This window comes from Plecotus auritus, assembly GCF_963455305.1.
Source record: "Plecotus auritus genome assembly, chromosome: 3".
Classification (NCBI taxonomy): domain Eukaryota; kingdom Metazoa; phylum Chordata; class Mammalia; order Chiroptera; family Vespertilionidae; genus Plecotus; species Plecotus auritus.
Genome location: NC_137772.1, coordinates 94594262 through 94666350, shown reverse-complemented (window position 1 = coordinate 94666350; position 72089 = coordinate 94594262).

Sequence of the window (72089 nt, the reverse complement as noted above, 5' to 3'; positions counted from 1 at the left end):
ACACGCATCTGCGAAAGTGTCCTCCTCTCTCCTGCCCCGCGCTCACCGCTCACTCCGACCTCCACTCCGCCTCCTCACAGCAGTGACGTCAGGACTCCGCGTAATGTCACTGGTTGCTAGACGCCAGTTTACGGTAAATTAATTTTCATTCTGAGACAGAGCCTGGGGGCCTTATTTTCGGGGGGTGCCTTATATTTCACTCAGAAGGAAACCTGTGAGTAGGTCTTATTTTCAGAGGATGTTTTATTTTTGGGGAAACACGGTAGTTTTTGCCCATTGAGTATGATGTTGGCTGTATGTTTGTCATATACGGCCTTTATTACATTGAGGTATGACCCCTCTATTCCCACTTTCCTGACATTTTCTATCATAAACTAGAGGCCCAGTGCACAAAATTCATGCACGGGTAGGGATCCCTAGGCCTGGATGGTGATCAGGGCTGATTGGGGCTTTCTAGCTTCCAGCCAGGGCCTCCCTTCCCCAGCTGCCAGCTGCTGGCCAGGGCTTCCATTCCCTGGCTGCCAGCTGCCAGCCAGGGAGTCCCTTCCCTGGCTGCTGGCTGCCAGCCAGGGCCTTCCTTTATTCCATACTGCCCTCTAGTGGTCAGCACTCGTGTTAGCAAGCGATCAGTCTCCTGGTCAAACTCCCTTGGGGACAATTTGCATATTAGGCTTTTATATATATGTACTAGAGGCCTGGTGTACGAAACTCATGCATGGTGGAGTGTGTCCCTCAGCCCAGCTTGCACCATCTCCAATCCAGGACTGCTGGCTCCCAACTGCTCGCCTACCTGCCTTTCTGATGGCCCCTAACCACTTCTGCCTGCCAGCCTGATCACCCCCTACGCACTCCCCTGCCAGCCTGATTGATGCCTAACTGCTCCCCTGCCAGCCTGATTGCCCCTAACTGCCCTCCCCTGCAGGCCTGGTCACTCTTAATTGCCCTCCCTTGCAGGCCTGGGTCCCCCCCCCAACTGCCCTTCCCTGCAGGCCCAGTCGCCCCCAACTTCCCTCCTCTACTGGCCTGGTCACCCCTAACTGCCCTCCCCTGCAGGCTTGATTGCCCTCAACTGCCCTCCCTTGCAGGCCTGGTCCCTCCCAACTGACCTCCCCTGCTGGTCTGATTGCCCACAACTGCCCTCCCTTGCAGGCCTGCTCCCTCCCAACTGCCCTCCCCTGCTGGCCATCTTGTGGCAGCCATCTTGTGTCCACATAGGCACAGGATCTTTGACCACATAGGGGCAGCCATCTTGTGTGTTGGAGTGATGCTCAATTTTCATATTACTCTTTTATTAGATAGGATAAAGGCCTGGTGCATGGGTGGGGACCTGCTGGTTTGCCCTGAAGGGTGTCCTGATCAGGATGGGGGTTCCCTTGGGGTGTGGGGTGGCCTGGGCAAGGCGCCTGTGGTGGTTTGCAGGCCAGCCACGCCCCCCGGTGACCCAAGTGGAGGCCCTGGGATCTGGGATTTATTTATCTTCTATAAATGAAACGTTTTAGCCTTGAGCGGAGGACAAGGCAGGCCAGGGCTGCGGAAACTTGGCTTCCTCCATTGCCGGGGGCAACTCAAGCCTCCTGCTCTCTCCAGCTCCGTGGCTGCTGCCATTGTTGTTGGGATTCATTTATCTTCTATAATTGAAACTTTGTAGCCTTGAGTGGAGGCCTGGGCTGGCCAGGGCAAGCGGAAAGCTTGGCTTCCTCCATTGCCAGGGAAACCCAAGCCTCCTGCTCACTCCATGGCCACAGCCATCTTGGTTGGGTTAATTTCCATACTCGCTCCTGATTGGCTGGTGGGCGTGGCTTGTGGGTGTAGCGGAGTGGTGGTTAATTTGCATATTACTCTTTTATTATATAGGATATGGGTGTTGGATTTAATCAAATGCTTTTCTGCATCTATTGATATGATCATGTGGTTTTTATTCTTCGTTTTCTATATAGTGTATCACGTTAATTGATTTGAGAATATTGTGCCAACCTAGCATCCCTGGAATAAATCCCACTTGATCATAGTGTATGATCTTTTTAATGTGTTTCTGGATCTGGTTTGCTAATATTTTGTTGAGAATTTTAGTATCTATGTTCACTGGGGGTATTGACCCATAATTTTCTTTCTTTGTAGTGTCTTTAACAATGATGGTACATTTTCATAATGGAATTCTACTTGGCTGTAAAAAAGAATAAAATGTTACCCTTTGCAACAACATGAATGGACCTGGAGAGCATTATGCTAAGTGAAATAAGCCAGTCAGAGAAGGACAAGTACCATATGATTTTACTCACATGTGGAATCTAATGAACAAGCTGAACTAATAAACAAAATGGAGACAGATCCATAGATAGAGAGCAGGCTGACATCTCTCAAGGTGCGGGAGAGGCAAGCATAGTAGAAGGATTGAGAAAAAAAAAAAAAGAAAGAAAGAAAAAACTTATAGACACAAACAACAATGTGGTGACTGTGTAGGGGCAAGGGTGTGGTGGGGGGTGGAAGAGGATATAGGGCGGATAAATGGTGATGGAAAAAAATAAAGCAAAATCCCCAGCCGGTTGTGGCTCAGTGGTTGTGCATTGATCTAGGAACCAGCAGGTCACAGTTTGATTCCCAGTCAGAGCACATGCCCATGTTGTGCTCAGTCCCCAGTGGAGGCCATGCAGGAGGCAGCTGATCAATGATTCTCTCTCATCATTGATGTTTCTATTTCTCACCCTCTCTCTTCTTCTCTGAAATCATTAAATTATATATTTTTTAATAAAGCAAAATAAGTTTTTAAAAGAAAAAATGTAATAAAGCAAGTACAATATAAAATAAGAGAAAAATATTGGTCAGTTGAGCTTAAAATAGAAAGAATTTTAGCAATAAAAGTTTAAAAATGATAAATTTGAAAGGGACTAAAACATTGGTTGCAAACTAGATAAAATCAGAATTAAAATCAGTTTTAAATCTAAGAAAAGTTTTGAGTACATGTACATTTATGAAAGGAGGATAACACTAGCCTCCATATGTTATATACATAAGTAATTAGGATAGTACTTAGTACATAGTGATTGCTCTGTAATTATTTTTATCATCATCATCATCATTATCATCACCACATAAAGAGGATAATGAAAAGTAAAAGCTGAAACAGGAAACCTGAAAGATGAGAGAAAATAGGAAAAGATAATACTATACTGGCCAAGGATTCAAAAGAAAACAAATTAAAAGAAACTTAAATAATTGTAACAAAATAGTCTTAATAAAAAACATAAAAATGTTTAACTATATAAAATGTTAAATATCATAGAGTTGAGAAAAAGCAACAGAAAATAGAAGGTGCATCCTGGGAGAGAACCATCCTTCCTGATTCTGAACAAACATGTCCCTGAGGCAGGATCACAAAGTGGAGGCTCTAATGCAAACCTCTCTGAGTCAAGGTCTAGATTCAAGGCCAATTTCCCAGACTAACTAGCAATGTGCCCTAACCTGGAAAGCAGGAGATTAGTGTTGGGAAATCTTCATTCTCCTTTCTCATCCAAAAGATAGTAAGACAAAACCATTTCTAAGATATTTTTAAATTCCAGAAGACTCTAAATGTTCTGAGGTTTAGTTTTATTCTTTAATACTTGTTTATTCAGTTACTCATTTATCTAATAAAATTTCCTAATGTTCTTTTAGTCATATCTCAGTCAGTCAGATGTGGCTTAAGAGATGGAACTGCACACCTGACATTTTAGTAATTTTTGTACCCTGTTTAAGTTCCAAGGCCTGCTTTCCTCTGTTCTTCCTCACCCACTTATATTTATAAAACCAAACAACAAGAAACAACCTCCACAATCTCCATATCCAAATAGAGAGTAAACAAATAAAAATTCCAAGTCAGTAAAACATCTAGTTGAGCCCCATATTTGTCATCCAGGAGACGGGGTTGAGGCAAGTCTCCTGGAAAAGTGGTGACAAGTGAGGGTCTGGAACTTTCCGCCTGTGTGGGTATACCACTGTTGACAAGTGACACCAACTGTTATAGAGCAAAGGACACATAGTTCTTGTGAACATTTCAGAAATGACAGAGATTGGGTCACTCATGAAGTTCTCTGACACCCACACAAATCTTGCACCACCCACCCATAATTTCAGTCATGTCCGTGCTCAGGGCAAGTTCCAGCCCCAAAGAGAAGAAAGACAAGCATCCACATTTCTGCACCCCCGGAGGCTGCTTACAATACCCAAATAGCCTTTTTTTTTGTAAGAAATAGAATTTGTAGATTTGAAAGACATTCAACTTTTTCAAAACTTTTCCTAGTTCCATTCATGCATAGCAAAAGAAAATCGCTACATTAAGATTTTGAGATTGCTTTCAACTAATAAAAGTGTAGCAGCCACTCCCTTCTCTCCTAGATTTGGTCGTCGTTCCCCGACGACCCCCAACCCAAGCTGCCTTCTCCCACATACACACTTTAATCTCCCAGCACCCCCATGGCTCTTCCGCCTTGCAGTGTGGACTTTGTCTCTCTTCTCCATTGCTAAATTGTCAAAAAAAGCACAAATTTTGGGGACCAATGCATAAACTAGTAAGGCTGGCCACTTGTTTAAAAACAATCTTGGATGAATTTGTCCTGCACTGAATAGTTGTAGCTTACCATTCATACTAGCTCTCTTCAATTTAAAGTTTAAGCAATCACACTAGAAATCCATTGATTAGAAATATAGTCATCCCTAGATTTCACTGGGGGATTGGTTTCAGGACTCCCCCCACTTACTAAAATCCATAGATGTTCAAATCCCTTATCTAAAACTAGAGGCCTGGTGCACAAATTTGTGCGTGGGTGGGGTCCAACCAGCCCCGCCCTGATCAGGGCTGATTAGGGATGGGCCGGCTGGGGGAAGGGGCCATGGGAGGTTGGCCAGCCAGGGGAGGGGCCACATGAGTTTGCCCGGCTGGCCCTACCCCCTTCAGTGTGCATCATAGTGACCACTTGTTCCAGTTGTTACGGTCACTTAGGGTTTTGTATATATAGATGACATGGTATTTGCACTTAACTTATGCACATTTTCCTGTTTACTTTAAATCATCTCTAGATTGCTCATAATACCTAATATAATGTAAATGCTATGCAAATAGTTGTTATACTGTATTGTTTAGGGAATAATGACAAGAAAAATATCTGTACATGTTCAGTACATACACAACCATCTTAGGCCTAACTATACAGTAAGTACACATCAGCAACAAAACAACATAACTTTTCTTCTCCAAATATTTTCGATCCATGGTTGACTAAATTTGTGGAGGCAGAACCTTTGAATATGTAAGGCCAACTTTATTTAACAAAATGCCCAAATTCGATAGTGATTTGGTAAAGCATCACTGCTCAATTTAAATAATCTCTGATTTACAATATTTTAGCATTGCTAGTAAATCAATAAGTAACCTGTTACTCTTTTTACTCAGTTGAGAAATAAGAAGTACTTGATTTTATAACTAAAGTAAGAGGGTTGGATTATTTGAAAATGTTTCTAAGGGAAAATGGACTTGCATTGTGAGACAATAATGAGAAATGTTCACAAAAAGTGTTTAAATTGAGATATCCCTGCAATATAATCATAAAAATAGCACATGCATTAGGAAAATATTTCTGATTTTAAACAAAAACCAATTTCAGCTACGTTTTTGAAAAATTTTACTCACATGTTTATTTTTTCACCTGTTGTTTATGTTTGTTCAACTTTTTTCCTATATCTCAGATGCTCCTTCTAGGACCATTTACCTTCTTCCTAAAGTATATCCTTTAAAAATTTATTTAGTAAGGAACTTTTATCTTTCATTTGTTTGAAGCTGATTTTATTTTACCTTCATGTGTGAACATATTTTCACTGGGTATACAAGTCTATGGTTAATGTTTACATTTGTTTAGTATTTGCCTTCTAAAGGAGTAGCATGAATAAGAAATGCATGGTTCTTTTGTTGAGGAAAACACCATCATGTTTTTTGGTTTTTTTTAAAATGTTTTTAATTCTTTATTGTTGAAAGTATTACAAATGTCTCCTTTTCCTCCCATTGACCTCTCCCAGCCCATTCCCTCCTCCCAGCACATGCCCTCACCCCCCTACTGTCTATGTCCATTGGTTATGCTTATATGCATGCATACAAGTCCTTTGGTTGATCTCTTACCTCCCTTCCAACCTCCCCTGCCTTCCCTCAATGGTTTGTGGTCTGTTCAATGCTTCTCTGTCTCTGGATATATTTTTGTTCATCAGTTTATGTTGTTCATTATATTCCACAAATGAGTGAGATCATCTGATATTTATCTTTCTCTAACTGGCTTATTTCACTTAGCATAATGCTCTCCAGGTCCATCCATGCTGTTGCAAATGGTGAGAGTTCTTTCTTTTTTACAGCAGTGTAGTATTCCATTATGTAGATGTATCACTGTTTCTAAATCCATTTATTGCTGATGGGCACTTAGGCTGTTTCCAAATCTTAGTTATTGGAAATTGTTCTGCTATGAACATAGGGGTGCATATATCCTTTCTGATTGGTGTTTCTGATTTCTTGGGATATATTCCTAGAGGTGGGATTACTGAGTTCCATTTTTAATTTTTTGAGGAAACTGCATATTATTTTCCACAGTGGCTGCACCAGGCTGCATTCCCACCAGCAGTGAAAGAGGGTTCCTTTTTCTCCACATCCTCTCCAGCACTTGTCCTTTGTTGATTTGTTGATGATAGCCATTTTGACAGGTGTGAGATGGTACCTCATTGTCTTTTTAATTTGCATCTCCCTGATGATCAGTGACTTTGAACATTTTTTAATATGTCTCTTGGCCTTCTGAATGTTTACTTTGGAGAAGTGTCTATTTAGGTTCTTTGTCCATTTTTTAATTGGATTGTTTATCTTCCTTTTGTTAAGTTGTATGAGTTCCTTATATAGTTTGGATATTAACTAAGATGTATTATTGGCAAATATGTTCTTCCATATGGTGGGCTCCCTTTTCATTTTGTTTATGGTTTCTTTTGATGTGCAGAAGCTTTTTATTTTGATGTAGTCCCATTTGTTTATTTTCTCCTTAGTTTCCATTGCCCTAGGAGCTGTATCAGTAAAGATATTGCTACAACATTTGTCTGATATTTTGCTGCCTATGGATTCTTCTAAGATTTTTATCGTTTCCCGTCTTACATTTAAGCCCTTTACCCATTTTGAGTTTATTTTTGTGTATGGTGTAAAATGGTGATCTAGTTTCATTTTTTTGCATGTTATCTGTCCAATTTTCCCAAAACCATTTATTAAAGAAACTGTCTTGACTCCATTGTATGCTCTTGCCCCCTTTGTGAAATATTAACTGAGCATAATGGCTTGGGTGAATTTCTGGGTTCACCTTTAAGACAAGAAATAGGAGGGCCCCTGGACTCAATCTGGTTGTAGGGCAAGTCCAAGTGAGGTTGGATTGTTCTGCATAGTAAAGTGAGAATTTTGCATTTGTAAGGACAGCCTGAAAAAGATAGCATATGCATCCAGAGATGAGGTGGAAAAGGGAGAAATCAAGAGAGTCTAGAGAAAGACTCAAAACCTAATGGACATGGGGTAGAGGGGGGATACCATCAATGAGATTAAGAATGACCAATAAGTTTCTAGAAATTTCTCATTAATGTAATTGTGTAGTGAATAATTAATCTTACCCAAAGAGAGGTCTGGCTTTCACCCTTCAGCTACTAAAAGGTGATCTGTAGGCCCCTGGAATGTCTTGCCTGATAGAAGTGTCTTCGTTGTGTTTTGTTGTGTTGTGTTGTGTTTTTTTGCCTGGGGGCATTGGCCACTGAGTGATTATTTATAATGGAGGCCTTGGGCCATGTTTTATCAGTTCCCATGCCCAGAGGAACTGGAAGTATTAGCCCATACCCCTCAGAGGGTCAGAGGTTAAAGGTGAGTTATGTAGAGAGTATATGATAAAGTGCCAAAAAAACTCTGGACACTAAAGGCTTAGATAAGCTTCCCTGGTTGGCAATCCTATGCATACTGTCACAAACATCATGTTAGAGAGGAGGTAACTCTGTGCATGACTCCACAGAGAGAGGAGCTCCACATCTAGACCCCTTCCTGGACTCTGTTCTATGTCTCTTCCTTTAGCTAATGTTAACTTCTTATCCTCGTCCTGTAATAAACCATGATGATAACTCTTAGTGTGTTCTGTGATTCCTTCTAGCAAATTATCCAACCTGAGGGTCACTTGGGAAAGCCACTGAGCTTGTAGTTGGTATCAGAAGTAAGGGCAGCCTGGTAGGGACTGTTCCCTCAGATATTGCAATTTGTCAAACTTAACTGTTATTACCTTGCATTACCCCAAAACACTCAGAAAAATCTACTTCATGCAGTCTTAAAGAGTAATAAAGGAAAAGAAGGTGCTACCCAGCATGGGACAAGGCAGTGCCAAAACAAGAACACTGCCTCAAGAAGTAAGAGAGACCATGGCAGGCAAGTGACAGTAGAGAATAAATTTCCCTCAAGCTCCCTCACCCCCCCCCCAAATATCTTATTGGAAATGATGGGTTCTGATCTTTCTGTATTGTGTGAGGGCACGGTTCATATCTTTTTATTTAATAAAAAAAGAAATCCCTCAACCTTCACCCCACCCATAAGACTGAAAGACTTGAAGGATTCCAGAGGGTAGATTATTAGATTGTAATAAAACTAGGCATAATAATATGCTTTTGATGGATCTTAAATTTATAAATGAAATACATACAATTTTTGAAATATATATGCAAAACATGGAGCATAATAAATATTGAGTAGATGTCTTTTGAACAAGGGAAGACAGAGTGAATAAATGAATGTATGAAAAATACAGTTTATTCTCAATGGCATGGGCTAATGTGATTAGGGCAAACACAAATAACTAAAATAGGTGATCCATAAAAGCCCAACATACAGATTTTAATGGGAACTTCTCAGAGTTTTTAGAAGTTCTTACCAGGGAGATAGGCAGGCAGTAAAAATCAACTATCTCTTCAATCAGCCTTTGCTTGCTGCACTGGAACTGCCAATTAACAGCAAAATTTCCCAAGTGCCCTTTTGACCATCAAGGGCAGCCCATAAATAGGATTCTCAGGCCTTGTTTCCCTAAACACATAAGATGAAAAGTTACACAATAAAAAACAGCACTGGTTTTTATTCCCCTGTTACTATCTCACATAGCACGTCACAACTATCTCTGATTGTTGACTAGGACCACAGGTGGTTGGCCCTAGCTACTATATCAGGAATGTAATCAGAGTTGTCATCATCTTTAAACACATTTCAGCAATGAAAGATTACATGAGTAGTAAGCAAACTGTGAACATCCTTCGGGTTTATGCTCTTAATTTATTTGCCACTAATGGGCTCCTTGAACCTCGTGGATTGTTCATTTCTAAATGGAAGCAAATCTTGTGAAGCTCGAGTTTTTGTGTTTTTTTGTTTTTGTTTTTTGGTTTTTGGTTTTGTTTTTGCTGCTATTGCTGCTTCCCCAAGGCTGGGTGGGGCACATATAAAACTAGATTCACTTTTCTCCTTCTCTATTGTTCAGTAGGCCATTCAATAAAGGGAGAGCCAGTGGTAGGAAAGAAGGAGAAGACTGCTTAGTCTTCTGAGACAAAGTGGTCAGAGCCCACGCTGACAAGTTCAGGCGAGCAATTTTGTTGCAGACTCAGTGAAAAGCTTAGAAAGACAGCCACAGAAAAGAAAGCTTGGCTGTCAGAGACTGCTGGATTGATGTGTAAATCCGCACAAACTTTTGGATGGCAATTTGTCCATAAAACCAAAAAGCTTAAAACTGAATATACAGAGAACTCCACCTTCAGGACTTTATCCTGAGAGATAATCATATATGTGTGCCAACATTTAGCTACAAATTTATTTATTAAAGAAGTGTTTATAGTAGAAAAAAATAACCAAAATGTCCAACTTGGGGGATAATTAAATAAACTTTGTACATACAATGGAATAAGGCTTAACCGTTAAGTATGTTGTGATTTAAAAAAGAGAACTCTACAATAAAGTGAAAAATATATAAAAATGTAAAATAACATATACAGCGTGCTCCTATTTTTGTAATTAGAAAAAGGGAGCGCTACTCAGATATACATCAAAATTTTACTATGATTATCCAATTGGGGGAAATTGTAGGTAATTTTTATTGTCTGCTTTTCACTTAATTGTGCTTTAAATTTTCCTATGCATCAGTTTTGCAGGAAGAAAATATATTTTAGTAGAAAAAAAAAAACATCATCAGAACAAACCAGAAGTTTTCATTGGACTCTTTTAACTTACAAGATGCAGAGTTGTCAGGTTACTGAAAAATATGATGGAATTTGTTATAAGAATACATTGGATGATTAGGGAGTTTATAACAGAAATGAGAACAGGAATATCTAAGGAAACCAGGAAGTTGCACATCCTAGGCTAAAAGAAACTGGAAGTTCCCAGAGTTCACCTAAGGATTGGGGTTACCTGCTTGCCCCTCCAGTTTCCATAGCTCACATGACCTGCTCCTGTTTCCATAGCTCTTGACAAAACCATCAGACATCTCAGCCTCTACTCTGCTTATCTTTCTTGTCTGGTTCTCAAGACTTTTCCCTACGCATGATTATGATTTACTCACAGAATCTCAAGGACCCTGCTGCCTTTATGTTTCTGCTAGTTGACTGGGCCCCCTCCATGCTTCTCAGTTCTGACAGCCTATGAGCTTGTCCATTCTGGGATCAGATGCCTACTTGTGCTCCAAACCACCATGAGAAAGTAAAAGGTCATTATGGCTGCCAGTGAGCAATGGCATCACAATTGACCTGCCAGTAGGTCAGAGCCCATATTTCAAACACTGAAGTACTGTCTGCCATATTGGTGTCCCATTAGATATTAAGTTTGTTGGCAAAAGGAAAGTTTCCATGTTCAAGTAGTCTTAGGAGTTCCTATAAACTCAGCCCCCTTTTAGAGATTCATATGCAACTTCATATATTAAAGGCTCTGCGTGTTTCTACAGTAATGAAACCTGCTTGACTCTGTTCAAAGCAAAGCTTTCCAAAGTTATTTCAGCACATAATCCTTTTTCCTAAAATACCTACTAATGCCAATTAACAATGGGACCCAGTTTGAGAATTACTGCTACAGAACAATCTTCTAGAAGGGAAGAATGATATTTGTTTAATTTTTCTATAACTTTATTCTCATCACAAATTATTTGGTTAAATCAAGTCTTTTAACTCCATCAAAGAAATTACCATAAAAATATTTGACAAACCTGGATTCCTACTATAAAAATCAAAAGTTTTAAACATTTTAATAAAAGCAGCTTTTAATTACTAGGGACATAGAACTTGTTAATTAAGCAAATAAATGATCAGCTTTGGAAATGAATTTATAAACAAAATGTAGTTCATGAATTCGTCGGGTAGATCATAACGTTATTTAAGACCTAGAATGATCTGAAAGAATGGCCAAAAGGTCTGCAGTTGAAAGGAATATAGAGAAGTGGGGTGCAGGACATGGAGTTATGAGCAGCAGGTCATTTAGGTACAATTCTGAGGTGCTTGGCAGCTGGCAGCTTTGTGGTGTGTGTGTGTGTGTGTGTGTGTGTGTGTGTGTGTGTGTGTGTGTGTGAAGCCAGTTCCATGATTTTGGCCTGGAGTCTGTGCTGATCCAACTCAAATCCCTCTGACTAAGTCCAGGCTGCCAGCTCTGGAATTCCTGGTCATCACAATCATTGTGGTTAAACACTTAGGTCTTGCTGAGCACGAAGGGCCTGAAAATCTAAGACAAGTAAAATGCTTGCTGCCTGTTTTACTGTTTTTGTTTGGGTATGAGTTTTGATCTTGTCTAAGCAAAGGCCTTCTACCCAAATGTAAGCAGATGAAGCTTAAAGAGCCTGTTCAGTAACCAAACCAGGTCAAAGATGACATTCATATTTGTCTTTACATGCAAGAGTTTTAAAGTGAATGGCCTATGGGAGAGAAGGAAAGAGGGAGAGAGAAAAGGTGGGAGGAAGGAAAAGAAATAGAAAGGAAGGAAAGAAAAGAAATGGAATAGTAATGGAACCAAAATATATATCAACAAAATAATTCTAATAGTGATAATAATATTATAATTCAAATATCTGATTATTTTTTACCTGTAGAAACAAAAATTTCATGTGGCTGGACCTAATAACAATAACCACCGTAATTGCATGGTTACTATATGCCAGCACTAGACTCAGTGTATCCATTATAGCATTTTATTCCAATTACACCTTCTTGAGACAGATACAAATGTACAACCCCTCATTTACAATTCATAAACCCAAAAAGTTCTGAGAACTCAAGTTTTTTCATAAGTCTAGAGCAAACTCATTTGGCAGCAAAACCTGACTTGACTTAATGTGAGGCTACTTGTAGTTTTTATTTAACCCATTCGGTACACATTTCACTACAGAAAGACAGCCCCAAACCACTTTTAAGGTTCTATATAATTAATGACATGTGCACTTTATTGTTTTTCTAAAATACTAAATTGTGAAATGCATCTAGCTCCAAGAGCTTGGGATAAGGGATTGTTTCTCTCCTATTTTACAGATAAGGAAACTGAAGTCTGTTTGTCATCATTGATATATTATTCCTGATTGATACGTTATTTTAGTTTGGGTCTTTTAGAGTTACTTTTTTATTGATGGTTTAAAATGTCTCCCCACACGATTTTAGTTCACATATGCACTGATGAGATTTTAGCAAGCTCTTTTATGGAAAAGTTTTAAAAGACATCTTTTTTTTCCCCAAATGGAAAATGCTGACATCCTCAGAAATTTTCCTTGGACCCAACTGAACTCATTTTTTAATTCCTTACCCTTCATTTTCAGATTACTCAGTGTATTTAATGCTACCCATCCTCAATTCCACCCTAAGCTCACATGGCAATGTTAAGGGTATTGGTTAAAAACCCGTCGAGGAGTCTGCGTGGGTCTGAGACACTGCTGAGCACTTTGACATCTGTGGTTAGAGAGTCTACGTGAAGCTTGCCCATGCTGGGCTCCAGTGTTTCAGTCACAACCCCAGAATGAACGACTGGTCACTCTGTGGTCTAAACTCTGAGAGAGGAGAGCATTTCATACTACACTCCACTTCATAAACAATGATTTGATACATAAGTATTATTTATCTTACCATAAGGCTCAAAATGTCCAAACACCACAGCTAATTACAGTTCAATAATAGATTCTACAGACTGAAGCCTTTATTTCTGGTTTATCATAACAAGTAAAACAATGGTCATTTCTTTCTAATTTGAAGCATTTTGTTTGATGGCACTGAGTGGGATGTATACAGTGTGACTTGTCCTATAGGAGGCCTTGCCACCAACTAAAGTCAGCGCTAAGCTACATCTGTTGCCATTTATACTATTTTTTTCCATTTGTTGAAGCACATTATTTGTTATAACCAAAAGAGTATATTCAAATACAGAAGAAGCTTTTGCCAAAAGATAGAAAGCCATTATTTTCTAACCAGCAAAAAGAAGAATTTGGCTGAAAGAAGCTGATGAGAATTACTTGCTTGATTGTTCTCTTTTCAGCAGCTGGCTTCTATGAAGACCTTAGGTCACAGGCTACAGCGGAAAATAAAATTAATGCTATGAAGCACTGGTAACACATGCTAGTACATTTTACCATTTCAGAGTAGCCCAGTTGAAACCTTTTAATCAAGAGCCAATAAATCAAGATTTTTCAGCCTTAGCTCTATTGACTTTTGGGAGTACATAATTTTCTGTTGTGGGGATTAACCTTGTGCATTGTAGAATGTTAGCAATATCCCTGGTCTGTACTCACTAAATGCCAGTAACATCCTACTCACAATCATGACAACTAAAAATGCCTCAAGGCATTGCCAAATGTCTCCTGGGAGGCAAAATCACCCCAGGTGAGAATCCTGACACTCTCCCACTTCTTACATGTGACACACCTTAATATTTCCCAGGAGGTGATTTTCTCTAACAATTCTAACCTTGTTCTTAAAAGCAAGCATATACATACATATACACCCTTATTTTTTAAATAATAGGACATTTATTTAAAACCATATTATGCTACTCACACTATTCTTGTCTTATATTTTTTACCTATTCATATATCATGGAGGTCATTACCTACCAACGCATAAAGGGCCACCTAATTACTTGTAATGGCTACCTAGTACTTCCTTGAATGGATGTGCCATAATTATTTTAAAGTCCCCTATCAAATAAATTTAGTTTTTTCTCAATATTCTGCTACTAAAACAATGCTTCATAAATAACCTTGTATATAAATTGCTGGAACATCCAGGACACACTCCTGACTTGGGACCTTTACTCTTACTATTCCTTATGCCTAAAATCCTCTTCCCCCAAATATCCGCATGACTAACTTTCTCAGCTCCTGAATTTGTAAGGTTTGGCTAGGCTACATTTACAAACACACCTCAAAATCTCAGTGGCTTAAACACATAAAAGTTCTATGCAGGCTTTTTATAAAGACAGTGTCCTTTCAAGTGGTGGCCGAATACTAGTAGTTAGAGCTGCTTCTATCTTATGATTCCACCATCGTACATGTGGTTTCCACATTGCCACAGCAGAAAAGAGAGAGCTGAGGGAAGGTGGGTCATGTACCAAATCTCAAATATTTCTACTCAAATCATTTCCAACTATAGCTTATTGATCAAAACTAATCATAGACCCCTGCCTACTTGCCAGTAATCTGGGAAATGAAGGGAAGCACAATATTCTGAAAGCACTGACTATCTCTGCTGGATCTCCTTCTAGCTGTTGTTCAAAAGTCATCTCAATGGAGCCAACCCCAGCCATCCATTCTTTAAAAAAAATAATTTATATATATATATATATATATATATATATATATATATATATGTGTGTGTGTGTGTGTGTGTGTGTGTGTGTGTGTGTGTGTGTGTGTGTTGATTTCAGAGAGAGAGAGAGAGAGAGAGAGAGAGAGAGAAACATCAATGATGGAGAGAATCATTGATCCCTGGCCTCCTGCACACCGCCCCCCCCCCCCACCCCTGGGGACTGAGCCTGAAACCCAGGTATGTACTATGACCAGGAATCAAACCATGACTTCCTTTCTCAGAGCCACACTAGCCGGGCCCACCCATCCATTCTTAGTTGTATTTACTAGTATATCCACTCACGTCACCCAATCTCCTTTATCCTGTTTTATTTTTCCAGAGCACCAGTCATTTTCTAATATATTTTATCACAATTTATTATTCTTATTATTTTTGTCTGTCTCCCCTTACTGGAATATAAACTCCACAGGGGTAGATCTTTGTTTAATCACTGATGTATCCAAAGCAGCTGGTACAGTGACTGGCAAATAAATACTTCTTGAATTAATTAATATATTTCATACATATATGAGTATGTCTATTGGATTGATTCCTAGAGGTGGAATTTCTGAGTCAAAGGTTTTTGGCATTAAAGTTTTTCAAAAATATTGTTAAATTGTTATCCATGCAACATTGTTGGCTTATATTCCCATCAATAATGTATAAAATTATTGGACTCCCCACTCACCAAATGTGTTCTCAAACTTTTTGTCCTTTGTCAGTTTGGTAGGTGAAAAATTCTGATATCTACCAGAATTTAATTTTTATATTTCATATTATGAATGAGGTTAAATATATTTTCATGTTAAAGGACCATTTGTTCTCATTTTTCTGTGAACTACTTGTTCTTGTCCTTTGCTAACTCTTTTAAGTAATCATTTTTATTCTGGATATTATATATTATACATATAATATAATATATGTGTAAAATGACACAGCTACCCTGGAAGAGTTTGGCAGTTTCTCATAAAATTAAACATGCATTGCCATATGACCCAGCAATTGCACTTCTTTACATTTATCCCAGAGAGATGAACTCATGTTCACACACAAATCTGTACATAAATGTTCATAGCAGCTTTATTTGTAATCACACACAAAAAATATAAACAACCTAAATGTTCTTCATGAGTGAGTGGTCCTTCATGAGTAATCCATGTGTACCATGCATTGCCATATGACCCAGCAATTGCACTTAATAGCATAAAAGAAGCAAACTATTGATACATGCAATAATCAAAATGAATGAATGAATGAATCTCCAAAGAATTATGTAAAGTGAAAAAGCCAATCGCAAAAGGTAATATATGTGTGATTCCATGTATATAACATTCATTAAGTGACAACACTATAAAAATGAAGAACAGGTTAGAGATTGCATATCAGAGTTAGGGGAGCTGGGGCAGGAGGGATAAGGATAATACATGGTGATGGAACTGCTCTGTGTCTTGATTGCAGTGGTGCATACACAAATAAACACAAGGCACGTGTGATAATACTCTGTAGAACTCTATATATATACACACACATAACACAGACAAATGAGTACAATTAAAACTGCAAAAATCTTAATAAGAATGGTGGGTTGTATGACTATCAATGTCATGGTTATAAAATTGTACTAAAGTTTTACAAGATGTTATAATTCTGGGGAATTAGAATCTCTCTGTATTATGTGTTACAACTGCATGTGAAACTACAATTATCTCGGAACTAAAAGTTTAATTTTAACACCTCCTATGACTTTAAACACATAGATATCTCATACTATCATGTAAGAACAAATTAATAGAGCTTTGTCTTTTGATTTTGTTTGTGGTGTTTTTAATGACAAAAAAAAAAGAGTATATGTTATACATTTTATTAATCTTTCCTTTAACAGTTTCAGAGATTTGTGCCAGGGTTAGAAAGGCCTTCTTATGGTAAATTATTCTAAAATACTACCCATGTTTTGCTATAGTACTTTTATAATGTCAATAAACTTTTATTTATTTTTAAAAATTTTAACTTTATTTTTATTGTTGACACTGTTACAGATGTCTCCATTTCTCCCCCCTTTTGCCTGCCTCCACCCAGTCCCCACACTCCCTTCCCTCCGGCCATCACCACACTGTTGTCTGTGTCGGTGGGTTATGCATATATGCTCTTTGGCTAATCCCTTCACCTTCTTTCATCCAGTTCTCCCCTCCCACTTCCTCTCTGACAACTGTCTATGCCATGTTTCCATGCCTCTGTTTCTATATTGTTCATCAGTTTATTTTGTTCATTAGATTCCACCTGTAAGTGAGATCATATGATATTTGTCTTTCTCTTATTTCACCTAGCATAATAATCTCCACGTCTATCCATGCTGTCCCAAAAGGTAAGATTTCCTTCTTTTTTAGGACCATGTAGTATTCCATTGTATAAATGTACCACCGCTTTTTTATCCACTCATCTATTAATGGGCACTTGGCTGTTTCCAGATCTTGGCTATTATAAATAACTCTGCTATGAACATAGGATGCATATATTCTTTTGAATTGGTATTTTGGGTTTCTTTGGCTATATTCCTAGAAGTGGAATTGCTGGATCATAAGGCAGTTCCATTTTTAATTTTTGGAGTTCCCATGCTGCTTTCCACAGTGGATGCACCAGTCTGCATTCCCACCCACAGTGTACTAGGGTTCCCTTTTCTTCACATCCTCACCAGCATTTGTTGTTTATTGATTTATTAATGGTAACCATTCAGGCAGATGTGAGGTGATATCTCATCATTTTAATTTTCATCTCTTTAATGATTAGGGATGTTGACCATTTTTTCATGTCTATTGGTCATCTGTATGTTCTATTTGGAGAAGTGTCTATTCAGGTCCTTTCCCCATTTTTAATTGGATTATTTGTCTTTCTGGTGTTGAGTTGTATAAGTTCTTTATATTTTTTGGAAATTAATTCCTTATCAGATGGATAAAGCAGATATGTTCCCCCTACAGTAGGTTCCCTTTTTATTTTGTTGATGGTTTGGTTTCTTTTGCTGTGCAGAAGATTTTTAGTTTAATGTAGTCTCATTTGTTTATTTTTCCTTTGTTTCCCTTAACCTAAGAGACATATTGGCAAAAATATTGCTATGAGAGATGTCTAAGATTTTAATGCCTATGTTTTCTTCTAGTATATTTATGGTTTCATGACTTACATTTAAGTCTTTTATCCATTTTGAGTTTATTCTTGTTTATGGTGTAAACTGATGGTCTAGTTTCATTATTTTTGCATGTATTTGTCCAATTTCCCAGCACTATTTATTGAAGAGACTGTCTTTACTCCGTTGTATGCTCTTGCCTCCTTTATCAAATATTAATTGATCATATAAGCATGGGTTGATTTCTGGGCTCTCTGTTTTGTTCCATTGATCCATATGCCTGTTTTATGCCAGTATCAGGTTGTTTTGATTAAATGGACTTGTAGTATATAGTTTGATATAAGGCTTTGTGATATCTCCTACTTTGTTCTTCTTTCTCAAGATTGCCAAAGCTATCTGGGGTCTTTTTTGGCTCCATACAAAAATTGGAATATTTTAAATATGTCATTGGTATGTTAATAGGAATTGTATTGAATCTACAGATTGCTTTGGGTAGTATAAACATTTTAATGATGTTAATTTTTTTAATCCATGAACACGGTATATGCTTCCACTTATTTGCACCTTCCTCAATTTCTTTTTTCAATGTCTTATAGTTTTCCAAGTATAGGTCATTCACCTCCTTAGTTAGTACCTTATTTTTTTTCTTGCAATAGTAAATTGGATTTCTTAGTTTCTCTTTCTGATAGTTCATTATTGGTGTATAAAAATGCCATCTATAAAATCTTGCCACTTTGCCAAATTCATTTATTAGGTCTAGTAGCTTTTGGTGGAATCTTTAGGGTTTTCCATGTATAATATCATATCATCTGCAAATAATGACAGTTTTACTTCCTCCTTCCCAATTTGGATGCCTTTTATTTATCTTCTTATCTGATTGCTATGCGAGAACTCTCAGTACTATCTTGAATACGAGTGGTGAAAGCTGACTACCTGTCTTGTTCCTGATATTCAGGAGAAAATTTTAGTTTTTGCCTACTGAATATGATAATAGCTGTAGGTTTGTCATATATTGCCTTTATTGCATTGAGGTATGTTTCCTCTATTACCACTTTGCTGAGAGTTTTTATCATAAATGGGTGCTGGAATTTATCAAATAATTTTTCTGCATCTATTGATATTATCATGTGATTTTATCCTTTATGTTGCTTATGTGGTTGATTTGCAAATATTGTAGGAGCCTTGTATCCCCTAAATAAATCCCGCTTGATCATGGAGTATGATCTTTTTAATGTATTGCTTGATCTGATTTGCTAATATTTTATTGATAATTTTAGCATCTATATTCATTAGGGATATTAGCTTATAATTTTATAACTTTATCTAGTTTTGGAATTGGGATAACGGTGGCCTTGCAAAATGAGCTTGGAAGTATTCTCTCCTCTTGAAATTTTTGGAATAGTTTGAGAAGGACAGGTATTAGTTCTTCTCTAAATGTTTGATAAAATTCACCTGTGAAGATATCTGGTCCAGGACTTTGTTTGTTAGAAATTTTTTTTATTACTGCTTCAATTTTACTAGTTGTAATCTGTCTATTCTAATTTTCTAATTATTCTTGATTTTGGAGTATTGTATGTTTATAGGAATTTATTCATTTCACCTAGATTGTCTAGTTTGTTGGCATATAGTTGTGTGGAATATTTTCTTACAATCCTTTGTACTTTTTTTGGTGTTGGTTTTTACTTCTCCATTTTCATTTCTGATGTTATTTTTTTAGGTCCTCTCTTTTTTCTTGATGAGTCTAGATATAAGTTTGTCAAATAGTGTTTATATTTTGAAAATGCCAGCTCTTGGTTTCATTGATCTTTTGTAATGTGTGTTTTTTACTCTATTTCATTTATTTCTGCTCTGATCTTTATTATTTCCTTCCTTCTTCTCACTTTGGGCTTGGTTTCTTGTTTTTTTTTTCCAGTTCCTTTAAGGTAAAATTAGATTTTTTTTTTTCGTGTGTTTTTTTTTTTTTTTTCTTATTTCTTGAGGTAGGCCTGTAATGTTATGAATTTCTCTCTTAGAACTGATTTTGCTGTGCCTCATAGATTTTGGGTTGTTGTTTTCTCATTTTCATTTGTTTCAAGATAAATATATATATATATAATTTTTTTTATTTCAGAGAGGAAGGGAGAGGGAGAGATAGAAACATCAATGATGAGAGATAAGCATTGAGTGGCTGCCTTCTGCACCATGCTCCAGGAACCAAGCCTGCAACCTGGGCATGTGCCCTCACTGGGAATTGAACCATGACTTCCTGGTTCATAGGTCGATGCTCAACCACTGAGCCATGCCAGCCAGGCTCAAGGTAACTTTTGATTTCTTCCTGATCTCATTGTTAACCCACTCATTGTTTAGTAACATGTTATTTAACCTCAATGACTTTGTGTGCTTTTCAGATCATTTTCTTGTAGTTGACTTCTAGTTTCATATCATTATGGTCAGAGAAGATGTTTGATATGATTTCAGTCTTCTTAAATTTATTGAGAAATGTTTTGTGTCCAGGCCAATGTGAGACACTTTCTGTCCTGGGCCTCAGCAAACTGAAGTTACAATGATCCACCATTTGAGGCTGCCTCTTCTGGGCTTGGATATACACAGGAAGGACCAAGCTGTGCCCCAAGGCCAGCTTTTATCAGCACCAGACCCAGAGGCATGTCAAGAAACATTTCAAGGCATCCTGGGATCCACCTCTGCCTGCTTTTATCAGCCGGCTACCTGTTAGGCTCAGTCACTGAAAGAGCCTCTTTCAGAATCAGAGGATGGAGCTAATGGATCTCCTATGATGGGGAGGTACCCTTCAGAGTTCAGGGAAGGTGCTGGGTGTGGTCCCTGCCCCAGAGCCACATGACTGAGTCTGTCCCAGGTCAGATTTTTCCCTGGCTTTGTCAGGGCAGAGTCTCTAGTATTCAGGTGGATGGGGCTTCTGGATCCCAGAGATTGGGTCTGCTGGAAGTCAGGAGAGTTGTTCTATCAAATCTCCCATAAGGAGGAAGTCTGTTTCAGGGAAAGTAGGAGTAATGGCTCCATCCCAAAGCCAGTTGTTGACACTGACTTCTGCACTCTGACTTCTGCAGCTGACTCCTTAGCAGGGCTTAAGCTCCACATGGTGGAATAAGAGGGATTCCAGAGGGTAGGGTAATTGCCTTCCCCCAGGCTGATGACACTAGGAGGGGAGTGCTCTGCCCCAGAAAAATGGAAACTCTGGTATCAGAGAATGATTCAGTATAGGGATCTTTATGGCTGTCCCCACAGCTTCCTCCCCGGAGACTCAATCCTCAGACTCTCCTCAGGCAACTCCAGTCCACACTACCCTCCTTCCACTGGAGCCCAGGGTGAGTGGCTGCAAACAAAATTTTGATTGTTAGCCCTTTAAGAAGTTACCTGTATCTCCAGAGGATTTTGTCTCTCTTTGGCAGACAGAAATCTTGCTGCTTTTCACAGCCTGATATTATGTGGGCACCTCTTCCTGGCTCTGGTGCTCTGGGCTGGGGGGCCAAGCCTGAGGTTTAGGCCCCATGCTTCTCAGGGGGAACCTTTGCAGCTGAGATATCTCTCTGTAACCTAAGCCGGCACTCCTGGGAGGGGTCCAGCCCTTTTGTACGTCTCTGCCTTTCCTACCAGTCTTGATGTGGCTTCTTCTATAAATCCTTGGTTATAAGACTTCTCTTCAGCTAGTCTTTAGTTGGTTATTCAGGATGATTTTTCTTTAATTTAGCTCTATTTCCAGTACAGTCCTGTGAGGAAATGAGTGTAAGATCCACCTACTCCATCTTGAAAAGTCAATTATCTTATATTTAAATCTTTGATGCATTTGCCACACAGAATGAAGTAGGTTGTTACTGTGTGTGTGTGTGTGTGTGTGTGTGTGTGTGTGTGTGTGTTTCCAAATAGCGACCCAATTATCTCCCTGCTATTTATGGATATACAACCTTTTCTCATCAGATATAATGAGAACCTTATCATGTACTACATTATTATCATATACTATATTACTATCATATAGGTGTCATATATTGCATACTTATTCTTTATTCTGTATCATTAATTATTTGTTCATAGAACCCTAATATCTAAATTAATATAGCTTCATGTATGATTTAATGTCTAATAAGTCTAATCCCCTCTTATTGCTTTTCTTTTTCAGAATTTTCAGAACATTTTAGTATAAACTTTACAATCTAATTATCCTTCCAAAATTATTTTTTCGGGGAGGGGCACAGGAGGAGTATTACCAGCTTAATTTAACACCTTATTAATTAATACTTCTAGAATTTATTGGGATCGTGTTAAATTTGTTGGGATACCTGCTATACTGCCTACTACCAGCTTAAGGAAGTTACTTTCTCTGCTAAATACTCTCAGTTTCTTTATCTGTTAAATGAAGATAATAACAGTGACCATCATAGGGTTGTTGGGATAATACATACAAAGTTTTAGCACTGTACCTGGCACAATGGTGTTCAGTGAACATGGGTGGTTATCATTCCTTTTTGTTCCCATGAGTTTTTGTATCTTCCTTCAACGAAAAGCGTTTTGAATAAATCATTTGTTTGTTGTCTGTTTTTCTGGCTGTGAACCCCAGAAGACAGTATCTTGTATATGGTACCTACTTTGTCATTAGTAGTTTCTCATATCTATGTCATGACTTGTGTCAATTTCTGCTTCTTCCTAGTACCCATCCTGACATTCAATCTATTCACTCACTGTTCAGAAACACCCCTCCTGACCACTGCCTGCTTAAATTGTTCTTTATAGCTCACAGCTTCAAAAGTCCTCTCCTCTCTTCATTCTCTACTCTTGCCTTTTATGCCCAGTGAGGTCTCTTCCCTGAGAGTTGCTGATCCCAGTTGACTTATATGACTAATAAGTCATAAATAAAATGTGATGGATCTTAGGTTTAACACTTTAATCCAGAAGCACATTACCTCAAATGTATTTAAAGTTGATATAATATATCTAGTAGTGTTTCTGAAGTCATCTTAGCTAAACCTCCTGAGCTCCAATCTGCCTGTCACCCTACCCACCCACTACTTCCCTTTGCCCCACATCCTCTTTAAGTAGTTTTTTGAAAGTTGAAATGCATTCAGTCATATATCTTCCTCTTCCTCTTTTCAAAGCTATCTATACAAACATTAACACTTGCTAAGGAGTTTTTCATTAGCCTTCAGATTAAAACTGCAAAAGAAAGACCCTGCAAGTTTAAGCACCTCCTGAATTCTGCATCCAACTTGATTCAGTGGAGAGTTGGTGAACTGCATGTCCAAAGTCCAGTTTTAATAAGAAAATGAGATTGGGCTTTGCTGGGACAGCAGGTCAGGAAACTTCCCATAGTTCTGGGTAACCAGATACAGCTCCTAAGTGGGGCTTCTGGGAATAGAGTTTCCAGGGTTCATGGACTTCAAAGAATTCATGATTTTCTTCCAGAACCAAGCCAGAGACTGAGGTCAAGATGCCCACCTCTGTGCTCTCAACACTGCAGACCCTGGGTCAAATCCTGCTAAAAAAGCTACTCCTGTGGAGACCCAGCTCTATTTAGCCAGCCATCTTCACAAATATTATTTTTCAACACCTTGTTGGGTCATAACAGAGGAATTTTAGGAAGAGAGTGAGAACAGTGTCAGAGGCTTAAGTTCACAACTTATGATTCTTTTATTACATTTCCTAGTCACACCTGAACAATTCGGGTAAAAAAATGCTTTGGTCCATGGCAGTATGATATCGAGTTACTCTTCACCCCTCAGCTATCCCTCTCTCATGGGTTAGCCTTTCTCTTTTACTCTCTTCATCTCACACCTGAGGTACTAGAACAGTCTCCTTGCAGGTGTCCATCCTTCATTCTTCCCACTCTACTCCATCCCATACACAGCTGTCAGAATAATCTTCCAACAACACCACTTTCATCATGAAACTAAATTACTCCTGCTCTTCCCTCCCTTCCCACCACTCCAGTCTCAGTCCTCCCTTGAATGTTAAAGTCAAGGGTCAAATGTTAAACCTCCCTGAAATGTCTTGAGAAGGACCCAGGCCCCAGGTACTTTTGCTCCTCAAACCTCCTATAACCAGAATTGATATCCTGGCCATGGTTTACATACTGTTTACTCCAAGAGTACATTCTGATTGGGACACATCATTCCAATCTCATCTGATGCGGATGCATTACCAGTTGTTAAATATTTTGACTGGTCATACTTGTCTAAAGCATTTATTGTCTCTATCAGTCATCCTAAATTATAATTTATCCTAAATTATGGGCCAAATATTCACAATGCACATATGTTTTGACTTTCCTACTAGATTATGCACTATCTGAGGAATATGAATATTCCAACCCCCAGGAACTTTCCCAGAAGCACCTGCAGAAGGTGGCCCTCAGAACACTCGCTGAAGGAATCAGTGGACAGGGTAAATAAATATTAATAAAACCCTGTACTTACTTACCAGTTTCTGCCCCTTGCTTTGCCAGAAAACTACCCCAAAACTTGTTGGAAAGAACAAGTAATTTTGTATAATTAGCTGTAAAATTAAAGGGAGAGTATGGCAAGAGAGAAGCCCGGGGGAGGGGGGTGGGGAGAATCATGGAGGCTTGTTAAATCATGCTTAGACTTGATGCTACAAGCAGTCAGAGACACTAAAAGTTTGTACACAGGAAGTGACATGGTGAGATATTCATTTTACAGAGTCAATATGGTCCTGGTGTGGCAGGAAGCTAGCTGGAAACATCAGAGCTTCCTGGAGTGCCCAACCAGGGGCATGGAACCAAACATTCTGTTCTTATGCTATGGGAGTTGGAATGGGCTGCTAGCCTGGTCTAGATCTAAATTTGCACTAAATCAGCAAATTTAGAGAGTCTGAATCTCTCTTTCTAGCACTTTAAAGGAAAGTTTTGTCAGGCTTCTAGTCATTTGGGTTTTAGAACATCTACTTAGGTTAGGATAGTTATATTGGATGTAGAATAATTAGTCATTTGACCCTTGACTTTAACACTCAACATTTCAAATTCCTTTTTATCTCTGTAACTAACCTAGTTTATACTTTTTTAGCCTACTAGTAATAAAGAGAGTGTCTATTAAGCTGGGGCTAATTAATATTATTTGAATGAATAAACTCTGTGTGATGGGAGAAGAAAAATTGGCCATTTAGGCCAAATTAGAGATTACCCTTTCTTGGATTCAGACTTCACAGAAATAAAATAAGTGTCTTAACATTACACTTAAAATCTACCTCCTCTAGTAATTTGTCTCTACTGTACTCCCTTCATTCTACATTTCAATAACATGGTGGATGTGGCATATCCAACACTAGGTCCCATGCTGCTTAAAGACAATAGACATTCCTGACTGTATGGATTTCCTAGAGCTGTTGTAACAAAGTACCACAAACCAAGTGACTTAAAATAACATCAATTTATTGTCTCACAGTGCTAGAGACTAGAAGTCCAAAATCAAGGTGTCAGCAGGATCACATTTCATCAGAAACTTGTAGGAGAGAATCCTTCCTTGTTTCTCTCTTATCTTTAGGTGGTTTGCCAGCAATCTTTGGCAACCCTTGGCTTGCATCTGCACAACTGCATAACTCCAATCTCTGCCCTTTTAGTTACATAGCATTCTCCCTGTGTGTCTCTGTCTACACATGGCTATCTTCTTATAAAGGCACTAGAGTGGGGGTCCCTCAGCCTGGCCTGCACCCTCTTTCAGTCTGGGAGCCCTCGGGGAATGTCCTACTGACGGCTTAGGCAGGCCTAAGCCGGCAGTTAGACATCCTTAGTGCTGCCACGGAGGCAGGAGAGGCTCCCGCCACCGATGCTGCGCTCACCAGCCATAAGCCTGGCTCAGGACTTCTGGCTGAGCGGCACTACCCCCGTGGGACTGCACTGACCACCAGGGGGCAGCTCCTGCATTCAGCATCTGCCCCCTGGTTGTCAGTGTGCATCATACCTACCAGTAGTTCCACCATTCAGCCGATTTGCATATAAGCCTTTTATTATATAGGGTGAGTTATATTGGATTAGAAGCCCACTCCATTCCACTATGACTTTATCATGACTAATTAAATCTGCAATGACCTACTTCCAAAAAAGATCATAGTCTGATGTACTGGGGTTAGGACTTCAACATATATTTTGTGGGGGGTAAACAATTAAACCAATAACACTGCCCCTTCTTTTGGCTGCTCACAGTGCTGAGAATGTGACAGTGAACACTATTGATTAATGTGAACTAAGTCACCAGGCCATCTGTCTATCTAAAAAGAACACAATAGCACCATTACTATTTGTGCCAACTCACCAAACAGCCTCACTTTCAAGATGACTGGAGAAAACACTAAGTGGGATTTGATCAAAGTTGTGGTCATACTGACTAAAACCTAGAATGAGGATTGTTCAGTATATGACACAATGGCAATGCTGAACCCTAATAGAATATAGATGTATGGAGTGTACTCAGGTGTTTATGTGCTATCATATCATTTTAGGTTTTCAAAGGATGGGGTATTACTTTCTGCCACAGCATCACTATAATTAGTAATGGCAATATTTTCTTCAAGTTGCCCTCCAGGGCTGTAGAATCTCAGACTGCTACCCGCTGCAATTAGACTAGCAGCTGGCAAAGAGCCAAATTAAGGGGTAGCAGGAGAGTTATACTACTAAATCAAATATGGGTTTGTTTTGAATTAAGCATTCAACCTTCTGGTAGGGAAATCTACTCTGATTGCACCCTGCCATATATATGTAAAATATGTTAAAAGAAAAATATATATTACATGCCCTTTTAGCCATTAACAGTTTTCAGAGTTCTTTCTCATTAGGCTCTTTCCAGTTTGACCCATAGGACTCAAATTAGTGACTGAGGGAGCCCTAGCCAGAGAAGGGTCCCTGAGAGCAGCTAGAAGACATGGTTTGTGTGTCCCTCATTTATTTCCTTTCGTCCAAGCAAACATTTGGCAAGAACAGACATTTCCTATTGCCTGGGCAATGTTTTAATCACTGTTTAAATATTTGCCATCCTGTCTTTGTTTTGGTTAGAACTGCAGTTAATGCAATACAGGTTTGTACCTTATGCTGAGTGAAATATGGATTTCATCTTATGAACTAGAGCAGTGGTCGGCAAACTCATTAGTCAACAGAGCCAAATATCAACAGTACAACGATTGAAATTTCTCTAGAGAGCCAAATTTTTTAAATTTAAACTTCTTCTAACACCACTTCTTCAAAATAGACTCTCCCAGGCCGTGCTATTTTGTGGAAGAGCCACACTCAAGGGGCCAAAGAGCTGCATGTGGCTCGCGAGCCACGGTTTGCTGACCACTGAACTAGAGCTATGTTCTCTAGAAATATTTTCCCCAGTCCCCACCTCCACTACTTGATTTTCATTTTATGTATTGTATTAATCTTTTTATATATTCTCAATACCTACAGGTTACTGACTAATTGCCCCCAGGCAGTTCTAACAAATTAAGTTTTAGCAAACCTGGACCTATGTATGCCCAGAAAAATAATCAGTTCCAGACAAGAGCCTCACCATCTGATGGATATTCTGGGGTCAAGGTAAGTAAAGTTTCTGGCTTCAGACTAGTTTCTAATGGACAATGGGTTTGTGCCAAGGATTCCTTCTGTTGGTGAAGCTCTGTAAAGATCCAGCTGAACCTAGGCTGACTTGGCATCTTTGTAACCTGATTTTTCCAAGCCTTACCAGCCAGAGTGTGCTTAAAGGGCAATATTAATAGTAATAACTCAAATTTCACTGGTTCTTTCTCCCACCTGCTGATGAAGGGCTTCTGGCTCCATTTTTCTGCAGAACTTTTGGTAAAGGTACCCTTTTTTTAAACATAAAGTCAGCTCTCTTTCTTATGCTATTCTTCATAAATCCAATGGGAGAGTGACAGAATAGAAACATGAATGATTGACATCATATGCAGTCCTCCCCTCTGATAACCAAGATTCAGTTCTTGACTCAAGCTCATTCTGTCTGCCTCCTTCTCCCCTCAGGATTAGCACCTTCTCAAATGCCTCCTCAGTCTTCCTTAAGGAAGAGGTATCTAGTACGCTCTTCTACCAGAACTGTCATACATGCCAGACTACCATTTATGAATCCCACTTAGAATCTATCTGAGGACCCCACCAGATGAAAAATAACTACTCATGCCTCTGAAAAAGACTTGTTTAAAATCAAATGGTTTGGTGCTTCTTATCCCAATAATTGCAAATAGTAATTACTATCTAACCTTTCACAAAAGAATGCCACAAAAACTGGATAAAATACTTTTAGAAAAATGTTTGTTTTTTAATTTTATTTTTCTATCACAATTTATTCCCTCAATGCCTTCTTCCACCTCCACTCCCCATCCACCCTTGTAATTGCCACACTATTATCCATGTCCATGAGTTATCTCTCTCTTTTTTAAAATTTTTTGCTCAATCCCTATACACACCCCAACACCCCCCAACCCCCAAACACACCAGAGCTATCTGCCTATACTCTATGAGTCTGTCTCTCTTTTGCTTGATAGTTTAGTTTGTTCATTAAATTCCAAGTATGAGTAAAATCACATGGTACTTGTCTTTCTCTGACTAGCTTATTTCACTTAGCATAATGTTCTCCAGGTCCATCCATGCTGTCACAAAAGGTAAAATTTTCTTCCTTTTTATGGCAGAGTAGTATTCCATTGTGTAAATGAACAATAGCTTTTTTACCCACTCATCTACTAATGTCCAAGTTCACTGCCATGACATTGTTTCCAGGCCATGGCAAAGGAAAGGGGCACTCATATGTAGTCTGGCAGACTCCCTATGTTGAAGAGACCCAACTAAGAGTTTGGAAAAAATAACATGTCTAAAGTTCGTAGGATAAAGGGAGAAGAAAGCGCTGTGGGTAAAGACAACTGGACATGTATAGAGGGTCCTCCCTATGCATTCAGCAGAGCTTATCAGTACATACATGTGAGGTAAATAGCAAAAGCTGAGGAAGAACGATCTGAAAGAATTATAAATGACAGTCCTTGGAATTCACACAAGAAAAGAAAAAGTGATTGTTGGTGAGGAGGGCAGCTTTCCAACAGGAAGGCCTGCTAGTATTGCAGAACCAAGCACTGCCAACCTGAGGCTTGGAAGACCCACTCAGAACCCCTGAACTGGCCAGGCCAGAAAAGCAACTAAATCAGAGAACATCCACCCTGAATTAATCAATTAAACGATTTTCAATAAGGAGGGCAGAAGACATATAGAGAACACCACTTGCCAGCCATAACCCACATGGAATCACCACTGTGCCCCGACAGTGAGTGGTGCAGGACCTCCTGGCAGGCTCCCAGACATCTGCAGGGAGTGTGCACCGCCAGAGTGAGTTTCTTCACCAGGCCTCCTCATCAGCCCACTGACACCCAGTTTCCTAGGATCTGGCTTCAAGACCCCAAAGTGAGTGCAAGCCAGGGGGAACCCTGTGCCCCACACCCACCCCAGACCACAAAACCGTGCTGCTAGTGTGACCCAGAGCCACCCAGTGCCCACTCCATTCCCAGCCATGGGACCTGCTGTCAGGGCAACCCAGAGCACACCCCAGTCCAGGCTAGAGAGGAGCTCTGACTGTGTGACCCAGAGCAACCCATGCCCACTTCACCCTGGCCCCCAGGACAGTCCTACCAGGGTCATCTGAAGCAACCCAATGTGCCCCTCTCCCAGAGTGACAGGTGAATGCAGACTGAGCAACCCACCCCTGCTACACACTGAGGAGGGGCAAACTGGAGCAACCCAGTTTGTGTATCACTCAGGGCTATAAGAAAGTGAGGACTGTGAGACCCAGAGTGACCTGTGCCCACTCTACACTGAGCCCAGGGTCTTGCTGCCAGGGCAACCTGGAGTAACCCAGCACATGCCCCATTCAGGCCAAAGAGCTCTGACTGTGCGACCTAGAGCAACCTGCAATGGCTTCTCCCTAGTCCCTGGGACAGTCCCAAAGGGGCTGGCTGGAGCAACCGAGAACACACCTCACTCCAGGCCAAAGGAAAATGCTGCAGGGGTGACCTGGAGCAAGCCAGTGTGCCCAGCCAGAGACAACAGGACTGCACCACAAGTGCACTGCCAGAGGGACCTAGGGTGCCACCCTGCCACAGGTACTGGGGCCACACAGCAAATTGCATGCAAGAGGGCTCTGGGTCCTCAGAGGGATTCACACATCAAAGGAACTGTGCAAGTGCTCCATACCCTGAACAACTAAAGCAGACAACTGAAGGACCAGATCCCTGGAAGAAGGGGATACAACTCAGAACAGAGACACTAAAGGCATGAGACTCAAGGCAGACCCAGCCTCTGGGCTAATGATTTCTGGACCATTGCCTTGATAGTGTCTTCAACGACTCAAATCCCAAGCAGGGTGTCCAGGGCCAGAAAGAGACACCAAAATGGGGAGACAACGACACAAAATCCAAGGGGGAGGGGGGGGGAATCAACAGTAACTAAATGAAATGGAGACAAGCAATATGTCAGAAAAAGAATTCAGAGTAAAGGTCATACAGTTCATAAACCCAATGGATGAGAAAATCAACAACTTATGTAAGAATCAAGAGGAAATGAAAAACGATAAAGCAACATTAAAAAATATGATGGAAGGTTTCAACAGTAGACTTAGAAAAAGCAGAGGACGGAATTAGTAAGTTAGAAGATAGGGCAGAAAACACAATCAATCTGAAGAGAAATTGGAGAAAATAATTAGAAAGCAGGAGGTGAGCCTAAGGGAACTTTGGGACAACATGAAATGAAGTAACATACATATAATAGAGGTTCCAGAAGAACAAGAAGAGGAGCAAGGATTAGAAAACTTATTTGAAGAAATAATGACAGAAAACCTCCCTAATTTGGGGCAGAAAAAAGTCACACAAGCAGAGAGTCCCAAACAAGAGGAAACCAAAAAGACCAACACCAAGACACATCATAACTACAATGGTAAATATTAACGGCAAAGAGAATCTTAAAGACTGCAAGAGATAGACAAAGAGTTACCTACAAAGGATCTCCCATTATCAAATGATTTATCAACAGAAACACATCAGGCCAGAAGGGAATGGAATGAAGTATACAAAGTGATGTAAAGCAAGGAACTGAATCCAAAAATAATCTATACAGCAAGGCTCTCATTCAAAATTTAAGGGAAAATAAGGAGCTTCACAGAAAAAAAAAAAAAAAGGCTAAGGGAGTTTATCACTCCCAAGCCAGTAATGCAAGAAATGAAAAAGGGACTGTTATAAAAAGAAGAAATAGAAAGAGAAGAAGAAACACAGGCATAAAGAATAGAAATGGCTACAGATAAGAACCTATCAATAATAACCTTAAATGTAAATGGACTAAATGCTCCAAAGACATAGAGTGGCTGAATGGATAAAAAAACATGACCCATATATATGCTGTCTACAAGAGACCTACCTCAAAACAAGGGACTCACACAGACTGAAAGTGAAAGGATGGAAAAATATCTTCCAGGCAAATGGAAATGAAAAAAAAAAAAAAAAAGCTGGGGAAGCAGTACTTATATCTGACAAAATAGACCTCAACATGAAGGCTGTAACAAGAGATAAGGAAGGCCACTTCATAATACTAAAGGGATCGATACAATAAGAGAATATAACTCTGGTAAACATATATGCACCCAATGCAGGAACACCCAAACATAAAAACACTTCTGAAAGATATCAAGGGAGAGATCAAAAGCAATACAATCATAGTAGGGGACTTTAATACCCCACTGACATCACTGGATAAATCATCTAGACAAAAATCAGCAAAGAAACATCAATTCTAAATGACTCACTAGATAAGATGGACTTAATTGGCATCCTCAGAACATTTCACCCCAAAGCTACAGAAAATACATTCTTCTCAAGTGCACATGGGACATTTTCACAGAGAGACCACATATTGTGACACAGGCAAAGTATCTTCAAATTCAAGAAGATAGAAATCATATCAAGCATCTTCTCAGATCACAATGGCATAATATTAGATAGCAAGTACAATAAAAATAATCAAAAAGTTCAAATAATTGGAGACTAAATAGGATGTTATTAAACAATTATTGGGTTACCAAAGTGATCAAAGAATTAACTAAAAACATCCTGGAAATGAATGACAATGAAAATACAACAATCCAAAATCTATGGGACACAGTGAAAGCAGTCCTGAGAGGGAAGTTCATAGCATTACAGTCCTATCTCAAAAAAAAAAAAAAGAAAAGAAAAGAGAAGAGAAGAGAAGAAAAGAAAACTTAGTAATAAATTATCTAACTCTACAACTTAAAGAATTAGAAAAAGAGCAACAAGAAAAGCCCAGAGTGAGCAGAAGGTAATAATAAAGATCAGAGAAGAAATAAATGACATAGAAACAAACAAAAAAAAAATCAATAAAACCAAGAGCTGGTTCTTTGAAAGGATAAACAAGATTGATAAACCTTTAGTCAGGCTCAGCAAGAAGCAAAGAGAGAGAACCCAAATAAATAAAATCAGAAATGAAAGAGGCAAAATAACAATAGACACCACAGAAATACAAAAGATTGTAAAAAATACTGTGAACAACTCTATTCCAATAAACTGGTCAACCTAGAAGACATGGACATATTCCTAGGAAAATTCAAACCTTCTAAAACTCAATCAGGAAGAATAAAAAAATCTGAATAGGCTGATAACTATGGAGGAAATTGAAGCAGTATTTTAAAAACTTTTAGCAAACAAAAGCCCTGGGTCTGACAGCCTCACAGGGGAGTTATACCAAATATTCAAAGAAAAACTAAAACCTACCTCCTCAGTCTATTCCAAAAAATTCAAGGGGAAGGAATACTGCCAAGCTCTTTCTATGAAGCTAGCATTACCCTACTCCCAAAACCAGATAAAGACACTACAAAAAAAGAGAATTACAAGCCAATATCTCTGATGAACATAAATGCTAAAATCCTCAACAAAACCCTAGCAAATTAGAACCAGCATTACATTAGAAAGATCAGACACCATGACCAAATGGGATTTATTCCAGTGATGCAAGGATGGTACAATATCTGCAAATCAATATACGTGATACATCACATAAACTGAGAACTAAAAATCATATCAATTGATGCAGAAATATCATTTGATAAAATCCAACACCCTTTCTTGATAAAAACTCTCAGCAAAGGAGAAACCAAGATGGCGGCATAGGTAAACACCTAAACTGCTGTCTCGCACAACGATTTCAAAACTACAACTAAAAGACAAAACGGACATCATCCAGAACCACAGGAAGGCTGGCTGAGTGGAAATTCTACAACTAGAAGGAAAGAGAAAAGCACACTGAGACTCAGAGGAGCTGCAGGAGGCAGAGGTACTGAGGTGTGCGCAGAGAGAGGACTGGCAACTGAGTGTGCAGCTGGCTTTCTCAAGAAGGAGGGAGACAAAAGCTCCTGACTGTGCTGAACTCCAGTTCCAGGCGAGACTCTGGGGACCCAGACTCATACGGGGTGAAACTGGTCTGTCAGGAAAGAGAAAAGCACACTAGACTCAGAGGAACTGCAAAAGGCAGAGGTACTGAGGTGCGCGCAGAGAGGGCGGGCAACTGAGTACGCGGCTGGCTTTCTCAAGCGGGAGGGAGACAAAAGCTCCCGACTGCACTGAACTCCAGTTCCGGGCGAGACTCTGGGGACCCAGACTCATTCAGGGAGAAACTGGACTGTCTGGCAGTGGGCGGAACTCAAGAGCGGCTTTCTCTCAGAGGTGTTTGCAGCGATTACCACGGGACACTGAGACACACGGGCCTATTAGGGCAGGGCTGTTGGGGAACCAAAGCTGTCTGCTTTGCCCTGAGACTCCATCCCATCCAAGCTGAGCACAGAGGCTTTTGCAAGTCTTGTCTCATAAGGGTGTCTCCAGCACAGAAGTTCTCCCAGAGTAGACACAGCTGATCCTCACAGCCAATTGGCCTGGAGGTCAATTCATCCCAGTGATACCAACAAGAATTAAGGCTTAACTACAACAAGACTGTGCGCACAGCCCCCAAAGGGGTGCACCAAGGGTGTCCACCTCAGGTAACTGGGGAAGCTGAGCTACTGGGCCCTATAGGACACCTAGCACACAAAGCCACTCTATCAACTCAGGGAAGCAGCCAAAATGTGGAGACAAAGAAACAGATCACAAATGAAAGAAATGGAGGAAAGCAAATGACTGGATATAGAGTTCAAAACCATGGTTATAAGGTTTTTCAAGAATATTCTAGAAAAGGCCAATAAATTTAGTGAGACCCTTGAGGATATGAAAAAGGACCAACTAGAAATTAAGCATACACTGACTGAAATAAAAAATATTATACAGAGGGAGGAGAAAAATGGCGGCGGAATAGACAGATGTGTTCTGAGCCTTGTCCCGGAGCAGAAAGAAAGAACAGCTGAGGGTCGCACTAGGAGTGTTTGTTGGCAAGTTGGGGGACAGCTGAACTCCAGAAGAAGGTGGGAGACTGCTAGACGGGGTTCCCCTGACCTGGCAGCTCCCACTGCAGCTGAGTCCCCTCCCGGAGCTGCGGGCTTGGACACGGAGTATCCGCCATCTGGAACCGGAAAGTGGAGCTTATCGGAAGCCTGAGAATCCACAACTGCAGCACCCACGGAACAGCTGCAAGCCCCAGAAGAACACTCCCCAATTGGCGCAAACACATGGGTTCAGAGGAGCTCTACACTCCACCACGGAAAGGTCAGATTTCGCCTGGGATAAGGTGAGTTCTCTGGTCCCAGCTCGAGAGAGGAACGCGCGTTTTGCGGGAGCTGGAGAACCAGGGAAGTCTGTGCCTAGAAAAATCGGTGGCTGTTGGGGCTGGCGTGATCTGTGAATGTGGAAGGGGGTCCTCAGAGCTGCTAACAGAAGGGCTCTCTAAAAAGCAACCCATTTTGATCTGAAGTGCAGGGACACCCTGAGAATTTCAGGGGTGTGCTAGACTTACGCGCAGCCACGGAGTGCGCACACTTGGGCTTTTTCCTCTTGAAATTCTTGCTTCTGATTACTAAGCCCAATTCATAGGTTCACCCAGTTGGGGACACCCTGGGAGACTGCAGGGGAAAGTTGTTTTTCTGGAACCTGGGGATCGGAGCGGGGAGTGACCATCGGAGAGCCAGCTCTGAGGCAGCCCACTCCCACAAACTGGAAGTGAGTGCCACAGGGAAAGAACGCTCTAACACTCCCTAGAGAGGCCATAGATAAACCCAGAAGTCAATCCAGAAACACTGCCACCCAGGGGCTGAATCACAAATTGACTCTTCTGTAATCAAAAATAAAGGAATACGAATTAAGACACACCGCCTGCTTAAAATCAGGACTGACTTACATCACTGAAGAGCAGTGGAACGCAGGGAACTGCAATACTGTCTGGACTGAGAAACAGGCGTGCCAAACAGAACAACAGAGGAAGTGAATGACCTTCACTACTCCACATTTTATTTTTATTTTTTATTTTTTTATTTTCATTTTTTGCATCTTTTACTCAAGAAACTAATTTTTTTCCTCACTTGATTTTACCTTTTTAATTATTACATTTTTATTTTCAATCCGTATTATTACTACTGCTATTTTATCTTTTTTTTTTTTTAAGTGTCATTTTATTTTCTCTTCATTTTGTTTTGGGATTAATGTTCTACATTCTATTTTTATCTTTCCTTTAGCATCATTTTACTCTATCTCAAATCTACCTTTATGCCATCACTCTCTTCCTCACTTTTCCCTTTTCGGTGTCCTGTTTATCTTACCCCTTTCCTGCTTTAGATTTTCCCTATTCTTTCTGTTTACCCCCTGTTAAAATTTCACCCTACTTATATATCTAATCTCCAATCCCCTGCTCCAAGTCCATACACACCTCTCTCTTCGCTGCCTTAACTATCCAAAAAACTGTTTTTCTCTCTGTCCTTTTGTTGTTGTTTGCTTGAATGTAGATTATATCGAATTTTTATGCTTTTTTGTGAGATTGTTTTGCTTATTCTTCTTTTGTTTATTTTTTTGTTTGTTTAGTGCTTCTGTTTTCCCTTGCCTCACTCAATATTAGTTGATGTTGTAGTTTGTATTAATCCCCAGGTACTTGTTGCTGGCATTTGCTGGGATAAGTGATTGTTCTATTGGAGTTTTATCCCCAATATATATAGTCTGTTTCCCTTTCTCTTTTAGTCTCTTTCTTGTCTCTCTTACTTTTTTTTCTTCTTTTTTTCCCTTTTCCCAATTTCATTTTGACACTCCTTTTTTTTCTTCTTCTTTCTTTCTTTTTCCTCTTCTTCTTTCTCTACTATCCCCTAATTTGCCTTTCTCTGGTGGTCACCTTTATTGGAGGTTATTAATATCATGAATACATTTCTGTTCAGTGCCTTGTGTGTTGTACCTGGTAGTGCTGTATTTTGTGCCTTTAAATTGACGCAGGAGAGAGAGAACTACATAACCAGACATCCAGAGAAGAGAGACCATGGGGAGACAAAGACAGAGCCCGCATATGAAAGAAAAGCAGGCATCACCAGAAAAGGAAGTAAATGAAATGGAAGCAAGCAACCTTCCAGAAAAAGAATTCAGAGAAATGGTCATAAGGTGGCTGAAAAGAATGGAAGACAAATTCGACAATATGAGCAAGAACCAAGAGGAAATGAAGAAGAACCAAGAAGAAATGAAAAATGACATCGCTGCTGTAAAGAACTCAATAGAAAGCATCAAGAGTAGACTAGAAGAAGCAGAGGACCGCATCAGTGAGCTAGAAGACAAGATGGGAAAAAATACCCAAGTAGAGCAACTTCTAGAAAAAAAAAATTAAAAGGCAGGAGGAGAGCCTAAGGGAACTTTGGGACAACATGAAACAAAACAACATCTGCATAATAGGGGTTCCAGAAGGAAAGGAAGCTGAGCAAGGAATAGAAAACCTGTTTGAAGAAATAATGACAGAAAATTTCCCTGATATAGAGAAGAAAAAACCCACACAAATCCAAGAAGCTCACAGAGTCCAAAACAAAATGAACCCCAAAAGACCGACGCCAAGGCACATTATAATTAAATTGGCAAACACCAACGACAAAGTAAGAATCTTAAAAGCGGCCAGAGAGAGACAGAAAGTTACATACAAAGGAACCCCCATCAAACAAGCAACTGATTTCTCAACAGAAACTCATCAGGCCAGAAGGGAATGGAATGAAATATACAAAGTCATGCAAAAGAAGGGTCTGAATCCAAGAATACTGTACCCAGCAAGGCTATCAATCAAAATTGAAGGTGAAATCAGGAACTTCACAGACAAAAAAGGACTAAGGGAATTTATTACCACCAAACCAGCAATGCAAGAAATGCTAAAGGGTCTGCTGTAAAAAAAAAAAAAAAAAAAAAAAAAAAAAAAAAAAAAAAAACAAGAAATAGGAAGTGAAGAAGGAACACAGGTGTAAAGAATAGGAATGGCGACAAATAAGTACCTATCAATAATAACTTTAAATGTAAACAGATTAAATGCCCCAATCAAAAGACATAGGGTAATGGATTGGATAAGAAAACATGACCCATATATCTGCTGTCTACAAGAAACCCACCTCAGAAAAAAAGACGCACACAGACTGAGGGTGAATGGATGGAAAAAAGTTTTCCAGGCAAATGAAACTGAAAAAAAAGCTGGGGTAGCAATACTTATATTTGACAAATTAGATCTCAAACTGAAGGACATATAAGAGATAAGGAAGGCCACTTCATAATACTAAAGGGAGCAATCAAACAAGAAGAAATAACTCTGGTAAACATATATGCACCCAATACAGGAGCACCCAAATACATAAAAAAACTCCTGGAGGATATCAAGGGACAGATTGACAGCAATACAATCATAGTAGGAGACTTTAATACCCCACTATCACCATTGGACAAATCCTCTAAACAAAAAATCAGCAAAGAAACATCAATTCTAAATGACTCACTAGACCAGATGGAATTAATTGACATCTTCAGAACATTTCACCCCAAAGCCACAGAATATACATTCTTCTCCAAGTGCACATGGGTCATTTTCAAAGATAGACCATATGTTGGGACATAGGCAAAGTCTCTTCAAATTCAAGAAGATAGAAATCATATCAAGCATCTTCTCAGAACACAGTGGCATAAAACTGGAAATGAACTACAATAAAAACAACCCAAAGAAATCAAACACATGGAGACTAAACAGCATGCTATTAAACCATGACTGGGTTACCAGAGAGATCAAAGAAGAAATAAAAAACATCATGGCAACAAATGACAATGAAAACACTACAATCCATAATCTATGGGACACAGCGAAAGCAGTCTTGAGAGGGAAGTTCATAGCTCTACAAGCCTACTGCAAAAAACAAGAAACAATGGTAATAAATTACCTAACCCAACAACTCAAAGAGTTAGAAAAAGAGCAACAAAAAAAGCCCAGTGTAAGCAGAAGGAAGGAAATAATAAAGATCAGAGCAGAGATAAATGATATAGAGACCAAAGAAACAATACAAAAGATCAAAAAAACCAAGAGCTGGTTCTTTGAAAGGATAAACAGGATTGATGAACCTCTAGCAAGGCTCACAAAGAAGCAAAGAGAGAGGACCCAAATAAACAAAATCAGAAATGAAAGAGGTGAAATAACAACAGACTTCGCAGAAATACAAAGGATTGTTAAAAAATACTATGAACGACTCTATTCCAACAAACTGGACAACCTTGAGGAAATGGACATATTCCTAAAAAAATATAACCTTCCAAAACTCAATCAGGAAGAATCTAAACAGCTCAATATGCTAGTAACTATGGAAGAAATTGAAGCAGTCATCAAAGAGCTTCCAGCAAACAAAAGCCCGGGGCCATACGGCTTCAAAGGAGAGTTTTACCAAATATTCAAGGAAGAACTAAAACCTATCCTCCTCAGACTATTCCAAAAAATTCAAGAGGAAGGAACACTTCCAAGCTCCTTCTTTGAAGCCAGCATCACCCTAATACCAAAACCAGATTAAGACAACACAATGAAGGAGAATTACAGGCCAATATCCCTCATGAATGTAGATGCCAAAATCCTCAACAAAATTCTAGCAAATCGGATCCAGCAGTACATCAGAAAGATCATACACCATGACCAAGTAGGATTTATCCCAGGAATGCAAGGATGGTACAATATCCGAAAATCAATAAATGTGATACATCACATAAACAAATTGAAAGATAAAAATCACATAGTCATATCAATTGATGCAGAAAAAGCATTTGACAAAATCCAACACCCTTTCTTGATAAAAACTCTCAACAAGGTGGGAATAGAAGGATCATACCTCAACATAATAAAAGCTATATATGATAAACCCACAGCTAACATCATACTCAATGGGCAAAAACTAAAACCATTTCCCCTAAGAACAGGAACAAGACAAGGATGCCCACTCTCACCACTCCTGTTTGACATAGTACTGGAAGTATTAGCCATTGCAATTAGACAAGAAGAAGAAATAAAAGGCATCCAAATTGGAAAAGAAGAAGTAAAGCTGTCCTTATTTGCAGATGACATGATATTGTACATAAAAAACCCGAAAGACTCTATCAAAAAACTAACAGACTTAATAAATGAATTCGGCAAGGTAGCAGGATACAAAATTAACGCCAAGAAATCTATGGCATTTCTATACACCAACAGTGAACTTACAGAAAGAGAGACTAAAAAAGCAATCCCATTTTCCATCGCACCAAAAAAATTAAGATACCTAGGAATAAACCTAACCAAGGAGGTAAAAGACCTATATGCGGAAAACTACAGGACACTGAAAAAAGAGATAGAGGAAGATGTAAACAGATGGAAGAACATACCATGTTCATGGATTGGTAGAATCAACATCATCAAAATGTCCATACTACCCAAAGCAATCTATAGATTCAATGCACTCCCCATTAAAATACCAACAGCATATTTCACAGACTTAGAAAGAACTCTCCAAAAATTCATCTGGAATAAAAAAAGGCCCCAAATAGCCACAGCAATCCTGAGAAAGAAGAATAAATAGGAGGGATCTCAATACCATATTTCAAGCTGTATTACAAAGCCACTGTCCTCAAAACAGCCTGGTACTGGCACAAGAACAGACATATAGATCAATGGAATAGAATAGAGAATCCAGATATCTACCCAAACCAATATGCGCAATTAATATTTGACAAAGGAGGCATGAGCATACAATGGAGTCAAGAGAGTCTCTTCAATAAATGGTGTTGGGAAAATTGGACAGATACATGCAAAAAAATGAAACTAGATCACCAACTTACACCATACACAAAAATAAACTCAAAATGGATACAGGACTTAAATATAAGACGGGAAACCATAAAAATACTAGAGGAATCCACAGGCAGCAAAATCTCAGACATATGCCAAAAGAACTTTTTCAGTAATACTGCCCCTAAGGCAATGGAAGCCAAAGAGAAAATAAACAAATGGGACTACATCAAAATAAAAAGCTTTTGCACAGCAAAAGAAACCATCAACAAAAGAACAAGAAACCCCACTGTGTGGGAGAACATATTTGCAAATGGTATCACTGATAAAGGTTTAATTTCCAACATCTACAAGCAGCTTATACAACTTAATAAAAGGAAAATAAATGATCCAATAAAAAAATGGGCAAAGGACCTAAATAGAATCTTTTCGAAAGAAGACAGAAGGAAGGCCAAGAGACACATGAAAACATGCTCAAAGTCACTAATTATCCGAGAGATGCAAATCAAAACGACAATGCGATACCATCTCACACCTGTCAGAATGGCTATCATCAACAAATCAACAAACGACAAGTGTTGGCAAGGAAGCGGAGAAAAAGGAACCCTCGGGCACTGCTGGTGGGAATGCAGAGTGGTGCAGCCACTGTGGAGAACAGTATGGAGTTTCCTCAAAATACTGAAAATGGAACTCCCATTTGACCCAGTAATCCCACTCCTAGGAATATATCCTAAGAAACCAGAAACACCAATCAGAAAGGATATATGCACCCCTATGTTCGTAGCAGCACAATTTACAATAGCTAAGATTTGGAAACAGCCTAGGTGCCCGTCAGCAGATGACTGGATCAGAAAACTATGGTACATCTACACAATGGAATACTATGCTGCCATAAAAAAGAAGGAATTACTACCATTTGTAGACACCTGGATGGAATTAGAGAACATTATGCTAAGTGAAATAAGCCAGTCAATGAAAGAAAAATACCACATGATCTCACTCATTTAGGGATAATGAAAAACATTATAAACTGATGAACAAAAAGATAGCTACAGAGGCAGTAAAGCATCAAACAGACTGTCTAATTATAGCGGTAAGGTTAGGGAGAGGTGGGTGAAATAAGAGATCAACTGAAGGACTTGTATGCATGCATATAAGAGTAACCAACGGATGCAAAACATTGGGGGGTGAGGGCATGTATGGGAGTGGGGTGGGGGCGGGGGAAATGGTAAGATATGTACACATATAATACCTTAATAAAAATTTGAAAAAAAAATATTATACAGAGATCTAACAGCAGACTAGAGATCGCAAGAATCAAGTCAAAGATTTGAAATACAAAGAAGCAAAAAACACTCAACCAGAAAAGAAAAACGAATATAAAAATATGAAGATAGTGTAAGGAGCCTCTGGGACAACTTCAAGCGTACCAACATCAGAATTATGGGGGTGCCAGAAGAAGAGAGAGAGCAAGATACTGAAAACCTATTTGAAGAAATAATGACCAAAAACTTCCCCTACCTGGTGAAAGAAATAGACTTACAAGTCCAGGAAGTGCACAGAACCCCAAACAGAAGGAATCCAAAGAGGACCACACCAAGACACATCATAATTAAAATGCCAAGAGCAAAAGACAAAGAGAGAATATTAAAACCAGCAAGAGAAAAACAGTTAGTTACCTACAAGGGAGCACCCATACGACTGTCGGCTGATTTCTCAACAGAAACTATGAGGGCAGATGGGAGTGGCAAGAAATATTCAAAGTGATGAATAGCAAGAACCTATAACCAAGATTACTCTATCCAGCAAAGCTATCATTCAGAATTGAAGGGCAGATAAAGAGCTTCACAGATAAGAAAAAGCTAAAGGAGTTCATCACCACCAAACCAGTATTATATGAAATGCTGAAAGGTGTTCTTTAAAAAGATGATGAAGAAAAAGGTAAAGATAAAAATTATGAACAACAAATACATCAACAAGTGAATCTAAAAATCAAGTGAATAAAAAAATCTGATGAGCAGAATAAACTGGTGAATATAATAGAATCAGGGGCATAGAAAGGGAGTGGACTGACAATTCTCGGGGGAAAAGGGGTGTGGGGGATGCGGGAAGAGACTGGACAAAAATTGTAAACCTATGGATGAGGACAGTGGAGGGGAGGGGTAAGAGCAGAGGGTGGAGTGGGAACCGGGTGGAGGGGAGCTATGGTGGAAAAAAGAGGAACAATTGTAATAATCTGAACAATAAAGACTTATTAAATTAAAAAAAAACTCTCAGCAAAGTGGGAATAGAGGGATCATACCTCAACATAATAAAAGCCTTAGATGACAAACATACAACTAACATCATACACAATGCGCAAAAACTAAAACCATTTCCCCTAAGAACAGGAACAAGACAGGGATGCCCATTTTCACCACTCCTGTTCGATATATTCCTGGAAGTGGTAGTCACTGCTATCAGACAAGAAGAAGATATAAAAGGCATCCAAACGGGAAAAGAAAAAGTAAAACTGTCTTTATTCACAAATGACATGATATTATACAAAGAAAACACTAATACCAAAAAACTACTAGATTTAATAAATGAATTCAGCAATGTAGCAGGATACAAAATTAACACCCAGAAATCTATTGCTTTTCTATGCACCCATAATGAATTCACAGAAAGAGAAACTTAAAAAAAATCACATTTACTAAAAAAAATTATGATATCTAGAAATAAACTTAATTAAGGAAGTAAAAGAACTGTACCCAGAAAACTACAGGACATTGAATAAAGAGAAAGAAGGCATAAACAGATGGAAGAACATACTGTGTTCATGGATTGGTAGAATCAACATCATTAAAATGTCCATACTACCCAAAGAAATCTATAAATTTAATGCAATCACCATTAAAATACTAATGGCATATTCCTCAGACCTAGAACAAATGCTCCAAAAATGCATCTGGAATAAAAAAAGACCCTGAATACCAACAGCAATCCTGAGAAAGAACAAAGTTGGAGGGATCACAATACCAGATATCAAGCTATATTACAAAGCCACTGTTCTCAAAACTGCCTGGTACTGGCACAAGAACAGACATATACACTGAGTGGCTTATTATGATCTCTGAACCCATAATAATCTGGCCACTCAGTGTATATCCTATATAAAAAAGGCTAATATGCAAATTGTCCCCTCGACCAGGAATTTGACCAGCAGGCAAGCTGGCCAACTGCCCATGTCCCCTCCCCCTGGCCAGGCTAGCTGGACCACACCCATGCACGAATTCATGCACTGGGCCTCTAATATGTATATATATGCATTCAGAGATCATAATAATCTGGCCACTCAGTGTATACCAATGGAACAGAACAGAGAACCCAGAAACAGACTCAAGCCATTATGCTCAATTAATATTTGACAAACGAGGCAAGAGCATACAATACAATCAAGACAGTCTCTTAAATAAATGGTTCTGGGAAAATTGGTCAGATACATACAAAAAAATGAAACTAGGCCACCAACTTACACCATACACAAGAATAAACTCAAAATGGATAAAAGACTTAAACATGAAATGGGAAACCATAAATATCATAGAAGAAGCCATAGGCAGCAAAATCTCACACATCTCTCATAGCAATATATTTACCAGTACACCTCCTAGGGCACAGGAAACTAAGGAGAAAATAAACAAATGGAACTAACTCAAAATAAAAAGCTTCTGCACAGCAAAAGAAACCATCAACAAAATGAAAAGAAAGCCCACTGCATGAGAGAACGTATTTGCCAATGATAAACCCAATAAGAGGTTAATTTCCAAAATATAGATGGAACTCATACAACTTAGCAAAAAGAAGATAATCCCATTAAAATGGGCAAAGGACCTAAATAGACACTTCTCCAAAGTGCACATACAGAAGGCCAAGAGACATATGAAAAACTGCTCAAAGTCACTAATCATCCAAGAGATGCAAATTAAAACAACTTGAAGTACCACCTCACTCCTGTCAGAATGGCTATCATCAACAAATCAACAAAAAAAGTGTTGGTGAGGATGTGGAGAAAAGTGAACCTAGTACACTGCTGGTGGCGATGCAGATTGGTATAGCCACTGTAGAAAACAATATGGCGTTTCCTCAAAAAATTAAAAATGGAACTCCCATTTGACCCACTGATCCCACTTCTTGGAATATATCCTAAGAAACCCAAAACACCCATCAGAAAGAATATATGCACCCCTGTTTTAATAACAGCACTATTTACAAGAACTAAGAAAAAACTCTTACCATTTGCATCAGCATGATAGACCTGGAGAGTATTATGCTAAGTGAAATAAGCCAGTCAGAGAAAGATAAGTATCACATGATCTCATTCATATGAGGAATCTAATGAACAAATTAAACTGATGAATGAAATAGATCCAGAGACATAGAAACATGGAACAGACTAACTAATTTGAGAGGGAAGGTGGGGGTGAGGGATGGGTGCTTGGGGAATGATTAACTGGGGAACATATATGCATACTAGAGGCCCGGTGCATGAAATTTGTGCACGGGGGGGGGGGGGGGAGCGGGTCCCCTCAACCCAGCCTGCACCCTTTCCAATCCAGGACCCGTCAGGGGATGTCTGACTACCAGTTTAGGCCTGATCCCCAAATTGGGCCTAAACCAGCAGTCGGACATCCCTCTCACAATCTGGGACCACTGGCTCCTAACTGCTCACCTGACTGCCAGCCTGATCACCCCTAACTGCCTCTGCCTGCCAGCCTGGTTGCCCCCAACTGCCTCCCTCTGCTGGCCTGGTCACCCCCAAGTTCCCCCCCTGCCAACCTGGTCACCCCACACAGCCTGCTGTTCAGTCATTTGGTCGTCCCTCACTAACCCCCTGCCAGCCTGATTGCCCCATGCAGCCTGCTGCTCAGTCTTTTGGTTTTCCCTCACTAACTCTCCTGCTGGCCTTGTTGCCCCACACAGCCTATTGTTCGGTTGTCCGTCTGGTTGTTTTGGTCGTGATGACCCTGGCTTTTTATATATTAGGATATGGACACATAAAATAGAGTGGTAAAAGCCTGGGAGGGGCGAGTGCCAGGTGGAGGGGGTCAATGGAAAAAAGAAAGGGGGGGTATCTATAATACTTTCAAGAATAAAGAAAAAAATTAAAAATAATTAAGAAACCTTTACCCAGACTAATAAGGAAAAAAGGAGAGAAGACAAATTATGAATATCTGCATGGAGGCAGGTAACATCATTACAGATTCTATGAATATTAAAAGGAAAAAGAAGGGAATTTTGTAAAAACCTTAGCCAATGAATCAGACTTTCGTGAAATTAACAAATTCCTTGAAAGACACAAAATACCAAAACACACACAAAAATAAATAGGTTACTTGAATAGTCCTATATTTTCTAAAGTTAAATTTGTAGTTAAAACCCTTCCTACAAAGACAGTTGCAAGACCAAATGGTTTCACTGGTAAATTCAACTGCACGTTTAAGGAAGATATAAAACCACTAGAGGCCTGATTCACGAAGATTCATGCACAAATGGGCCTTCCTTCCCCTGGCTGCTGGCACCGCCTTTGCTCCAGCTGGAGCCGCCTTTTCGCTCCGGCCCAGAGCCGTCTTTCCACCTTCCCACGCTGCCCAGAGGCCCGGAGTGGCTGGGGCGGTGCAGAACGCCTGCGTCCCCTGGCCTCTTGGTGCCTGCGTATGCAAATTAACCTGCCATATTTGTTGGGTTAATTTACATACTCACTCCTGATTGGCTGGTGGGTGTCGCAAAGGTATGGTCAATTTGCATCTTTCTCTTTTATTAGTGTAGATTTCTACACAAACTCTTCCAGAAAGTTAAAAACAGGAATATTTCCCAATTCATTTTTCAAAGCCATCATTACACTGATAACAAAACCAAAAATATTATAAGAAAAGAAACTAAAGTCCAATATTCCTGATAAATATAAATAGAGTAGGATCCCTTATCCACCATTTCACTTCCATGGTTTGTTACCTGCTGTCAACTGCAATCCAAAAATATTAAATGGAAAATTACATAAATAAACAATTCGTGAGTTTTTAAATTGCACTCAATTCTGAGTAGTGGGATGAAATTGCCTCCATCTAGCTCTGTCCTGCCTGGTACATGAATCATCTCTTTGTCCAGCGTATCTACCCTGTGTGTGCTATCTTCCCATTAGTCAGTCAGTAACTGTCTTGGTTATCAGATTGACTGTTGCTGTATCACAGTACCTGATTCCAAAGTGCAAGAGTAGTTTAAACCTTATCACAAGTATATGTGTATAGGATAAAACATGGTATATGTAGGGTTCAGTACTATCCATGGTTTCAGGTATCCCCTGGGGACAGTCTTAGAATATATTAACCATGGATAAGGAGAGACTACTGTATAAAAATTCTAAACATAATTTTAGAAAATCAGATTCAACAATATATAAAAAGGATAAAACTTCATGACATCATGACCAAGTTGGTTTTGCCCCACGACTGCAAGGCTGATTTAACATTCAAAAATCAATCAGTACAATTCAACATATTAACAAACTAAAAAAAACACACATATATCATTTCAATACATGTATTAAAAGTATATGACAATATCCAACATCTATTCTAATAAAAAGAAACTCTCAGCAAACAAGGAATAGAAGTAAACTTCTTAAAATGTTCAAATTATACCTACAAAAACCTAGAGTCACCATCACACTTAATAGTAAGAGACTAGATTCCTTCCCTCTAAGATCAAGAACAAGACAAGGATGTCTACTCTCACCACTTTTATTCAACATTGTACTGAAGATTATAAACAGTGCAATCAGGGAAGAAATATAAATTAAAGACATAAATATTGGATAGGGAAAAATAAAGGAAGAAGATGACATGATCACCTGGGTGGAAAATCTGATGGAATGTGCGAAGAAGCTACTAGAACTGTTAAGTGAGCTAGCTAATACAGCAAATATTGATATAGTACTACAATATCAATATGCAAAAATTCTTTGTATTTTTACATACAAGCAATGAATAATCACAACATGAAATTTTTTAAGACCAGGCACAATAACATAAAAAATAGGAAAACAATAGAACATTGCTGAGAGAATTTAAGAAAATCGAAATAAATTGAGAGATATATCTTGTTCATGAATTGGAGGACTCAATATTTTAAGATGTCAATTTTGCTAAGCTGATCTATAAATGTCTCACACAATTCCAATCAGAATCTCAGTAGTTTTGTTATAGAAATTGACAGACTGGTTCAAAAATTCATATGGAAATGCAAAGGACCTAAAGTAGCCAGAACAGCTTCAGAAAAGAATAAAGTTGGATGATTATACTACCCGATTTCAAGATTTATAAAATTACTGATACCAACACAGTGTGGTACAGGCATAAAGATGACAAATAGATCACTAGAATTGTAAAGAAAGTCCAGAAATAGACACAAACTGATTTTTACCAAAGGTACAATTCAGTGGAGAATTCAACAGCCTTTTAAACAAATATGTGGAAACAATTGGTTGTCTAATGCAAAGAAATTAACCTTAATACATAACTTACATTAGCGACAAAAATTAACTTAGAAAACCCAAACATTATTGGAAAAAAATAAATGTTAAAAAACAGAGGGAACTTGTCCCTAGATCTGAACACTCAATATAATAAAGAGGTAAGTTCTCTGTAAACTGATAAATAAATTCTATGAAATCCCCATTAATGTCCCAACTTTGAAGATTAGGAGGGAGACTTCATAAGCTGATTCCAATATTTATATGTAAATGCAAAGGCCTACTAATAGTTAAGATACTATTATAGGAGAAAAATTTTGGAAGACTCCATCTATTCCATATCAAGACTAACTAAAAAACTCAATAAATCAGACAATATATTAGCACAGGAATAGTAAAATACACTAATGAAATAAAAGTGTCCAGGAAGATAAATTTATGACAAAATTGGTGTGATTGGATATCCACATGGAAAAGAATTGAAATTCAACTCCCTTTCTCATACTATATACAAAAATCAGTTCCAGGTGGACTATGGATCAAATGCAAAAGATAAAACAATAACCTGTTAGAAGATAATATTGGCCAATATATTCATAATATCTGGGTAAAGAAAGACTTCTTAAGCAGAATACAGAAAGCATTAACAGTAAAGGAAAACATAGATCAAATTGACTCCATTAAAATTAAGAATTTCTGTCCATCAAAAGATACCATTAGGAAGTTACAGAACAGGGAAAGATATTTGTGTAGATACCTAGTAAAGGGAGGCTCATATCTAGGATATATAAACAATTCCTACAAATTAATAAGAAAAAAACAAATAACGCAATAGAAAAAATAGTGAAGAAACTTGAAAAGGCACCTCTTGAAGTTAATATTCAAATAGCCAACCTACATATGAAAAAAATATTCCACTGAATGCGTAATCAGGGCATGCAAAATGAAACCGCAATGAAATACTTACCAGAATGACTAAACTTAAAAAAATTGGCACTATCGATACTGGCAAAGATGTAGGCCAATGGGGACTCGAAAATTTAGTACAACCATTTTGGAAAATAGTTTATCATTATCTCCTAAAATTGAAGATAATCATGTCCCATCACTTATCAATTCCACCAAAATATGCATGCAAAAATGTTATAAAAATGTTGTTTTTAATAGGCAATAATGGAAAGTCCAATAGTAGAATAGATAAGTTGCAACATATTTATAACAGAATACAAGAGAGCAATAAAAAATAAATGAACTATAACTTTGGTGACTCCCAAAAGGTAATGATGTGTCAAAGAAGGCACACACACACACACACACACACACACACACATCAACACATATGTAAAATTTATTTATACAATGTCTAAATAAATAAATAAATAAACAAACAAACCAAACTAAATCTTAGCAGCTTGGATAAAAACATTTTCAAGTGGCAAAATAGAAAGTAAAACAAAGATGTTATTACAATAAAGTTAGGATAGTGGTTACCCTTGTGGGGAGAAAGGAGTTGGTGATTGGCAAGTGGCAAAAAGGGGGTTCCTGGGATGCTGGTGATGCTCTATTTCTTGACTTGGGTGGTAGTTATATTTGCTTTATGATAAAATATTGAAGTGTACATTTTTGTCATGTGCAGTTTTATGTATATAATATCCCAAAATTTTTACAATGCTAAATTAACAACACAACAACAACAACAAAAACAGACTTCCTGGGCAGGCTTCCATGACTTATGTTTGAGTAATGCTGACAATGAGAGGCTGCTAGTCAAACACCAGTCACCCATTGCCAAAACTAGGTTCACTAGAGAATCGACTTAAAAGTGTTTTTTTTCACATGTGCTGATAGTTGTCCAGTACAATAACCCAAGCCAGGGCAGGAACCCCTGTGTTTTTACTCATCATTCATTCCAACCAATTCATTCATCAAACATGCAGCTGTCCTGATGCAGCACAGGTGGTAGCGGGGAGGAAGAGCGAGGAAGGGGGTGGGAAGAGAACAAAGTTAATATTAAAAATTGTGTGGAGTGAATGAACAAGTGCTATTGTTTCTTTGTCAAGAAGCTAGATAAGAATATTATAGGAAAAAGACCAGCTGAAAAGCCACCTCTATGGAAGGTACCTCCTTGAATGCCTTAAAAGGAAGGTTAAACAGCAGCCCAGCAAGATGTTATACAGGATGGGGCAAAAGTAGGTTTACAGTTGTGAATACACAAAACACAGAGTTTATTCTTCTATTATTATTTATTAATTACTAGTGACCTCATGCACGAAATTTGTGCACATTAAAAGGGAATTAATTAGAGGAAATATTTTAATATTGCTATTTGCCCTTTCTCTATAATAGAAGTGTCAGAGATGAAAGAAAATTAGTAAAATGTATATGAAGATCTTCCTCCTGTCAGAGTCTGGGGCATGCCATGGGAACCAGAGTCAAGTCCCCACCCACCCACATGCGCCTCAAAATCATGTGAGAACCGGCCAGCCCCACCCCCATTGGGCTATATCCAGACCTGGCCAGCTCTACCCCCATCAAGCCCTGCCGGGTTGGGGGCACGGCCTCAGGTCCCCTGGCCCGGTGCTGGGGGGGCGGGGGTGCAGCCTGAGGTCCCCTGTCAAGCCCTGCTGGGCAAGGGATGTGCCCTGAGGTCCCCTGTCAAGCCCTGCCAGGTATGGGATGCGGCCTGAGGTCTCCCAACCTGGTGCTGGGGTGGGGGGCGTGGCCTGAGATCCCCTGTCCAGCTCCACCAGGCAGGGGGCGCAGCCTCAGGTCACCTTCCCCAGCCCAGCGCCACACAGCCTCAGGTCCCTGCTGATTGCTCATTACGGGAACACAGCCTCCACAATGGGTACAGCCGTCTTGTGTTACGGAATTCCTACCTCCTCCACTGTGGGCGCAACCATCTTGTTATGGCATGATGGTCAATTTGCATATTCCCTCTTTATTAGATAGAATTGTATTATTTCACATATGAACAGCTGAAAACCTACTTTTGCTTCATCTTATACTGTGTTTCCCCAAAAATAAGACAGTGTCTTATATTAATTTGTGCCCCCAAAGACACGCTAGGTCTTATTTTCAGGGGATGTCTTATTTTTCCATGAAGAAGAATACGGTACACATTTATTGTTAAATGAAAATAAAGGAAATTTATTACCTGTATACGGTACGGTAGTACGGTAGTTGTCAACACAAACCAGACAAACTGTGAATCCTACAGTATCAAGAATTTACTCATTTATTCAATGACAATCATGTCATCATCTTCTGGAACATCATCATAACAATCCAATTCCTGAATTTCCTGGTGAATTTCTTGTGACTCCATTTCTTTCAGAATCAGTGGACCAAATCTCTCATGTTTAGCAATAGCACTGTCTTTAAATGAGTACTTCTTGTCAAGGTAGCCTGCTCGCAGTGCATTTGCAATGCAACTGTCAGTGATTTTCTCCCATGAATTCTTCACCCAAGTCACAACTTCTTGCAGTTTAGGTTTCACAAAGTTTCCACTCTGATTTCTCTCCATTCTATTTTCAATGTAGTCATTAATTTGCATGTGCAAATTGTCTTTGAATGGCTTGTTTATTGCAATATCAAGAGTCTGGAGATAGGCCGTCATTCCTGCGGGAATCATTATCTGATCTATTTTTCTTTCGTGAAGAAATGTCTTCATGTCTTTAGCGCGGTGAGTGCTGGCTGCATCCCAGACTAGCAGGCCTCTTTGGCTCCCTCGCATAACAAGCGGCAGCATTAAATCAACCCACTTCCTTATAACTGCTTGTGTGGCCCAGGCTTTTTCAGTTTCAAGAATAAAAACGCCCAAAACACGTTCAATCTTTTCCTTCTTGCCCTTAGAAATGATTAAAGATGGGATTTTAGTGCCATCCAGACGAATTGCCAAAATACAGGAAACATGTGCACTTTCCTAAGCAGTGGAGGGAATGTATGCTAAGGAGGCACCCCACTGTTCAATTGTTGTTTGAGATGATTGGCCCATAAACACTGCAGTTTCATCCATAGCAATCATGTTGAAAAGATTGTATTTAGAGAAGTCAGCATCATCAATAAAGGACTTGAATGCAAGTGCTCGCTTAATAACTTGAGTATCTTCCAACCTAAACAATGTTGTAGATCTTCTTAAAGACAGTTCACTTCGCTGAAGGAAATTATCCAGCCAGTGTTGTGATGCTTTGAAGTCTTCGGGGGCTATGTCAAACTGTGGTGCCATTGCAAGGGCAAATTCTTGAATCTGAGCCCTATTCACAACCAAAGCCTTTGCTCTCCTGTCAACAACCCATTCACAGATCAGGTCTTCCAGCTCGGAAAATAATGGTTGCCGACCTGATCCACACTTGCGCTTTTTAGCATTTCCCTTGTCCACTTGTTCAGTGGGGTTACCATACTCTGCTCGCCATTTTCGGACCAATCAGATACTCAACATCTTCTCTTTGCAGAAAGCAGTAAGATTTTGGCCCCAAGAGTCTTCCACGATTCCTTTCTTGTACTCCACGGAGTAGCTTTTTCTTTTTGCGCTCATTTCTAGGGGTAAAAAAAAAGGAATTGGGGTATCAAGGTGGGGGGAGGGGGATCACTCAAAATGACACAGGAGGGATCAGAGGGGGGAATCAAAATAGCACAGGAGAAACAGAGGGGGGATTACCATTTTAGTAACCCCTTTTGATCCTCCTGTGTCATTTTGATTGTCCCCTCTGATCCTCCTGTGTCATTTTGATTGTCCCCTCTGATCCTCCTGTGTCATTTTAAGTGATCCCCCTCCCCCCACCCCTGTGCCACTGAATACCTTCACCAGTATCCCCCCTACCCCTTTATCAGACATTTACTCCCTGGGGCCTGCCTGGGGACTGTCACTGGGCTTGCTGGGGCCTGGATCTGGGCTGGAGCAGGGTCTGCCACTGACTGAGAACCTTCAGTCATCATGAAGGCGGCCGCGAGCATCAGGTAGTGTCACCAGAGACAGACCAGCATTCACCACCTTCGCCGCGTCCTGTCCACTCTAATCCTCCTGTTCTTCTACACGCATCTGCGAACGTCTCCTCCTCTCTCCCGCCCCGTGCTCACCGCTCACTCCAACCTCCGCTCCGCCTCCACACAGCAGTGACGTCAGGACTCCGCGTAACGTCACTGGTTGCTAGACGCCAGTTTACGGTAAATTAATTTTCATTCTGAGACAGAGCCTGGGGGCCTTATTTTCGGGGGATGCCTTATATTTCACCCAGAAGGAAACCTGCAAGTAGGTCTTATTTTCGGAGGATGTCTTATTTTCGGGGAACACTCTCTCTCTCTCTCTCTCTCTCTATATATATATATATATATATCAAGATGGGTCCTTTCAAAGAACTACATGTTTTATATTGTTGGAATCACCAAAGCAATGTTTTATCTATAGGCTTCTGTTTTTATGTTCAGGATTTATTTTATACAGCAAATTTTTAGTTAATTTCAACAATTCTAATCACCAAGTTGTTCATGAGTGCCTATTCATGCCAGGCTCTGCTCTAGGCACAAGATACAAAAGTGAAGGTGCCATATTGAGATATGAATACCCCAGGACTCAAGGAGCCTACAGGTTTGGGTGCCTATAGGCTTTGGTGACTGCCATGGTTGACATGAGGTTCTTTTGAAGTGGAATGGTCTTGGGTGGGAATGTCACATCAGATGATGTGTCTAGTGCAGCCTTGGGCAAACTACGGCCTGCGGGCTGGATCCGGCTGTTCTATCCAGTTCTCTTGCTCTCCCCTCCGCTCCTTTACTTTGAATTTATATTAGTTCACACAAACACTCCATCCATGCTTTTGTTCCAGCCCTCTGGTCCAGTTTAAGAACCCATTGTGGCCCTCGAGTCTAAAAGTTTGCCCACCCCTGGTCTAGTGTCAAACTAGATCACAAATTCAAAAAAACTTGGTATGAGGTGAGACCTATTCACATATAATGAGGAGCCCCTCAGTTGGCCTTCTAGATAGAATAGACTCCTCAAAAAACTTCTGGCCATATTGTTTTTTCATTACTTATACCAAGCCTTAGTGAGCACCAACTACATCAGTGTTTATTATCCCAGTGGCTGCAAGTGCTGATGGCTCCAGCAAGAACATTTTTCCTTCAGAGCCAGTGTCTTGGGACAAATGATAAAGATCTTGTGTAGGTCTATGGTTCTTACTCAGGGTCACATGCGCCGTAGGTGGCAGATAAAAGGTCAACTAATGTGAGTGCCTCTATCACATCCCTTGGTGGATGTACACATACACATCAGCTTTTGGGGGCAGGCTCCCTCTCCCCGCTACCTCCAGCCACCAGCTTCTTCCCTCACCTGCATCTAGTGTGATGGCACTGCTGTTCCTGAGTTCAGCATGAGCCTAATCCAGTAGAGCCTAATCCAAGGGCGAGGAAGAGAGTGGGAGGCTTTCCCTGATTGGAGTGGGGGCAGTTGGTGAACACTGAGGTAAACTTCTGATCCCAAATTGGGGGGAAGTGTGCCCTATGGGTGGTTTAGCAATCCCACTCTGAGAAAAAGTGCTCAGCTAATTGATGACAAGACATACTTATCAAAGAACCTGCTAGTTTACAGAAAGTTTGATTCAATAAAAACAAAGCAAGACAGACAGAAGATGGCGGCGGGCAGGACAGAGGTGAAGGAGAGGGTGTGAGTGAATGAGGGGATGGATGAAAGGAGAGTGTGTGGATGTGTGTGGTGAGTGTATAAGTGAGTGAGGGACAGTTAAATCCCTGCAGGAGAAGCAGGGGCTGGCAGACCAGGCTCTCCTGGACAGGGAGCACCTACCACCACTGCGGGCACTCCCCAGGCTGCGGGACTCGGGCACGGAGCCACACCATCTTGAAGGGGAGAGCAGCCTCTTCTAGACAGCCACTCCAGCCAAAATCCTGCTGCTCCTCCCACAGACCCGCGGACCCTAGGACCTCCACCTCCAAGGGTGCACCGCTACCACAGCAGTAAGTGCAACTTCCCCCTCCCCAGCGGCTGAACTCCTGATGCTACAGTTGCACTTTTCCAGTGCCACATTCGTGCTTTTCAATCACACTGGCTGCCTGAGCCCACCACCCCACAGGCCGCTAGTGGGTGCCGCTACTGGGCACACTCATCCAAACAAGGGCCCACTCCCCTGCTAGTAGAAATTCTGAACTCCCCCTTCCTGGATACCTCCCCACAGTCACCTCGGTCACGTGGATTCAGCGCCAGGGCCCCTCTGAGTGATTGAACGCACAGCCACTGGGCATGCACAAACCCAACCAAGGGCACAAGCCCCAGCAGTAGAAATATGGACTTCCCCCACTCCTGGCTGCCTGCCCACAGACACCTCAATCATGCGGCTTTGGTGCAAGGGCCTCTCTGAGTGCACCACCCTGGCTATCGGCCCCAGGGTAACCCTGTGAATCATCACTGGGCACTCGCAAATTCAACCAAGGGCGCAGCAGCCAAAACTGAGTTTCCCGACGACATCACAGCTGCCAACCTCTGGACACCACAGTCGTACTTTTCCAGTGCGCAGGCCTCCTGAGCCCAAGGCCATAAAGGCGGCTCCTGGGTGCCTCTGTGAGCCCCCGCTGGGCATGCGTGATTTCAACCAAGGGCACAAGGCAGCAAAAATTGGGACATCCCCCTCCACAGCTGTTGACCTCTGGACACCACAGTTGTGCCTTTCCAGCATGCAGGCCTATAGTCAGCTCTTGGGTGCCTCCTTGAGCCCCAGCTGGGCGTGCTTGTATCCAAACAAGGGCACATGGCCCTGGCAGTAGAAATTTGGACTTCCCCCTTCCCAGCTGCCTACTCACAGATACCGCGGTTGTGTGGTTTCAGCACGCAGGACCCCTGAAGACACCACCCCAGCAGGCGACACCTGGGTGCCTCTGTGAGCAGCCCTTAGGCACACATGTATCCAACCAAGGGCTCAAGGCCCCGCAGCAGAAACTTGGACTTCCCCCTCCTCAGCTGCCGACCTCTGGTCACTGCAGTTGCACCAATCCAGTGTGCAAGCCCCCTGAGCCCACTGCCCTGACAGGCAGCCCCTGGGTGCTTCTCTGAAATGCCGTAAGGCACAACCCCGGCTGCTGGCATCCAGTCCCTGCAGTAGTGCCACTCTGGCACAAGGGCCTCCTGAGCCCACTTCCCCAGCAGACGGCTCCTGGGCACTTCTGTAAGCAGCCATTGGGCATGTGTATCCAACTAAGGGCACACATCCCCTGAAGCAGAAACTGGGACTTCTCCCTCCACGGGGCCAGTAAAGATAAATATCACATGATCTCACTCATTTGCGGATTATAATGAACAACATAAGCTGATGAACAAAAACAGATCCAGAGACAGAGAAGCATCGATCAGATGCTCAAACCTCAGAGGGAAGGTAGGGGAGGGTGGGAGCAAGGGGGAGAGATCAACCAAAAAACTTGTATGCATGCATATAAGCATAACCAATGGACAGAGACACCAGGGGCGGGTGAGGGCATGAATAGGAGTGGGATGGAGGGGGCAATGGGCGGGATAAAGACACATATGTAATACCTTAATCAATAAAATAAATAAATAATTTTTTAAAAAGTTATTTGTGCAATCATCAAAGTAAGGATACTTTACACAAATTACCTGTTGCTACACTGCCAGCCTCTCCACTCCAATTGCAAAAGCAAACATCTCTCTACCTTCTCAAAAACAGAAAGGAAGTTCTCCCTCTCCAGGGATCACCCCAATAATGGGAAAGACGCACAGCTCATCTGGTGGTTGCCCCCTTATTATAACATCTTCCCTCAAATAGGCAGACATCCACCACTACTTTCAACCCTAAAGGAAACTTTGGCCCAACAGCTCACATGAGGCATTGTACTGCAGAAAAAGGAGTTCCTCCAGTCTTCTCAGCCAAATAAGAAGGCTTTGCCTTCTTATTCTCAAGAAGCTGGAAGGGAGCAGGAAAGTGGGAGCTTACAATTCCTCAGGAGTATTTCAAGGGGGAGGGATTAAGTGTGGGCATGTACAAAGCATGCGCATGTATAACAGTCATGCTACTAGAAGAGATCAAGTAAGAATTTGGGCACAAGAGAATTTTCTCCTTATTCTAATTAGGTTCTCAGGTTTTATTTCTCTATTTTTTCTCCTATTTTTCCCTTTACATGAACCAAAAAAGAGAATGACATTGAGCATGTGTTTGTAAAGAGACTTCTCTAATATTCCCACCTCCTTGAAGATGCAGCACGAAGAGAAAGGAAGTGGGTTTACTTCATTCTAGATCTTGAAAAAATCCGGTCCCTTCATATATCCTGAGCAGATGTGAATGGTAATAGTGTCAGCATCCTGACTAAGATTCCACCAGTTTCCTCTGATGCAGCCAACCTCCCACCACACACCCATCCTCAACTAAACCAGACCTGAAACTCAGAAAGCCTAATCATTCCTGCATTTCAATATATTTGTAAGCCATCTAGGGACTTTATTTCCTTCCTCAAAAAAAATGAGACTCTACATTTATTTTGTGAGGAGCCAGAAGGAAAAAGAAGAGTATCTTTTCAGTTCCCCTGCAGTCTGTGGGCTAACCCCAAAACTGAATATACATGGTCACAACTATTTAAAAATTGCACTGTTACACTTGTAAGAGTCAACAGCTCTATTCATTTCTTTCTTGCCCTTCAATATGAAATGAAAATAAACAGTGAGGGTGGCTTTGTGTTGGCTTGTTTAAACACCAGTCTCTCCTATTAAAAATACTGTGTTAGTATGAAATTTTCCTGACACGATTCTGAACCCCAGTGTATACCCTACTGGTTCTGTACACCAGAAGCTACAGTCCTCTGCCAAGAGCTATTAATCAGAAAAAGAGACGGATGCACAGGATTCTGAAAATGGTGTGGAGACTCTGCTTCTTTGCAGAGAGGCTCTCCTCCTCTGCCCATTTTGGTCCAGGTTGCAGCTGAGGATGTAGGACCCCAAGCATAGCACATTCCCATCCCATAGGGGCCATGGAAGGACAATAGCATTCAGGGAAGTATTGTGGCATTCTGAATCCCTGGTGACATAATTGGGTGTCACCACAGCCTGTGGATTACAGAGAAGGGAATAAGGGGCATAAAATGTGTTTACACTCATCTAAGACTACACAAACTCCGGGGATCCACAATCCCTAGAGGCATCTGCACCTTTTTGGGCAAGTGCTTGGCAACACCATCTTGGTCAAAGCCAACTTACTCCTGGCACCTTTCCAATAAGCCCGGACTGTTTTCCTGTCCACTCTTTATGCTTTGATGACATTTCAAAGGCAAAGGAAAGGAAATGGCCTTAGAAGGTAAAAAGGCTACTTTAGTTCACAGACTTGACATTTTAAAAGAAGGCTAAAGTGAATTATTTTATGGTCTTAGATTTAATTTGTGCCATCCATAACCAAACATTTTCAAGAGTTAGTGGGTATAATGAAATGAAAATTATCATATACTGTCAACCGACAGGCCACATAAAGAAAGCTGAGAAAGAGAAGAGTTAGAAAATATCAAACAAAATATAGTTAAGCCATCCTTCTAATCTTTTTTTGCTTTATACCTGGGATAGGATGCAGGGAGATTTGATGTTAGCTTTTGGTTTTTTGCTTGAAACAAGCACATTTCATCTTTGAGCTGGGCTGTGCCAGTTAGTGACATAATGTCCACACAGTAACATGATACGGTAAGCACAAATGCAGTGCAGAGACCAGACTGTGGCCTGGGAAAGACAAGCTCTGTCCGTATATCAACTCGAATGGCCTGGAACTCAGAGAGTGAGTATTTTGAAGCAATCACACATGAATTCACCTTCAGAAGATTAGAGGCTGATGTCACCAGGAGAGTGAAGTCATCAGAAATGACCTAAACTGATGGGATGTTGCCAGAACAAAGCCACACTTTGCAGACACACAGTTTAACTCCTTCTGGGCTTGAGATTTCTGAGTCTTTTCTTTTTTGTGTGTACATGCAAGGAGCTTTCAACAGAAACAACAAAGCCAACATGACTCCTATTTTCCTTGGCATCAGCCTGTTACTTGATGGAAGAGGCTTTAAAATAAATAAGTTCCACTAACCAAATGCTGTAGAGGTAAGCCCTTATCTTCTCATCCAAGAGTTCTCTCCTGTCTTCATAGAAACCCAGAGGAACAGTATTATAGGCTTTTAATAAATAGCAATCGAACTGGAGAGAATAGAATTATTAGCAATAGCAGGTCCCCAGAGTGGAATAGTTGGGTTCCTGGAAAGATGATAGGATAACACTACCAAAAACAAAACAAAACAAACAAAAAAAAACACAACAACAACAAAAAATGAACAAACAAACAAAAAACAGGCCCTTTGAAAGGCAGTTGGCTGCCCCCATGGAGTTACTTAGCAGCCAGGAGCTATCTTTTTCTGCTTGTTACCTTCATTCTTGGGAGCCAGTGCCACTTACTTTTTTCACCTGCTTCTTGGCTACTGGCGATGCCAATAGGCTAGTCATCCCTTACTTGGGTCAAGTAATAGCAACATAATTTCAAAAGTTAAAAGAGGATTGAACACAGGAAATACTTTCAGATAACTGTATTCCCTTCTAGGCAGTGGCTATATTAACATGGAGTCATCAAACCAGACTACAGAATATCCTTCTGGAGGTTCTGTTAGAGACAGGAATGAACCTCGCATCTGGAATCAAGATAATCAAGTGGAGCACAGTGGACAAAAGCACCCTACAAGCTCACAAGTACTATTCACTCAAGAGTATTTTGATTTCATGATGGTCCCCTACAAATCAAGGATAAAGGAGGCACCATCAAAAAGTATAACTTTAATGAATAGGTGAGGTGGGAGGCTGGCTGCCTACGTGGAGTGATGGAAATTATGCACAGAAGTTCTCCTGCCTCTATATGCCTGTCATGTGTCTAAAAATCCACCCTCAAACAACTTGCCTTCAGTCTTTTCACATTTTCTCATTATAACCCAGGTAAAGAATACATTTTTATAGCACTGTTCAGTATTGTCTCATACATATACAACTGAAACAAAAGTTTTGCCAAAATAACACTTTCCCTCCTGCCTAAGATGTGCTTCTGACTGTATAACGCTTCCACTTTTCACCCATTCCCAAACTCATCCACAATCCCAGAAAGATAATATACCCTTCTGGATAGAATCTAATGGAAATCATTGTGCATTGTTTAACTGAAGCCAGTACAAACCAGTGAACCAAAGATCAAAAGGATAATGACCAATGAATGCACTGAAACCATATGAAGCTGAGACTGAAGTGGGCTAATTTTCTGGATATGAGTAAAATCCATATGAGTACACTCTTGTAAAGTAAATGAAGGCTCTGTTAGACACAGGAATGAACCTAGCTTCATTCTCTCATGTCAGAGTATTTATGACAAATCATTCAGAGCTATTGGCATTGGAAGCTAGGATTGGCTTTCAGTGCCATTAAAACACCAAGAGATTGAGGATGACTCTATCTTGGACTCCTGGATGAACTAATGTGACAAAACATTTCCAGATATTGGGTCAATTTTTAAAATACAAATATTACTGAGCCCTTATAGGCTAGCCTCTATAATAAATTTGTGGAGCCTTTTACTTGGTTGAATAGTTCAGATGTTTGATTGAACTAACAGAACTCAGAGTTGTGGTTATGCTTATTACCATAACCCTGAACCTGAACAGTCTTCAAGACCCTGCAATAATTTGTGGGTTTTTAAAATATTGTTCAGTTCTGTTCAACATTTATTGTACTACAACAAAATGTTGATCCTTTGGATGTACTTTATTAAAGTATCAATAACTTTTAAATATTCAAATTAACATCTAAAAAAATGCATTGTCTGATCAGCGAGGTAATCCATGTGTCTTAAAAGGGGAACTAGAGGAGAGACAAAATGGCAGCAGAATAGACAGACGTGTCCTGAGCCTTGTCCCGGAGCAAATAGAGGGAGCAGCTGAAACGAGTGGAATCCAGCCCGTATTGGTGAAGGAGGCGCAGGTGGTGAGACAGTTTGCAGCTGGGAAGGGCAGAAATCCCTCCGATAAAGGTAAAATCAAAAATCTAGGCAGTAGAATCTGCCAGACCTCTGTTCCCAGAAGGTTGGTTGGGGAGAAACTACATGGCGCCAAGCCGCGTCCCTGAGGACAGGCAAAGCGTCTGACTGGAAAAAAAAAAAAGGGGGGGGGGGGTCCACGGGACTGCGGGAAGTAGGGGATTGTAGACCTTGGAGTCTGGATTTGGGATCTGAGCTCAAAGGCAGCCCTGTAGAGCTGCTAGACCGCACAGTGCCGGCAAGAGAGGAACTTGCAGAGACGCGGTCCCTCCTCGCGCTGGGGCCTGCGCCTTTCTACACTGAACCTAGTTTGTAGGATCTTTAGGATAAAGACACTTACCTGTGGCAGAGGTGCAGAAGAAGGGGTGAGCTTGTGGAATCTGGGGAGTGTAGGCAGCGGACAGTCCAGGAGAGGTGGAAGCGAGTCTGGTGCTGAGTCATATCTAAGCCCGGTTGCCATTTTCTCCTGAGAGATAGCCCCTCCCTCCAGTCTCCAGGCAACCAATATAGCCACACCAGATCCCACCCTGAATAACACCATGGAATCTGAATACTCCCTGAGGCTATAGGATCTGCCCTAAAGAGAAATCTTTAGAAGCTAGGAACCTCAATTACAAGGCTACACCACCAGGGCCCTTCAGAGGGCTTCAGTGTGCCTCCGTGGCGAACTTACTGTGGGTGCTCCTGTGAGCCGCCACTGGGAGTAAGCGCCTATCCACCACAGGTGCAGCAGCGAAAGCTGAGTCTACCCACCCCATAATTACAGAACTCTGGGCATCACAGTCACACCTGTCCAGAGGGCAGGCCCCCTGAGCCACATCACCCCAACAGACAGTTCCTTGGTGCCACTGTGAGTCCCCACTGGGCACGTGTGATTTCAATTAGGGGTGCAAGACAGCAAAAATTGGGATACTCCCCTCCACGGCTGCTGACTTCTAGACATAGCAGTTGTGCCTCTCAGGCTTGCAGGCTTATATCAAGAGAACCCAAATAGCTCAAGTAGGGAGCTACACTAGATTACCAAGCCCAGGAGAACTGAGAGATTACACCAGTAGCACCATCACCAAAAGAACCTGGGTAGCAAAGCAATTGGATCTACAATTAAAACATTACAGGAAAACATGGGGAGACACAAAAGCAACTCCCAAAGGAAAGAAAAAGAGGAATCACCAGAAAGGGAGTTAAATGAAATTGAAGCTAGCAGCTTAACAGAGAAAGAATTCAGAGTAATGGTTATAAGGATGTTTAAACGGATGGATGACAAATACACACAACTCAATGACAAATACACACAACTCAATGAGAACTATAAGGAGCTGAATGAGAATGTCACCAACATGAAAAGAAACCAAGAGGAGATGAAGAACGATATAGCTGCAATAAAGAACACATTAGAAGGCTTAAACAGTAGACTAGAAGAGGCTGAGGACCGCATCAGTGAATTAGAAGACAAGGTAGGAAAAAACACACAAACACAGCAGCAACTGGAAAGAAGACTTAAAAAGCAAGAGGAGAGCCTAAGGGAGCTGTGGGACAACACAAAACGAAACAATATTAGAATAATAGGGATACCAGAAGGAGAGGAAGAGAAGCAAGAAATAGAAAACCTGTTTGAAGAAATAATGACAGAAAACTTCCCTGATATTGGCAAGAAAAAACCATGCAAGTCCAAGAAGTACATAGAGTCCCAAACAAGTTGAACCCCAAAAGACCAACACCAAGACACATCATAATTAAATTGGCGAACACCAATGACAAAGTAAGAATCTTAAAGGCTGCCAGAGAGAGACAGAAAGTTACCTACAAGGGATCTCCTATTAGAATATCAACTGATTTCTCAACAGAAACACACCAGGCCAGAAGGGAATGGAATGAAATATACAAAGTGATGCAAAGCAAGGGTCTGAATCCAAGAATACTATACCCAGCAAGGCTATCATTCAAAATTGAAGGTGGAATCAGGAGCTTCACAGACAAAAAAGGGCTAAGAGAGTTTATCACTACCAAGCCAGCAATGCAAGAAATGCTAAAGGGACTGCTGTAAAAAGAAGAAAGAGAAAGGCAAAAAGAAACACAAACACTAAGGAAAAATATGACAACAAACATGTACTTGTCAATAATAACATTAAACGTAAATGGATTAAATGCACCAATCAAAAGACATAGGGTAGCTGAATGGATAAGAAAACATGACCCATATATTTGCTGTCTGCAAGAGACCCACCTCAGGACAAAGGATTCACACAGACTGAGAGTGAAGGGATGGAAAAACATTTTTCAGGCAAATGGAAATGAGAAAAAAGCTGGGGTTGCGATACTTATATCTGATAAAATAGACCTCAAAGTAAAGGCCATAACAAGAGATAAGGAAGGCCACTACATAATACTAAAGGGAGCAATTCAACAAGAAGATATAACTCTGGTAAACATATATGCACCCAATGCAGGAGCGCCCAAATACATAAAAAAACTCCTGGAAGACATCAAGGGAGAGATTGACAACAATACAATTATAGTAGGAGACTTTAATACACCACTGACATCACTGGATAAATCCTCTAGACAAAAAATCAGCAAAGAAACAGCAATTCTAAATGATGCACTAGATCAAATGGACCTAATTGACATCTTCAGAGCATTTTACCCCAAAGCCACGGAATATACGTTCTTCTCAAGTGCACATGGGACATTTTCAAAAATAGACCACATACTGGGTCACAAGCAAAGTCTCCCCAAATTTAAAAAGATTGAAATCATATCAAGCATTTTCTCAGACCACAATGGCATACTATTAGAAATAAACTATAATAAAAACATTCCAAAAAATTCAAACACTTGGAAGCTGAATAGCATGATATTAAATAATGATTGGGTGAGCAACGAAATCAAAGAAGAAATTAAAAACATCCTGGAGACTAATGACAATAAAAACACAACAACACAATTGCTATGGGACACAATGAAAGCAGTCCTGAGAGGGAAGTTTATAGCTCTACAGGCCTACCTCAAAAAACAAGAAAAAATGCTAATAAATGATCTAACTCAACAACTCAAAGAATTAGAAAGAGAGCAACAAGAAAAGCCCACAGTGAGCAGAAGGAAGGACATAATAAAGATCAGAGCAGAAATGAATGACATAGAGACCAAAAAAACAATACAAAAGATCAACAAAACCAGGAGCTGGTTCTTCGAAAGCATAAACAAGATTGATGAACCTCTAGCCAGGCTTACCAAGAAGCAAAGAGAGAGGACCCAAATAAACAAAATCAGAAATGAAAGAGGTGAAATAACAACAGACCCCACAGAAATACAAAGGATTGTTAAAAAATACTATGAACAACTCTATTCTAACAAACTACACAACCTGGAGGAAATGGACACATTCCTAGAAAAATACAACCTTCCAAAACTCACTCAGGAAGAATCTAAAAATCTCAATAGGCCGATAACTATGGTAGAAATTGAAGCAGTCATCAAAAAGCTCCCAGCGAACAAAAGCCCGGGGCCAGATGGCTTCACAGGGGAGTTTTACCAAACATTCAAGGAAGAACTGAAACCTATCCTCCTCAGACTATTTCAGAAAATTCAAGAGGAAGGAACACTTCCAAGCTCCTTCTATGAAGCCAGTATCACCCTAATACCAAAACCAGATAAAGATAACACAATGAAAGAGAATTACAGGCCAATTTCCCTCATGAATATAGATGCCAAAATCCTCAACAAAATTCTAGCAAATCAAATCCAACAGTACATCAGAAAGATCATACTCCATGACCAAGTAGGATTTATCCCGGGGATGCAAGGATGGTACAATATTCACAAATCAATAAACGTGATACATCACATAAATAAATTGAGAGATAAAAACCACATAGTCATATCAATTGATGCAGAAAAAGCATTTGACAAAATCCAACACCCTTTCTTGATAAAAAACTCTCAGCAAGGTGGGAATAGAAGGATCATACCTGAACATAATAAAAGCCATATATGACAAACCCATAGCCAACATCATACTCAATGGGCAAAAACTAAAACCATTTCCCCTAAGAACAGGAACAAGACAGGGATGCCCACTCTCACCACTCCTGTTCAATATAGTGCTGGAAGTACTAGCCATTGCAATCAGACAAGAAGAAGAAATAAAAGGCATCCAAATTGGAAAAGAAGAAGTAAAACTGTCCTTATTCGCAGATGACATGATACTGTACATAGAAAACCCTAAAGACTCCATCAAAAAATTACTAGACTTAATAAATGAATTCGGCAATGTAGCAGGATACAAAATTAACGCCAAGAAATCTATGGCATTTCTATATACCAATAATGATCTTACAGAAAGAGAGACTAAAAAAGCAATCCCATTTACCATCGCACCAAAAAAATTAAGATACCTAGGAATAAACTTAACTAAGGAGGTAAAAGACCTATACGTGGAAAACTACAGGACACTGAAAAAAGAGATAGAGGAAGACATAAACAGATGGAAGAACATACCATGTTCATGGATTGGTAGAATCAACATCATCAAAATGTCCATACTACCCAAAGCAATCTATAAATTCAATGCACTGCCCATTAAAATACCAAAGACATATTTCACAGACCTAGAACGAACTTTCCAAAAATTTATCTGGAATAAAAAAAGACCCCGAATAGCTGCAGCAATCCTGAGAAAGAAGAAAAAAGTAGGTGGGATCTCAACACCAGATATCAAGCTGTATTACAAAGCCACTGTTCTTAAAACAGCCTGGTACTGGCACAAAAACAGACATATAGATCAATGGAATAGAATAGAGAACCCAGAAATTGACCCAAATCTCTATGCTCAATTAATTTTTGACAAAGGAGGCACGAACATACAATGGAGTCAAGACAGTCTCTTCAACAAATGGTGTTGGGAAAATTGGACAGACACATGCAAAAAAATGAAGCTAGATCACCAACTTACACCATACACAAAAATAAACTCAAAATGGATAAAGGACTTAAACATAAGACGGGAAACCATAAAAATACTAGAGGAATCCACAGGCAGAAAAATCTCAGACATATGCCAAAGGAACTTCTTCACTGATACTGCTCCTAGGGCAATGGAAGCCAAAGAGAAAATAAACAAATGGGACTACATCAAAATAAAAAGCTTTTGCACAGCAAATGAAACCATCAATAAAACAACAAGAAAGCCCACTGCATGGGAGAACATATTTGCCAATGATATCAACGATAAGGGTTTAATCTCCAACATTTATAGGGAACTCATGCAACTCAACAAAAAGAAGATAAACAACCCAATCAAAAAATGGGCAACTGATCTAAATAGACACTTTTCGAAAGAAGACAGAAGGAAGGCCAAGAGACATATGAAAACCTGCTCAAAGTCGCTAATCATCAGAGAGATGCAAATCAAAACAACAATGCGGTACCATCTCACACCTGTCAGAATGGCTATCATCAACAAATCAACATGACAAGTGCTGGCGCTGATGTGGAGAAAAAGGAACCCTCGTGCACTGCTGGTGGGAATGCAGAGTGGTGCAGCCACTGTGGAGAACAGTATGGAGTTTCCTCAAAAAACTAAAAATGGAACTCCCTTTTGACCCAGTGATCCCACTTCTAGGAATATATCCCAAGAAATAGAAACACGAATCAGAAAGGATATATGCACCCCTATGTTCATAGCAGCACAATTCACCATAGCTAAGATTTGGAAACAGCCTAAATGCCCATTAGCAGATGAGTGGATTAAAAAACTGTGGTATATCTACACAATGGAATACTACGCTGCGGTAAAAAAGAAGGAGTTCCTACCATTTGCAACAACATGGATGGAGATGGAGAGTATTATGTTAAGTGAAATAAGCCAGGCAGAGAAAGATAAGTATCACATGATCTCACTCATTTGTGGAATATAATGAACGGCATAACTGATGAACAAGAACAAATCCAGAGACAGAGAAACGTCAAACAGCACGTCATACCACAGGGAAGGTAGGGGAGGGTGGGGGTAAAGGGGAGAGACCCACCAAGGGACTTGTGTGCATGCATATGAGCCTAATCAATGGACACAGACAACAAGGAGGTGGGACATAAGTAGGGGGTGGGGGGTTATGGGGAAATAATTTGTGTTTTTGCCTTCCTGACAAAATTTATATAAGGTTACAAAAAGAAATTGACAGCCAGTTTGAAATTTAATAGCCATGGCCTAGAGCAAAGAATATCCTTACATGATATTATTCTACAATGTTATTAAAATTTTAGATATTTTACAACAGCATATTGTACAATTATCCCAAATAAACTTACAAACTAATTCTTGGAATGTTTGGCAGCAATTTAAAAAAAAAAAAAAAAAAAAAAAAAAAAGGACATGAAAGGATATAATCCCTTTCAGAAGGAATTAAGGCATTGGGAAGGCACTTGAGCATTCTATATTGGCCCCTCTTGCCTTTTGTGCCAAGAGGGACCCTCTTCTCACAATCCAATTGCTCTCAGCTGTTGCCTGAGCTTTCTGTTCATGCTGAGCATGAAGCCTCATGGTGGCTGGTACCATGGATCTGTCTCTCGCCCAATCGTGTGAGCTGGGCCCTCCCTGGAGAAGAAACCTGAGTTCCCCGAGATATGTGATCAGTGCTGAGGCCCCGCCAGCAGGCCAGGGGATCCCAAGGCAGGTACTGGGCGTGCAGGCCACGGGGGCATAGGCTACCAAGGAGACAGAACTGAACCTCACATCACCCTGCTTGGCCCCGGAGGATGACTGGTTAGCCAGAGATGGGTAAGATTCCTCAGGGAAGGAACAACCTAAGACAGGCACAGTCGCAGAGGGGCCATCAGGAGAGAACTTGGGGATCAACAGAGGTGGGGCACAGACCCTCACCCCCCCAACCTTGCAGGGGCCTAAACCCTCACCCCGTCTGAGGGAGGTCTCCTGCCCCCATGGCTGCTTTGCTTCCCACGCCCAGCTCAGATCGGGACACAGGTGACAGACAGTTACTTGGCCAGCTCAGATTGGGACCCAGGTAACAGACAGAGACTTGGCCGACAGCAGCTGCCCTATATCTAAATCCAGCCTAGCACCAGGAATGCTCAGGGCCTACTCAAGAATGCAAATAATCCTTTCCACTAATATTTACAGGGTAAATTAAGATTGTTGGTAGAGTATTAAATTTGACAGTAAAATAATAATCAAGTTTTCAGATTAATTTAAATAGGCTAATTGAAATAAGTGAATATTCAAGAAAATTTAATTGTACTGGACAAAAAGCTGTTCCTAATGTGGTAACTAAAATTTCTATTGGTAGTTCATCTCATGGTAAAATTCCTGAACATGCAATGAAACTAAAGCAGTCATATTTTTGTCAAAAAACTAAAATTTAAAGTCATCAAGACTGCATTATAAAAGTTACAAAAGCCTCCATTAATCAAAAAAAGGGGGGATAGAAGGGTAATATCATGTAAGGAAAAATATCCTATAACTAAATTACATCTAGAATATTTTTACTTTACAAAATTAGTTTTCATTTGTAATGCTAACAGCAAGACACCCATGAAAAACACACATGGTGTCTAAATAAGACAAAGGAAAATCGTTTGGGCAAAAATAAAAAGGATCCCAAATCAATTATATAGAAAAGATTCCTTTATTAACTTTTGGTCGAGAATATGTTTGTATATTTTCAGAAAACAACTCCAAGACCATGTGGATTCCTGCAACAGAGAGGAATTGACACGTCTGCTCCAACCACGAAGACAAGAGGAGAAACAGTCCAGAGATGGAAGACGCTGATGACGCCTTGCCACGCTAGCAGTCAGCAGCTGTGCGACGCAGCAAGTTGCCTAGGACCAAACCAGAGAGGGTCGGACCTGCATTGCCACCATGTGCCCACCATCCAGATATCATTGCTGACATGTACACATAAGGAACTGTTTGACATTGAAATGGGGACTCAGAACTGTTGGACATGGAAATTGGGTCTCAAACATTTTTTGTTATTATATGTTTATTTCTACTCTGCAGAGGCAAGATTTTTTAAAGGAATGAAATGGGGAAAAAATAGATACAGAGGCAAAGAAGCATTGAACAGACTGTCAAACTACAGTGGGAAGGCAGAGGAGGTTGCGGGGGGGGGGGGGGGGTGGGCTGTAAGAGATCAACCGAAGGACTTGTACGCATGCATTTAAGCATAACCAATGGATAAAAAACACTGGGGGGAGGGGGCAGGTAAAGGCATGTACTGGGGGAAGGGGAGGCTGGGGAAAGGTCAATGGGGAAAAAAAAAAAGGAGACATATGTACTACTATTTGTAATACTTCAAACAATTAAAAAAATAAATTAATTAATTAAAAAAAAAAGTAAAAAAAAAAAGGGGGGGGGAACTAGTTCGGCCAGTGTGGCTCAGTGGTTGAGCTTCGACCTATGAACCAGGTCAGGTTCAATTCTGGTCAGGGCACATGCCCGGGTTGCGGGCTTGATTCCCCAGTGTGGGCCTGCAGGAAGCAACCAATCAATGATTCTCTCTCATCATTGATGTTTCTATCTCTTTCTCCCTTTCCCTTCCTCTCTGAAATCAATACAAATATTTTTAAAAGGGCGGGGGGGCAGGAACTAAACTAGTCAGTTTCACTTTCTTTTCCCACTGAGACTAATTCCTGTGCACTTGTTTTTAGAACTAGAATGAGTGAGAAATTTAACCTATTTTTAAAAGTAAAACCCCTGATCAGCGCCTTTTTTAATCATCACACCAGGAGAGGTAGTATGCTAGTTCCGGCTCATCTCTAATATTTGTAAGATCTGTGTGGAGACCAGACACAGGCAGCCCCTTTCTTTGCTCACCCAGCTCTGATCTGCACCTGAGAAGCATTGATTACATGCATGTGGACACTCCAGCCAGCATGTGTAGGTTCTGTCCATCCTCATTCTACTTCCAAATATAGCCACTCCTCAGACTTAAAATGTATGTACACTATGGTGAACACAGGGCCAGAGAAGTCTAGGTGCCAGTCTGAGAACATAGTCTAGAAGTGGTTTGCTGGGGTAGGAGTGGGGATTGGTCAGAGCAGGAAAGAAGCCCTAGTTGCCCAAAACCTAAAGGAAATTAGGAGGGTGGAGTACTATGCTAGTATCAATACATTCAAATTAGTGCATTCAATGTGCTACTGCATGTACATCCACAGCTGGCAAATGAAACCCCATCATTACTTCAACAGAACAAGCACAAATGCATGCCCAGCCCTAATTTGGAACCCAGGTTCTAGCATATTCACTCTTAGAAAATGAAACAAAAATAAACCCAGATTTCATTGTTTTTACTCAAGAAGAATTTTTTTTTAATTTTTTTTTTAAAAAAAACACAGCTCTAGCCGTTTGGCTTCGTGGATAGAACGTTGGCCCATGGACTGAAGGGTCCCCAGTTCAATTCTGGTCAAGAGCAGGTACCTTGGTGCAGGCTTGGTCACTGGCCCTGGTCAGGGCTCATGTAGGAGGCAACCAATCCATGTGTCTCTCTCACATAAATATTTCTCTCTGTGTGTCTCTCCCCCTCACTATCACTCTCTCTAAAAATCAATGGAAAAATATCCTCAGATGAGGATTAAACAACAACAACAAAAAGTGTTTCTCATCTCCTCCGTTTTTTTAAACATGGCATTTTGATTTGGAACCCATTTATATCTGGTCCTGCTTTGAGCAAGTTTGTAAAGATATTTTACCTGATGTTCTCTTTTGCTGTTGATATATCCTGCCCATTGGCAGGGAGCATGGAAAGGAGGATGGCTGGGAAATGCATAGAAATCAGGTCTTTTTCAGCAATCTATGTGTGGGAAGAATGGGGAGAGGAGAAGATAGGGGCTATTTGAGCTCACGTCTCCTGACATCAGCCCGTATATCATAATAGCTTGTCTGTTAGAGTTTCTAGTAACCCGTAGAAAAGAAAACATTTCTCAGACACCTGTAAGTCCATTTCAGGGGGCAGATATGGCATCCACAGCCACAAGGGACCACTGTAAAGCTAAAGTCAACAATTAAGAACAGCTGCAGCCTTGCAACCAGCTGCCCTTACTAACCTCCTTGGAGGGAGGGCAGGGAGAGTTCTGAGAGAGGTAATCAACAGGGAAGGCTGAAATAACTCTTTCTTTGCATTTCTTTTCCTCTTATGAAATGTGTTGGAACTTCCTCTGTATGCTGAAGATGTTTCCAAGGCTGATTTTTTATTAACCAAATGTCCTGCAATATTTCCAAGTCTATGGACTGTGATAATGTCTAATCTTCCATTTCACAGATCTAGGGCTCATAGCTTCAAATTGCTGTAGGAATAGATTCAAATATGCAAGGAAATTTTGCTGCTTTTGTAAGAGTTCCTTTGGGAAGAAATAACTAGAATATATCATTTGATCACAGGCTGTGGGACCTCTCGAAGTCTAAATAAAGGGGGGGAGACAAAATGGTGGCAGAATAGGCAGACGGGTCCTGAGCCTTATCCCAGAGCAGATAGAAGGAGCAACTAAATGGAATAACATCCAGCTGGTGAAACAATTCACAGCCAGGAAGGGCAGAGGACTCCTGGAGAACAGCAGGATCGGGGATCTAGGCTCGAGAGAGGTGTGGGACCTCCAAGCCCAGAAGGAAGGAAGCCACACGGCACCAAGGCTGCGTCCCTTGGGACAGGCATAACATCTGACTGTGGAAAGGAAGTCCACAGGGCTGCTGGCATCAGGGGATTCTAGTTCTAAGCCCACAGCCACAAGAGGCTGAGCCCAGATGGGGCAGCCTGAACAACTGCCCAAGCCACACCGTGCTGGGGGGAGAGGGGCTTGCAGTGGCACAGCTCTTTACCCTCTTTTTGGTCTTTGCTTTTATTCGCTAAACCCAGTTCATAGGACCTTTCGAATACAAACACTCACTCGTGGCTGAGGTGCAGGTGGAGGTGCAGACTTGTGGAGTCTGGGGAAAGGCTGGGGAGAAGAGCTGGTTGGGGAGAGGTGTCCAGGAGTCTGGCACTGAGACATACCTGATGTGCTAGACCTAAGCAGCCATTTTCTCTTGAAGAGATAGCCCCTCCCTGCAATCTCCAGGCAACCAATATAGCCACTCCCAGACTACACCCTGAGTGTTACAAAGGACACACAAAAAAATCTGAATAGTCCCTGAGAGCCCTCAGGGACTGGCCTGAAGAGAGGCTGTTCAGTCCTGGAAAGCGATATGGCAACCTCCCCAACTATAGCCCTGTCAGAAACACTGTTTGAGAGATTAAGATTGACAGCAGGCATACAGGCTAAGTCGGCAGATTGGTCCCACCTGCTGGCAGTTAAGGCTGTGGAGATAGACACAAACAGAGAAGTTGTGGACTGCTTGGAACTTCA